Consider the following 72089-nt stretch of genomic DNA (forward strand, 5'->3'; position numbering starts at 1 on the left):
TACAACTCTTCTTTGCTCATGTCCCTCCAGCCACTGGCCTGTTTTCCGTTGTTCTAGAATACTGAGTAAGTTCTTGCCCCAGCCCCTTGTACTTGCTGTTCCTTTGTCTAGAACGCCTCTCCGAGGTCTCCACAGGATTCACTACCTCTCCTACCTTCAGGCTTACTCAACTGCCACCTCTCAGGGAAACCATTCTGGACACCCTTAACTGAAATGACAAATCTTCCTCTACCCTAAACAAACAAACACCCCTTACCATCCCATTTTTTTACTTTATTTTACCCTGTAGCATTTATCATAATCTAGGGTACCATATGTTTTACTTACTAATCTTGTTCATTGCCTGTTTTTTCCAGTGGGGTATAAGGTTCATGTCATAGGGATGGCCTAGGGTGATGTAAGCAAGGCCCCTAGGTCACACAATTGAAGGGGACACTTACTCCAGGGTCACACAAGTACAGGCTCACCCTGGACCTGGCCCTTGCCCTGCTTTTGTAGAAGCATAGATTTTTATTCATTTGTTGGCCGACATACCCAAAAATGCCCACCATAGTGCCTGGCACATAGTAGATGTTTAAATAGCAGTAGAAGTAGTAAATATTTGTCATCTGGTAGAAAATTAAAATTTACCCATATAGGAATGGACATATTTTTACACCCAATCCAGAGGTAGAGTTAGTGAGAAATGTCTCCTTGCCATGGGTAGATATTTTAAACCTCTCATCATCCCAGAGGTAGGACAATGCACACGTTTCCTGTGCACACGCACAACTATTTGCATGTTATACCTGCCTTACTGTATAAGATAAAACCCACTGACCCGAGAGTACTTTGTATTTTAAATAGCTGAAGCTATTCTTGTCTTTGTTAATTAAATATTGAAAGGAGAGAAAAATTGTCAATTAATTAAACTAACTATCCAGTACATTCGGAGCATTTGTGATGTGCCCAAGACAGTTTTAGTTGCCACAGAATCATCAGTTAAGACACCAAATGCAGATGTTTACATTCCTTTGAAATGAATAGTATTAGAAATTTAAAAAATAATTTTAGATCATGTAGTGAAAAGATCTAGGGGTATGTCTGACCAGAGAAGTGGATAATGTTATTTGAAAAACATCCATACTTCAGAAAGCATGGATTTGAAGGGGAAATTATGCTGACAAGCACTTTTTCAGTGCATCCTCCATAGCTATCTGGCCTAGGAAGAAGTTATTAGAATAAGCCCACTGGAAGGTACTGATTCACTCACAGAACCTCTGAGGACCTGTGGCCTCAGAGCTTTTTCTGTGACTCATATAAAACCCTGAACATTTATCCTTAGATAAAAAGAGTGTTTTTTAAAAAGCAAAACCCGAATGAAAACTGCCAACTGTGCAAGCTCACACCTTACAAGGGGCTCTTTCCATTGAAAAAAAGCAATGGTTATAAAGGAATATGTGACGCCTATGAAAATATCTTTGAGGTAACTTGGGCAAAAGATAAGTGAAGGCATTGGAAAAATAATCCTTCATAATCCTAAGTGAAATACTGACCAAATCAACCATCTAGAAAAATTTCAATAAAGGTGCAGTGAGGTTCAAAGACAAGATTAGAAGGTTGAAGATAGAGGATAGAAGAAGGAGGAGGAGGAGGAGGGAGAAAAAGAAGGAGGGCAAAACAGATCGCTTCACTGGGGAGGGCAGATGTAACGCACAAACACTCCAGAGGCCAAGCCATATTATAAGCCACAGGAAAGAATATATAAAGTGAAATTATAGTCACAGAGACAGTAGTCAGTATTGAAAAAATTTTACAATGCAAAGAACATGTACAAAATATAAATTATAAAGATTATGTATTTAAGAGATAAAAAAAAGTCCAGCATTAACCTAATTGATTTCTTAAGGTAAATAACGTTAGAATTATAAACCATTGATACAGTAGAGAAAACTGTTCTCAAAAACAAATATGCCACTCTGTAAATCAAATCCTTTCCATTTCTCAGTAAATATGTGTGCATGCACAAAATAATCAACACCAACAGAGAGAATTGTGTAGTTTACTAAAATGAAGTATAAAGAAAAAATCTTAAAATATCAAGGATCTAAAATATGCACAAAGAAGAAACACGTTTTTCCAGGAATTAGGAGAAGAGAGTGGAAAAATGTTTATAAAAGATCTCAGTAACAAGGTGTCCTTAGTAGGTGTACTTGACATAAGGACAAGAGAGGTACATTCTCAAACATTTAAGAACTCAGAGAATACACCTCCTCAAACACTAATAAAAGCCTGCTTGACCAAATCCAAGTATTCCAGAAATAAATCAAAACAAAGAACTCAGCTATGTTCATTTCCTACTGCTGCTATAAACAATTAACAAACAGCGCAGATGTATTATCTTACAGTTCTGTAGATAAAAGTCCAAAACTAGTCTTACTGGGCTACCATCAAGGTGTCAGTGGCACCTCCAGACACTCTAGGGGACAATCAGCTTCCCTGCCTTTTCCGGAGACTAAAGGTTGACTGCATCCCTCGGCTCACGGCTGTCTCCTCCATCTTCAAATCTAGCAGTATAGCACTGTCAAATCTCTCTGGCTCGCCCTCCAGCCTCCTTCTGTTACTCTAAGAATTCTTGTAATTAAATATTATATTGTGATTATATTGGACCCATCCAGATAATCCAGGGTAATCTCCCCAACTCAAAGTCCTAAACTGAAGCACATTCATAAAATCTCTGTTGTGATGGAGGCACAGGTTCTGCGGATTTTAAAGCAGACTTTGGGGACCACTCTTCTGCTGCCCGGTCAGTTAGGGAGAAACCACAGTAAAGGACAGATGTAAATATTGAATCTACCTGCACAGAGAAATGAGTCCATGGAACTGGGAATTTGGCTAAAAACAGAATATAATGTGCATATTAAATTTTTTGAAAGTATAAAAAAATGACAAAATTACAAAAAGTGAGTTATGGAAGGAATTCTAAGTGCTGTAATTACTTTAGTGTCTCATGGTGGGTGTACAACAGTTCATGTATAAAGCTGAAATATGTACTAAATGAAATATGATACAGATCCCAGGTCACTTTTTAAATAAATTTAAGAGATACTTTTGGAACTAAAGTATTTTGGGATAAAAATGATTTTATCTATTCATATTGACTTTCTTTTCTTCTGATAAATTCAAGTACATTTTCTGTCATACTTTTTATTAATATGATTTGACATTATATTAGCTTTAGGTGTATAACAATGATTTGATATTTGCATTCATGGTGAAATGATGGCCACAATAAGTCTAGCCCACATAATCACCTTACATAATTACAAAAAATGATTCTACTTGTGATATGAGAACTGTTAAGATCTACCCTCTCAGCGACTTTCAAACATGCAACACAGCATTGCCAACTATCATCACCATGCCGTACGTCTCTTCCCCTTATTTATTTTGACCCTTTTCACTCAATTCTCCCACCTACACATCCCTGCCTCTGGCAACCACCAATTTGTTCTTCACATCGATGAGCCTGATTATTTGTTTGTGCTTTGTTTTGTTATTTTTTTCAGATTCCACATATAGGTGAGGTCATACGGTATTTGTCTTTCTCTGTTTAACCTATTACACTTAGTATAATGCCCTTGAGGCCCATCAATGTTATCATACATGGCAAAATTGCATTCTTTTTTATGGCTGAAAAGTATTCCTTTTTATATATGTATATATGTGGATAAAGCACATTGTGTATACACACACACACACACACACACACACACATATGTTATTGCAGTTTAAGTATAGTAAAAGAAGAGTCAAACATTATCTGAGAGGTTTTTTTGTAAATTTTGAGTAGCTGGAAGGATGATGGATATGAATTTAAAACCAGGGTTGGAAGGAGAGGGTGGCATGATTTGGCAGCCTATGGGGTACAGGATAGTGAAATAGCTCAAAACATGGATTAGATAATCTAAGTGAGGCTTAAATGGACATAGCAATATTTTAAAGGAACAATTTGTCACCATATGTCTCCTCACATGATACCTTTTACACTGTATTTATACTCTACTTCTAAAATTTGAAGCAAAACGGCAAATACCAAAAAAAAAAAGCACAGCCCCTGTGAGAACAGGAAAAACAAGAATGAGGTTTTTAAAAGGGGTAGTTAATATATAGGTATATGATCAAGTTTTCTGCCACAAAATACTTATTTTGCTCAGGGATCACTGCTGTGAAAAACTTTGCTATATACCATAGCATGCTTTTATTTCCTTCTGAGGCTCAATTATTGGCTCTTCCTTTTTGTCTGCTTGCTAAGAAATGTTTATAGTGAGCCAAATTTTACCTCCTTAACACACGGTGGAGACTAGAGGCTTGGGAAGAGGATGTATACAATTTCCTTTTAATTCTTACCACCAGAGGCCCGCAGTATTACCCCGGACATAGTTAGCAGAACTGTGAAGGGTGTGCACAGCAAAGACATAGCCAACTGAAGCAACATATAAACAAGTATAATTGGCAGATCAGCATTGTCCTCTGAAACGCCAGTCACTGCACTTCCTGTCGGTCACCTGTCTGACTTCTCTGTCCCCCTCCTGTCATTGGTCACATGTTAGGTCCACAACTGCTGAGCAACCTCTTCACTTCTCTTGCTGATTTTCAAAAAAGTCAAATCATAGTCCCAAACTAGATGTGGCTCTTCATTCCTAGAAACATAGTTCATTTTATGAGGAGACAGGAAGACAGCAAAGATGTGGGTTTGGGGAAGCTGGGATTTTTAGAGTGGGGGAATAAAAACTCACTGCCCACTAGGGCAAAGACCAGCGCCTGGAACAGTGACATTTTTGAGTTCCCATTCCATGGAAGGGACTTGTCTAGATACCAGAGACCAAAGGTCTAAAGCATAGCTAAAGCCTTTACAGAAAGATAACAAAAATGTTAATAGGACCAAGAAAAGTAAGTTAAAGGTTTGGAAGATCGATCAGAGAAGGCTTTGAGGGAAGTATATCTCTTTGTCCATTGTACCCAGAGAGCATTCCATTTCCTCTGCAGAACGGAGATGATATTGAAAAATTCATTTGATTTGAGCTATTAAAAATAACAGCTTATTTAAATAAGAGTTTAAATGGATCTCTAAAAGACCCCTTCAACCTTCAGCTCTTCCTACTTCAGTTCTAGAGCACTCTGTTCTTTCTGTCCGCCCATGTACCATGAGTATTTCTTCACCCCAATGACATACTGAGTAGCAAATATAATTTTAAAACCAGTGGGTGAGAGGTCAGGGAAAAAAATGGACTGTCTGCTAACAGATTCTGTCTTCTTCCTAAGAAATCCCTTTTGCAAGGAAGAACGTAAAAAGAGGCCCTTTTTAAAATCACAATTTGTGGTGAGAAATGATTTATTTTAATGTTGGCTCGAATGAGCCCTGACTACTTTGTATTGCATTTTCTAAAGGTTTGAGGGTCAAAATCCATACATTTTTATTTTAATAACACATTCCTGTGACTATATTTCTTGGCTTTTTAATACAATTTCAGATTCTGGGCTTAAGGGTTTGGAGACAGCATCTTGAAGGGTTTGTGTTGCTAAGAGACCAACTCGTAAGTTGAAAATCAGAAAACCAAGCTTCTGTTTGCACATCTGTTACTAATTGTGTAGGACTTAGGGGAAACCAATAATATATTCTGCACATCCTTTGTTCAGAAAATTATCTTTTTATCAACTTTACTGATAAAGTATCAAATATGAAATCTTATTGTAGAGTAGGAAGTTAAAGAAAGTTACTAAAGAAAATTTGATTTAAAAAAATTCTAAGATCATTTTGTCTGTGGCATTGTGAGCCCTGCACCCTGAAGCTTTGCTTTGTGTCTTTAACAGCTTTGTTAAGATGTAATTTGCATACCACCCAATCATCCACCCTGTCCCTAGGCAACAACTAATTTACAGTTCTGTCTTTATAAATTTGTTCATTCTGGAGACTTCCTATTAATGGCATCATACAATGTATGCTCCCTGTGGCAGGCTTCCAAAACAGTGCTCCAAGACAGACTGTACTTCATTTCTTTTTATTGTCAAATAATATTCCATTGCATGAAAACGTTGCATTTTGTCTTCTTACCTATCACTGGATGGACATTTGCATTGTTTCCATCTCAGGCTGTTACGAGTAGTGCTGCAATAAACATTCGTTTGAGATTTTTATGTGGATACGTACATTCATTTCTCTTAGGTAAATACCTAGCACTGGGATTTCTGAGTGAAACGGTAAAGCTATGGTTAACTGTTTGAGGAACTGCCGGGCTGTTTTCCAAGGCAGCTGCACCGTTTCCACCTCCACCGGCAGTGCACGAGGGTTCCACTTTCTCCAAGTCCTCTTCAACACTTGCTAGTTTCCGTCTTTTTAAATTACATGCATCCCTTTTTAAAATCTTTTTTTAATTGTTATTCTATTACAGTTGTCCCATACTCCCCCCCTTGCCCATCTCTGCCCATCCCAGTGAGTGTGCAGCAGCATCTCCTGGGGCTTTTGGTTTGCATTTTCCTGATGGCTAATCACAGGTGAACGGCTTTTCACACCTTTATGGGCCACTTGAATATCTTCTTTGGAGAAATATCCATTCAGATCTTTTTGCCCATATTTGCCTTTATTTTTATTTTCTGTTTTAATGGAAGAGGTTTATTTATTTGAGATGCAAATCAAGAAGAAAAGACTTTTTTACCTCTGGCCCCAGAGTAGGCTATCGTGGTCATACACTCTTTGCTTTAGGATAGACATGGCTGCCATTGGGAGAGTGTTGAAAGTTGTTCTTCAATTGTGGTGACTGGTCATTATCTTTCGGGAAAAGTAGGATTGGGGTGAAGTCTACTATTCCCCTACCCTCTCGTAAAAGAGGTACTTCTTTGAAACTTGGGCAATCCAACTTAACCTTTTGCCTTATTATTTTTATCTACCAACCTCTTTTATTCTTTCTTTTTTCATGGATTTGTATCACTCCTGGTTACACACTTAGCTGTGTCAGTGTGTGAGACCCATCTGAAACTCTAGCCTCTCAGTTTCTTGATCTTCTCATTTCTAAAAACCTATGTCCTTGTTGTCTCTTTATTACTGAGTTGTAATAGTTACTCCGTGTTTTGTCCAGGTTGCTAAGCCCTGTAACTCCTGACACAGTTGACTTGAGTTGATGGAGGAAAGCATCCCCTTGCTCTCAGCAATGACCGTCTCCTGGCTGTGCATTTCCAGCACCAAGTCCCTGCACCTGCAAACAAGGGTCCCTACGGTAAATTTAAGCTGCTGTTGGAGTCTAAAAAAACCTTACTTCTACAGATGGATGAATTCACTTTATATTGTCATAAAGTGAAAGCCACGCTGCTTTATGTTTCCTTTATTTGTGGTGGATGCCAGAGATCTTGGAGACAATGACTTCTCTGCCCCAACACGCTTCAGATCCATCCATCTGAAGGGTGCTGTGTTTGCTTCAAATGGAATCTGGTTTGTTTTAGATGTAAGTGCCTTTCCCCCCACCCTATATTTTAATTTTAAAGCCATCTCAATTCCTTTCAGAAATAGGCATTGCAAGTCTTTGGGAAAAAATGCTGGAAAATACAAAAATCGTTCTTACAGATTTGTATCTGTTAAAGAAAAAAAAAAGTTTTGTTCCCGTTGTGACATAGAGAATGAGCATAGAGAGCGTGGTCAAGAGCTACCTGTGGTGTATCAGATCCTAAAGGTCAAGTTGTCTTCAACACCACCACCACCACCACCACCACCACTGACAACAACAGCAAAAGACATCAAGTATTTCTGCATGTGAGAAGGTAAAGAGTAGAAGCTTTCCAATTAGTGTAAATGAGATACAGTAAATTCTATTACTTAGAATGACCTGGGGCTGCATCTCTCCCCATTGCCTGCCAGAGCCTTTTGTTATGCAGAGGTCTCCCACAATTCCATTCTCTTTATCCCCCACAGGTGAGATTTAGGCAAGACTTCAGATTATATGCAGATTTTTTTTCAGATTGACATCATCTCCCCTTTCAATGAATGTGTATTTGACACTGTCTCGCTTCCCACTTTCCTCACTGAGTTATTTTTGATAAAGTATCAGTTTAGCAGGTCATTCTTTAACTCTTCCAGTCAGAAAAATTTTCACTTTTCAGACTATTCTTAAATATGAAAAAGTTTTCATAACCAAAGGAATGCCTTTCTCAGAATAGACTAGTATTCTTCTAGGATATAGTGATGCTCACAAAAACTCACCTGAATAAACTATGGTAACTCTGGAGAGCCACTTTAGAAATAATCAGATTTCAATTTCAAAAGATATTTACACTTACCTGGTTTCACTCGTGGACTTGGGGGCGGGGGGCAAGAGAGTGTTGCATCTTCCGTGAAGGAAGAGAGAAGTGAAAATGGAACGCTGATAAAATGAAGACAATCCCCCCACATCTTGTCACTTATTTTTCTTGATCCTGCTGATTCTTCAGGAGGGGCATGGGAAAGGAATTCTAGAATCTTGATGATGCTCAGTGAATTTTCTTTAGAGTACAAAAACACCCTGGGTAAAACTCCATTTTCTCTACAGTCAGTCAACACCGATGTCCAGAGAAAGACCATTTTGTTCCCTGGGTGAGCACTCCTCTCTCCAGTTGTTCCCTGGTCCCTGGGAGGGAACCTTCCGTCACACATGAGCACTAGGTTCACATTCCAATGCCCTGACTGGCATGACCAGCATCTGAGGCAGAGGAGACAAAACGACTCAGAAGTTCATTTCTCAGATTGAAACAGATTTCGATTCTGATGTTCACTCTTCTCTCCTTGGGCTCTTCCCACTCTCCATTGATTATTTTCCCTTCTGACAAAGAAAGAACAGGGCCAGAATAGGTGAGATCTTATAAGCCCTGATTGTACTATAAGAATCCTTTATGGGCTGGAAGAACTTACTAATGGAGTTAAAAAATAGGGAGACATGGAGTGTATTCTCATCAATATGTAATGGAGACATAGTAGAATTCAGAGAACAAGGATTTTCTAAGTTATTTTTCTACTATTTTGTTATTTACTGATGAGAACACATTTGGTAAGACAAATCCAATAATGGAAAAATTAGATGGGTGTATTTTTTCAATCTAATGTAGTCAAATATTAATTTCAAACACAGCACTTTTAAAATTAAGGCAAAAAATCAAATTAGCATTTATTACATATCAGACACTATGCTAGGTGGTTCCACCTTTCTCCATATCCTCATTTTACTAAACAGGAAATGGGAGCCAAGTGCTCCACCTTAACTCACCAGGTAAATACAGCAGTCAGTGTCAGTGAGGGAAGGACATGACACCCACAGTTGTTAAACACCCTGTCTCCTCCTGGCCAGGCACAAGGCAGATACATGCAATGTCTCGCTGTCCCCGTTTCACAAAGAAATGAAGTCTTTGAAAGGGTTATTAGTACACCCAAAGCTGCATGTCTGTTCATGGACGAGCAGAGAGCCAAATCCAAGTGTTTCTGATTTCCAAGGTCATTCTCACTTCACTGTACCATGCGACAACTTGGGCTACGGCACACCAGCTTCACACTCAGCTAATATAGTGGAGCCAAGCTATTGATATTGGTAACTGGGAATGCCATTAAAAATACAAGGCACATGGGCACACTTAAAGATAAGGCCAGGAGAAAAGGCATTTTTTAAAAAATGAACTAGGAAGCATGTGGTGTCCTTCTCCACTAATGAGTGTGCAGAGGCAGTGTGCATGCAGCCTGAGAGTTTCTGAGAAAGCAATTTAGAAAATGTTGCACTGCCTTCATTTCTCACAGAGCCGATATATCAAGTCCTAAGCTGTAAACAGACTCTGAAGCCTGAAGACAATTCTCCTCTCCTTTCTGCATTTCCCCCTCCAATTTGATATTATAATTGATTTAGCTACATCTGACATAAAGCTGTGAGTGAACATAACCAGCATCAATGTATCACAAATAGTCCTCTTGTGTGAAATGAACCCTATTTGTAAAGTCAGGCTATGAGTCAAATGTCACTGCTTTTCTCCTTCCATTTAATTAATCAGTACAGCATTCAGCCCCTCTCCTGGCGAGGGCAAAGGAGTTTCATGAAACTGATCAGTACACATAACTCCTACTAAAGTAACTCTTTACCTCTCAAGTGCTGTAAACAATTTATGCCTCAATATGCAGAAGCTTTATCAAATTTCTAGTTTCCTTGTCAGTGGCGGATGTAGTCAGTCAGCCTGACAGCATCTTTCTCTATAGCTATAAGTGGGGCAGGATAAACATAACGGCATGTCAACACATCTTGGGAACTTCCCACTGGTCTCATCTTGTTCAAACAAGTACTTGAACTTAGTCTTGAAAACCAACATCTGTTTTCAAAACAAAATTTCATACACACTTTTTTGCCCAAATTTTTGAAGGAAAAATAAGGATGCACATTGTACGTGGGTAGTACCTGAAATACCTCGTATTTCTTCTTGTGGTTTGTAATTATCTGTTACATAAAATTTCTTGTACCATAATTGTTAAAAGATAAATGCTAAAATTCCTATATAATGCAAAAAAAACCCCACAAGTATCTAAATATAAATACATAAAAATTGAATTAAAATGAAAAAAATTTTTCCTGAAAGTTTGGGCCAAAATCATGGGTATACATTTTATTTGGCAAAATATGGAATCTTTTCTTTGCCTTGGTCTATGAGCATTTTGTTTACAAAGAACAGTGTGCAATGTTTAGGTTTTCTGCTAGGCATGTTAACAAATAGTTCATGGATTCCCCAAATTCTCTAGGTTTTAGTTTTTCAGATTCCGTGAAAAGCTACTCTACATTTTCAAACGTGTCTGCAAAATATCAGGGTTTGCATCTTAAAGGGAAGTCTCTCCCTTTGAATTCCTCTGCAACCAAAATGCAGGTCTTTACTGCCTTCCCATATTCAGAATGAGATTTATTCCTTGGACCTAACTGTCGGTACCATTGACAGGACAGGAGACATCGGGGTCCCTCTAGTTTAATTATCCTCCCTCTCAGACCGTATGTACATTCTTTACATTTCAGGGACTATTGAATTAGACCGCGTCTTCCCTGATTCTTTTGCTCAGTAGTTGAAAAAGCAGTGAATAAAAAGAGGGGGGAAAAACCTCCTGTGTATTAATGAGACCTGGTGTCCTCCCACTAAACATTTGCAATCTGAGCTCTATGCACAGCACCTCCACAATCTTTTAAAAAAGGACTGTATGGCCTATATTCAGTCCTCATTCCTCTCAACATTTCATCGTCGGATGCTGAAGTTCAAGACACGCGACTGTGCTTTCTCGCTCCCTACTGCACTTACTATTTTTATCTCTTCAGCAGTTTCCTGACCTTTTTCTCATCATCACAACTCTCATAAAATGTGGTTGTTCTCCTAAGTACTGGCATGTGATCCTGCTCAGAAATGATTAAGGTACTGATTAGGCCAGAGCAGTTAAAGAGGTATTTCTTACACTCTGTATAAAATCTAGACCAATGCCAACAGTGCTTGAAAAGTTAAGGGAGAAATTAAAAGTCTTTTTCTCTTTCACAGGATTTTATTGTTCCTCTTCTTTAGTGTGATTGTTTTGCTTTTTTAAAAAAAATCACAATAAGTAAAAAGAAGAATAAGAGAATATAGGCAAGTAAATGAAGAGAATAGGAAAAATAGTCACATCTATAAGACAACCACTGTTGATATCATGAAGAATATTTTGATCAGATTTGTTTCTAGACACACATGTACATATATCATTTCAGATCAATTTCTATACAAACTTGTGTGCACACACATTATTTTGGTGTACTGAATCTGATTTTAAGAATCTATCTTTGCCCTGGCTGAGTAGCTTGGTTGGTTAGAGTATCATCCCGATGTGAGTTCAATCCCTGGTCAGGGCACATGCAAGAAGCAGCAAATGAATGCATAAATAAGTGAAACAACAAATCTCTCTCGCTCTAAAAAAAATCTTAAAATTAAATAAAAAATAATTTATCTTTGAATATAGGGTTTGATTCACCAAATATATTAAATCACTCCATGGGTTTTAATTTACAGAAATATAGTCATTATTTTAAAAATATTTTATTGTTGGTCTTCATATTACTTACAATGTTTCTTTTTGTAGACAGCAGCCAAGGTTTAATGAAGATGGATTTGAAATTTTTAAAAAATCTTGAAGAACAGACCAAATTGTTTAAAAACATAAAAGTTTGGAGTATAATCCTTGGTTTAACAATTTTTCATACTGTTGAGCAAAACGATAACTGGCATATTGATTTCCAGCTAACTTCTTTTAATTCCTTATTAAAAACAGTTTGGCTTCCATCAGCTTACTAGGAGTTTGACCCCTAGTGTGTGACCACTCTCCTTGGGTATATCGACAATTCTGTGGGTTCACCACGACTCCATGGAGAAGTCTCCCAAATCCACAGCACTGCATATATTCATCAAGGATCTTTCAAGACCACTCTGCTCAGAAAATCAACAACTCACCTTCATTTTGAAGAGGTGCTCCCATTTGATATTCACTAGGAAACAAAAGCTTGGTGTAGATATGTGGCCCAAGACCATTTTCTTCTCCTCTTCTGTATCTTACAAAAGCAAAACAGTGCATGAATATAAACGCAAACTCTATTTTCAGCAAAACTAAGAGAAAGACAACATATGAAAACATGTAGAGACCGTACAGAGCAGGAGGGTAGAGAATACAGTCCACGGAGGCAGGTCTTTGGAAACTCCAGCACAAATTTACAACCTGTGATTCATGGATTCAGCTGGAAGTGACAATTCTAGATCCTCGCACAAAGGAGAAGCTTCCGGACAAGGAGGAAGACAGGGTAGAGATTAAACAGAAGGCACATGGAGAAAAGACATCCACTACCCTCTTGCATGGGTGTACAGTGCATGCTGAGCAAGGCCGGCGAAGGAGTGACATTGAGACAGTAGCCCAGCTCCAGGCTGGTGAGTGGTCCCTTCCTTTCATCCCACTTATAGCTCTTGATAAATGGGCAAGTTTTACCATCAACTTGGAGAATGTGGTTATATTTTGTCCCCCACCGCCATACACCAGCAACTGCCCACTTACCCATTTCCTTTTCGGCCACCCAAGGTATTTAGATTTACTCCTCCTGCCTTAATTAGGTCAAGGTACTATCTCCAGAAAGGAATGTTTTTTAATGTGTAACTCTTTCATCTCAAATCTTCAGAAACCATTGCTTCACACGTGCATTTTCCTCTTATGGGTCTATGAATGCGGCATCACTGGAGCTGCTTTGTACTAGGCACACTCAGCTAGATGCTACAGAAGATACAATCATGTTTGACACTGTCCTCGCTTTAGAAGCTTGGAATCTGGTAGAAGAGGCAAACATGTCAGCTTCCAGAATGAAAATGCTGTAAGTGAAGGGCCATCAGAGGGCAGGGAGAGGGAGTTGGGGGAAATTAGCTGAGGAAAGAAGAGACTTGTGCCTGTACAATGGGGGGTCATTCACGTTTGTGGTTGTAACTTCAAGTCAGTGTAGTTAATGGAACAAGGTGACAGGGCTGGGACCCACTGCCTCAGTCAGCGATCAGTGAACACTGCCATCTAATTGAGTACCTCCTTGTAAGGGAATGGATGTTTGATGACTATGTAAAACCTAAACGTGTGCTCTGCCATCTCTTAATTTCTAGTTTTCAGGCTGAACAATAGCTGGCTACAAATTGCAGCTCATCTTTTTAGTCCGAGTGTCTGCTCAGTAGAAATATAATGAGAGACATAAATGTAACCCTAAATGTTCTAGTAGCCCCATTAAAACTGTTAAAAGAAGCAGGTAAAATTAACTGTAATAATAGATTTTATTTAACTTAATGTATATCAGAAATATTATTTCAATATTAAATTAACATGAAAATATTGAGGTCGTTCTCATTGCAGTTTCCACATTTGACATCTGGTGTGTACTCAGCACTTTGGGCGCATCTTCATCTGGACTCGCCCCACTCCAGTGTGCAATGGCAGCGTGTGGGGGTGACTACCGCGCCAGTCAGCGTGGATCTACCTGTCTTTGGAGTGTCTTCAAGTACCCGGAGCATGCGAGTTAGGGAAGTACAGTGTCAGGCATAAGTAATCTGACTACTGTTTCCTTTAATGTTTGGGGTTTGGGGAACAGTGTATTTCGTAGCATATTGATACTTTATGTATTTTTTCAAGTAGGTTCTTGAAAAAACCGTTGGCAATGGTCCTTTGGTAATCATGGCCATTCAGCTCATCAAGAACTTATTCCAACACGAGGTTGCTATTTTCATAATTAAGGCAAAACCCTCCGCTGGGAAGCAGTTCATTTCCTCTCATTGCATGTAAATATAGGAAACTGAGAGTTCTAGCATTTACTCTTAAAGAAAACCCCATAGTGTAATGGAATACTTACTCATATTTCATTGGATGAAATTCATCTTTCTGAAAAGAAATTTTGAACTCAGTTAAATTGGTTCCCATAAATTTCTTTTTTCTCTCAGCGCTATGATTGTTATTAAATGCTGATTCAACAACTGCATGTAATAAAGACTGACCTGAGTCTAGGGACACCATCATCCTAACCAGTTCAGATCCCACACTTTGCGGTGTATGGTGGCATTTTATTTTCCCGATCATGCCCATTCTGTCTCTGCTTCTGCCACTCGGCGCTCACTTCTGTCAGTGCGCACTGCCTGAGTGCTCTGTACCTCTGCTGAGCAGAAAAATGTTTGGAAGAGACCCTTGGGCTATTTATTAAAGTGGCACTGGGTTCTTATATCTGTGCTCTGGAAACATAAATATTAATAAATCTATTCAGCCAGTCACATATTTTTAGATGTGTCAGACACAGTTATCTGAACAAGTCTATCTCTAACTGTATCTCTGATGCAATTTCACTTAGCTGTTCCATGTAATGCAATCTCCAAAAGGAAATTTGACTAAGGAAAGAGGACTAAGAAGGTGACCAAATATTTCACCCACAAGCTTACAGAACAGTTTCCTAGAAACTACTGTATGTAAAGTTAACATCTGTGATATAAAAATAGTAACTCATTAAATCCATCACAACATCATGAGTATTATTATCCCAGCTTTTACAAATTAGGAAACTGAGGCACAGAAAGGCTAATTACTTGCCCCATCCGCTACAGCTAGGAGGTGGATTTGCACCCAGCATTCTGGCTACAGAGGTGGTGCTCTTAACTCCCCAGCTCCACCCCCCATACCACCCTTTCCACCGATACATGTAAGAAAGTGCACACTGTTCCCAGCTCGATTTTTGCTGAGCCCTTCCCAGGAGCCTGAGAGGAGAAGAGGACTACATGACTACGTGAAACACACAGGAAATATTTTACTAGCGTCCAGGTGGAGAAAAGGGTAGAGTAAAAAACATTTCAGTAGAAATCCAGGGCCCTCCTCAGTGAGCCCGCTCCGGCACTTATGGCGCCCCTGTCGTGGTAGCACCTGCAGTCCCCCGGCCTCAGAGGTACTGCTGGCCCTGGGGGTCAGGCATCTCGTAGAGGACCCAGGAGACCTCCAGCGCGTGGAGGGAGTGGATCTCACTAGAGTGGAAGCAGTCGTGAAGCGAGGAGCAGTCCTCAGTGAACTCCACCATCAGGCCTCTGTCACCTTCCCTCTCACAGAGTCAGATCCTATGGAACCTGGACTGTGGATGCAGCAGTCAGCAGACAAGAAAAAGTCAGAAAACCCAGCCTTTAGCAAATAAGCATACGCAGCCCAACCCTGGGGGAGATGGACATTTCTTGGTCTTTCAGTATCAAAGATGACAAATTAAAAAGAAGGTCAACACCAGGGCCACTGTGTACATTTGTGAAGGCTGTGCACAGGAAAACTGAAAAGACACCATTCACATAAATCAAGATACGAATGGTGTTCCCTGGAGTTTTCCAGGGCCAAAATCTAGGCAAATCATGCATGCTGGCTCTATTTAGTATCATTCTTAAATAACAATTTATCTCTATATATTTTGCTCCTCATTGGCTTATGGTGGACTGAAATGGTCCTTGAATGACAATATAATTAAATATTTAAAGAAGAAAGGAAAAGGGGTATTATTCTGAATCTCAACATTAGAAGAGGCTGGGGGAAAAGGAAGCTGAATTGCTTTGCCTCCAAGTGACATCACACATTGGTGGCACCTGAGACCACGCAATCCCTGACCCCTTCCTTTTTAAGCCCTGCTACTCTAAAGTCCTGAGAAGCAAGAGCCATCATAAAGATTAGGTTCCGTTCTCAATTTTAATACATGCTCCAGTGAATCTGCTTAAGGTAATAAACAAACATGGAAGTTCAAGGTCGTGAAGGAGGCCCGTAAAGAATCAAGAGAATATAAAACCTTTAGAAAAAAGGGAAGTTGGGCTGTCCTAACCTGTTTCTTCTTTTCTCTTCCTCCCCAACAGTCACCCGTCATCTCAATGCCCTCCTTCTTCCACCATTAACTCCTCTTTCGGGGAGAGTCTCATAAGGAATTCATTCTGTGGTATAAAAGACCAGATACATATAAAAGATAGCGCATCTCCACGGCTCCTAAAGGACTCAACTCACGTGCACATTTTCTAATTTGGTCTTCGCAGCACGCAGCCCGAAACACGTGGAGCGCCATTTTCAGCCCTTTCCCTTTTTTAGGAGAAGACAGAGCTTGCAGCCTGAGATTAGAAGTGTCAGGACTGGAAAAGGAAAAGCCCAGATTTTCAGGCTCCTAATGCCAGTCTGGGTCCTATCAAGACATTAAACTCTCTGAGAGGGTTTCAAACTTCACCAAAAGTGGTACGTGTTCCCCAGGACTCTGTCCTAGTCTAACTGCAGAATCCCTAACGGTGGCATTTGGGGCTGCTGGGGCGGTATTTAGGTAGGAGTGAGCTCCACAGGAACTATCAGAATCACATTGTTGGTTACCTGTTTTGCCAAATCAAAAGGCAGGACTTGAGAGACCCCTGATGTTTATAATAATAGCTTATATTTGGGGGAGGAGATGGCTTGTCCTGTGCCAGGCAAAGTTCCTTTTATCCTCATCACAACTCTAGAAAGTAGTTACTCTTGTTATGCTAATTCACTTTACAGATGAATAAAGGGGGAAACAGTCCCAGTAACCCAGATAGGAGTTGCTTAGCCATCACCCTGGCGTTGACACTCTGAACCCTACCATGCACTAATTTTTCCCAATAGAGGTCCATTTAATTTCTAACAAAGTAAAATAAAATGTTTAATTAAAAGCGTTCCAGCACATACTTTTTCAGTGGAAGAAAAGTTAAAGATACTAATAAAGGAAAAGAGAACAGTTAGAGCCAGAAAAAGGCCACTGTCCTACAGTATGAGCGAACACCAGTGTGACTGCAGGGCGCCGAGGGGCCAGGGGGACTGGACTCCCGCGGAGGATGGGGCGGTGGGGCGGATACAGCCGCTGAGGCCCATCCACCGCTGGTAGTCGGGGTAGTCTCCGCGCCGCAGGAAGTACTGGCGGCCCTGGTAGTTGGGACGCTCATACAGCATCCAGCAGCCGCTGTCCACGCGGATGGAGTTGCAGCGGCTGAAGTAGGGCTGCAGGTTGGGGTGGTCGGTCACTCCTGCACTCACAGCGACGACCCTGGAAGCCCCGGTCCTCGGGCAAGGAAGGGAACGAGAGGCTTGGAGGTCTGGGCCCTCATCTTCCCCATGGCTGGTGGGCAGCACGGTGCGGGGGCGGGGGGGGGGCGGTCAGTGACTTGCGGGTGGTGCAGCGGGTCAATATAGCAGGCCGGCTGCTGCGTTGGCAGGAACAACACGAAAGGGGTCGGGGTTGGGGTGGGGGGAGGGGTAGTTGCTTGATGTATGTTTTCTCTTAGTCTGTCCAGACCTTTCGAACTGATGACCTGGGTTAAAAGTAATTTGGTGTCCCTTGGGCTTTTAAATAGAATCTGTTCAGGAAATTGGAACTTAGCAAAGGCGCTTAACTCTGTTAATAATTGTAATCAAATATTTGTCTTTTTTAAATTTCAAATTGATCTCTTTTTGAGTAACAGCTCAGGAGAGTGACCACTGGGGCCAGAATGAGCTCTAGCGCGAGGCGTTTAGATCAGAGCGCGTGTCCTTGGTGAGAGAATGTGGAACATGGGAGTGACCTGCCTTCCCCACAGAAGGTTTAAAGTAGGATGCGGTTTCCTCCAAGAGAACGTCTCTGTGCTCCTACCCGCTGCTAAGTGGGTGTAGCAGCGATCGCTGACACCTGAGGAAGGATGGCAGAGGGTAGACCCCGGGGGCGCCTGGCCTCAGCCCTGCTCCTGGAGCCTGAGCGGGACCAGGGACATGCGCGGACACCTCTGCACGCACGTGCCCCCCGCCGCACAGGCCTGGAAAGCTCCCACTTCGGAATTCATGAGGTGACTCTCTGGTGGTTGTGAGTCACACTGTAACTATTTAACTTTTTTTTTTTTTTTTTGCTAAGTGCTAAGCTAATTTGTTTGTTTTTGGCTGCTGATATATGCAAGTAAACGTGCAAATATAACAAAATTTTAAAATCCCACAATTTTGCCAAGTTTCTGCTCTCTCTACCTTTCCCAGGCCTAGTTGCTCTCTGGTTAGGGTTCCGGTGGGAAGGGAGACTTCTTTTCTCTGCCTACCCCACCCCACCCAGAGCCCTAGGAACTCAAGAAACCCAGCTCTCTTTAAAGCAGGATTTTTCTCAACCGCAGCACTATTGTAACATTTGAGGCTGAAAACTCTATTGTAGGAGGCTGTCCTCTACATTGCAGTTTTTTTAGCAACATCGCTGTTCCCTGCTCTCTAGATGCCAAGAGTACTCACTTACCCCCTCCTCAGTTATGATAACCAAAAATGTGCCCTGGCTGGTGTGGCTCAGTGGCTTGAGCTCTGGCCTGTGAACTGAGAGGCCACTAGTTCAAGTCCCAGCTAAGGCACATGTCTGGGTTGTGGGCCAGGTCCCCAGTTGGGGTGTATGAGAGGCAACCAATAGGTGTTTCTCTCCCACTTCTCCCTCCCTTCCCTTGTATCTAAAAAATAAATAAATAACATTCTTAAAATAAACTCAGAAAATGTCTTTGAATATTGCCAAACATGTCCATGGGAAACAAAAGCATCTGTTGTTGAAAACCACTGGTCTGAACGTGGAAGACTGGTGCCTAACATTCTCACTATTAGCTAGCCTGCTGCTGGAAACGGAAAAGACACTGGGGTTTGGGCTGCCTGTCACTACCAAATCCAATAAGTAATGACAGCGATTGAATCTTTTGTTGGTGCTGTATTCAGATGGCTGGCGATCCGAGAAGACGGTGGGTTCATACCCTAACAAACCATCTTCCCTTCCCTTTCCTGGCCAGATCTTTTATATGGGGTTGGGGGAAGACAAACAAGGTGTGGTGAGGGCTTTGAGATTCAGAGAGGATTAGGTGAGCGAAGCTGCATCATTTCTGTTCTTGGCAGTTAGCCATTCCCAAGGTGGGAGGGGTGGTCACACAAAAGGCCTGGATGCCTCCAATTTGTCCCCAGGGGGTAATCTCTAGCCAGTGCCCCAGGAGGTCGGCTGCTTTTCTAGGGAGCCAGGATGGGCCTTATCTGTAGTTTCTGAAACAAAAGCTTAACATACACATTACTTGTTAGACTTGTAACTTTTTACCTTAAGCTACAATTTTCCAAGTCTTGAGTCCCCTATCACTGCTATCATCAGAGAGGTGGTTTGAAACCTCTCTGAGGTTTCAAAACCTCATTTCTGAAACCACAGAGATTCCTCAGGGGAACACTCAGAGAACAAGTGGCTGTTTTGTAAGCCCTGACAGTTGGGTTTTCTATTTTTTGTAACATAAGTGCCTGCCTTAAACTCTGAATGTGGATGCATCCCCTACAAAGAAACCATCATTTCAAGGATGGATTTCTTGAGTAAACACTTTGCCAGCCACTCAGCTACATAAAGAGCCAGCCCTCCCTCCTTGCCTTCAGAACCCCCAGCCCCAATCTTTGTTTCAGAGATCTCGGTTGTTTTCCCTACCTGATCATTTGGGCCCCATGTTCTTTCTTTCCCCTGCTTTATATTCCTGCTCTTTTGTTTTAAATTCACCGATAAAGCAGGAGCCCAGGAAGCCCTAGGCCCCCCACCCTAGACCCCAATAAAACCCTTCCCCGCTCCACTCCCCACCTTGCTGTGTGGCCCCAGGGGTGCCATGTAATTTCTAGTACTTTTAGGTAATATGCCCCTCGCCCCCCCAAGTTTCCTGATGGTTATTGCTGAGGGCATCTGCTGTCAGGATGGGAACTACAGCGCTGGTCCAGCCGCAGCACTGGCTGTCCACGGGCTGACCCCACCATGCTGCCATGGCTCCCACCCTCACTGCCCCGCTCCCCCAGAGCATTTTCACTCGCATCTGTTTTCTATCAAACCTCACTGAAAAACAGGTTTTACTACCGAATAATGCTAATTTTAAAAAACTAAATATTTAAAAACCATTGGCTTTAGATATTGTGACTCCTGTAATGTCCTTTAAAATACGAATGCATTCCTTACTAACCACCGGAATGAAATTGCCATCCTTTTACAGATCGGTGTAAATGAGTTTCTCAGGACAGCTGGCTAATTCCTCATGAAAAGTTCCCGAGAGAGTGAAACGAAGGCCTGATAAATTTTGATGTGATTCGATCTGGAAACATTGGATCAGGGCACCATGCCAGAGAGAACAAGACTGAACTGGGTACCACATGGAAAGTTCTGGACAACCAGAGTGTGCTGTGAGCAGTGGACTCTGGAGAGCTAACGAAAAAATAAACGTGCTAAAGCTGGGCTGTGACAAATTCACAATCTGGTCCAGAAGCTAATTTCAGTTTGGGGCTCTGTTTTTTTGTTTTTTTTTTTTTGAAGATTTCTAAATGGTTCTTTGAAGATGAAATGGTTTCATGTGAAGATTAATTCTGGCATTTATTTATTTATTTATAATCATGAAGAATTAGTTCAGCTACTTATGATATTTTATAATTTCAACTTTACCCTTCATCTTCTAATATGCAAAGCTTCAAGCTGAGTAAATTTCTTCTTAAATCAACCTTTCCAGGATACTATAAATGAATAGCGTTGATTTATATTAGTTAGGAAATCATGGGGAAAGACTCTATTACTGTATGAACAGAGAAAAAGACAAGCACTATGGAGATATTGCCCACAGAGTTTAGCAGGAACACAATCTGTTCATATCCCCCCTCCCTCAAACGCACTACTAAGGTACTTAAGCGTTTCCTCCAAGCTCTTGAGAAAAACAAAACAGTCATTTAGAAAATACCGCAGGATAAAACGGGGGATTGGAGCACTGTAAAATAAAGCATGTAAAATATGAATGTTGGCAAGAAAACATGAAAAATTCAAATCACTAGTGTCTTTCTTCTAAAGGTTTATAGCATGTTTTTCCAAAAGGATGTGGCCAGTTTTCTTCCAACTGACTGCTTTATCATTTGAACCTTTTGACCAAAGTTTGCTTTCCTCAAACAAGCATCAAATAATGAATTTCCTACTAACATATTCTTTCTTGATGTATTTTGTAAGGCATCCTGAGGATAAAATATTGAAAACCAACAAATTATATTTGGAGTCCAAATTATATTGCCATCCAATGAAACTGTGTTAGTTTCAGAGGCAGATGCGATTGCCTAACACTGATCACTGAAATGTACCAAATTTCTTGAAGGAACTCGGTATATAAATACAAAGTATCATTAGCCTGAAGATTTACCAGTTGAGGCAGGAATAACTTGTCCATCAAAACTGTCTGCTATAAGGCCTTATAACCATCTGCATATCTAATATGAGAACTAATATTTGCTTTTAATAAATATGCAGCATTCATGCAATAGCAGAAAATAATTTGAAGGCAATTTATACTTGGTCAGTTTGTGATCACAGATGTGAAATGCAGACTATACAAAACACATGTAAAAACCCCACCCTTTGACGATAATATTCTGGGTAATTTTCATAGCCTGAGCCTACCTTACCTGGTCTGTAAAATGAGACTAACAATACTGCTCTGAAGGTCGTTTGTGATCATGAAAGGAAATGCTCCATGAAAAGTGTGAGAACAGAGCCTCGTGGTGGGTGGACACATGTTAATCACCCCTCCTTCCCTGAAGGAACTTCACCACCTAATTCCAATCCACCAAAGGCCCATGACTCAGAATCTTGACAAATTCTCACATTTTGACGGCAGGTGCTTTTTTTGTTGTTGTGAATTTGCAACTTCGAAAGCAATGTTAGTGACAGAGGGATGAAGATCCAGTGTGGCTGGCAGGCCTTAACAAGCTGGTAGAGAGTAAGGAGAGCATTCTGAAGCACTGGCATTTCTGGAAATGGTTGATAGGGTGGAGGGAGAAGTTATATTTTCAGGCCTAACATGATTAATAAGGTGATAGTTTTGAGATCATATAGGGTTAGATCTCTATGCTTTTCTCTCTTCTCCTTGAGGCTCCTAGGTTCTTGGGTTATTATCCTTTTATTTTCATTATCTTTTTTATTAACAGTCTTACTCATCTTTTAAAAGTTAGGAAACAGATATAAATCTCAGGCAAGCAACCAGAAAAGAAACTTTTATCTGTTGGATCCCACTTCATTAATCTCCTCAGTAAAGACAACTTTCCTGTTTCACAGAAGAATTGAGAATAGTCCTTGTCCGGAGAGCTGCATTAGACACCCAGGATGGAGTTGGAATTTCTGCCCAGGAACTAAAGAGGCAGTGGAAAGTCTTCTGTTCTGAGCTGCACAGGGCTCTTCAGAAAAATCGACTGGACTCAGTTTCCTAAAGAGCCACCAGACTAGTGAAGCTGTGGTGGGAGGCATTAGAGACTTCTAGCATAGAGGAAAAACAGCAATGCGGGGACACCATAGCTGTGTTGAAAGTTTTAAAGCTATCACTGGTATGCATGTGCCCAAGTACAGAACTGGCAAGATGAGTAGAAAACAAGGAGAGTGATTTCAGCTCAAGAAAGAACTTGTAGCAAGTCAGGCTGCCCAGAGCAAGCAGAACATACTTGGTAAGAGAGAGTGAGTTCTTTTTCAGAAATGATAAATAAACACGCATTGTTTCAACAATCAGCATGAGAGGTTAGATAGGATTTAAGCACAGGTAAGTGGTTAGACTACGTGATCTTTAAGAACTTCTACTCTGAGATGCTAAGGATTCAGAACAATAACTGAAGAAAACATTTAAAATGCTCTGCGCTAGTTCCGTAGAATGGAGGATATTAATCTCTACCCTCAGGAGACACCTAAATCCACAGGTCTTATAGCAGACAATCAGAACCAAGTAAAGGAACTAAAGCAGCTCTGCTGTGCGTGGGGTTTGGAGTGATTTTTCACAGAACAAGGTTCTCTGGGAGCAGAACACTCCAAAAACTGAGAAGTGGGAGGGAAGGTTGGACGCTGCGGAGAGACGATGGGAGTCGTGACTATGCTTCCGCTCAGTGAGGGCACCATGTCTCGGTTCAGGGCCAGAAGGGGACTTCGGTGACCCTGAGCTATGGATAGGTTTTGGTCTCCCTCTATTAACAGTCCCTATCCGATGCTCCCCATCTTTATATGAGAAGTTCAAACACAATTTTGTCCCTCAAAATGATATTACATATGTGCTAAAAATTAAGAGTTTCTTCTTTAGATTTCTTGACCTGCAAAATGCTGTATAAAGTTGAGTTCTCGTGTGTGTGTTAGTGTGTCACTTCTTAGCAGTTTCTTTGAGTGCTACATGATTCCTTCAGGTTTCTGTGGGAGAAAGAATAAGAACTAATTATTTAAAAATAATTTTTAAAATATTTTCTTTGCATTAGTCTATTTTCCTGGCTTGTGAGGAAGCAAAATTTACTTCAGTGCAGGGGATGCAAACTCAGAAGTATAGCAGCCAAGCACGCAGCACCAGCACATGGAGGGGGCCAGCTACAGGCCGGCAGGTGCGGTGCTGCCTATGCTACCAAGCTCCTGCCTCGTGACCTTGCCTTTTAAACCCTCTACAGGTCTACAGGACCAGACCAAAGACCTCTGAAGGTCGGTTGGCTTAAGAATCACTGGTTTGCCACAAGAAGATTTCTAATATTTAGTTCTTCCAAGAAAAAAAATGAGAAACTGCCTAATAAGAAAAACTGGCTAAGGCTCACAAAGGTGTACATGTTGCAAACAGCCTCCCACAAAAATGACTGAGAATTAAGAGGCTGTTGTTGCTTTCCACATTTCTCTGTCTTGATAGTTCATGACCATGCGCTCTATTCTGTCTAGATTGGCTGGTGATGGTCTTGGAGTGTTGCAGCAGCAGGACAGTGGTGATGGCAGAAAGGAGAGCTCCACATGCGAGGCCCTCACTTTCACAGGTGCCACTGGTACCTAGAGAGCCCCGTGAGTCTAAGTGGCATGTGCCAGGCACCTGAGTGAGTTCACACTGGGACCAGGCTAGGACTCAGTTATCAGGTGTCTCAGAATAGCTTATTATTTGATATTAGAGACTGGAATATCAAATTACTCTTTCCTTTGTTTCTGCCAGAATGAAACTCACTTCAGACAAGTGAACATCTATAGAAATCACTTATCAGTTTGAGTCTCCTCCCTTTTGGTCACTCAGACGGCTTCCGCACTGGGGGCTCCTTGGATTTAGAACTTCATTCCGCTGTTGGCAACAGGACCAAGACCTTAAACCAGGTGGCCATTTTGGTGAATGCTGGAAAACAGGAAGATGCTTTTGTCTTTAACGTTTTCTTAACTGCCTTTGATTCATAGAAATAGAGCATCAATGACACTTCAGCCAGTTATAGGCAACGTCTGACAGAACCTTTAATTCTAACTTCCCAACATTTCTGTGGTTCATTGGTCAAGTACCAGTCAGTTTAATTTTTGCCAGATTTTTAGTGGCATTAAAATTTATCTTATATATGTTCCCCATTATTTTTGTTGTGTAAATGAATGATGAGTTTTACCACAGGAACTGATTTATGTGTTTTATTAACTTCCATTGTGAGTTGCAGAATTGCAAGATGCATAAAAAGGGGGGCTTTTTTGATTCACTTTATATGTCCCCATTTAATTGAGCTAGCTTCTCTTCCAATTCATAATGAAAGTGTGTTTTAGTGTCATTAATGAATATTAATTAGATTTTCCTACACTGTACACCAGTAAGTTATATCATGAGATCTGTGCCTAAAACTTCTAGATGCTATTTTCTAATAGAAAAGCCTTTTTCCATTACTTGTGTTATTTCTAGTTGCTGCTGTTCATGCATGAGCTCTCCTCCCAGAAGCATTTAATTTTCTGACCAAGTACATTTATTTCTAAAGAACATTTAGAATATTTAAAACTAGAACTGGTTTTGCTTTAATTAAGGCTTTCCATTTTAATCATATTTGATGAATTTAAAAGGCTACAGACCTTCACATACTGATTCAGGATGATTTTACGACACTTCTTTAAATAAGAAAACTTCTTGACACCTGATGTCCACTGTCACGAACTAGCCAATGGAAGAAGCCTAAATAGCTTCAGAACCAGTCACCCATGTTAGATTCAAAATGTGTCAGGCAACAATGCTCCAATGTAGGGCATCTTTTAAATGTGTTCCCTTAAAAACAATAAAAAATCCTCTCTATTGTTCATGTGGTCAGTAGTCAGATTTCCCATATTGAGAAATATAATTTTTTAAAAAACTCAACTAGCAACTCAAAGATTGAAAGACAGTGTAGCCCACACACACGGAGCAAGGGACTCAGCAGGGTTAGAGGACCTCTGGTTTGCTCAGGGCTGGGGCAGCCTTCACTCAGTGGAAACCCATTTCAACTTCTGTAGGAATCTTAATTTTCACCTTTTCCTCCAGAGCCTACACAGTCGTGTGGCCTTTGTAGATAAGTAAGGCGATGTGCTTTCTTTCCTCCACATATTTCTTTTTTTAAAAATTATTTTATTGTTGTTTAAGTTCAGCTGTCTGCATTCACCCGCTACCATAACCCCTCGCCACCCCAGCCATCCCCACCTCCCTCTCCTGATCCCACCCCCCTTGGTTTTGTCCATGTGTCCTTTATAGTTGTTCCTGAAAACCCTTCTCCTCTTTCCCCCCACTATCCCCTCCCACCTCCCCTCCTCCACATATTTCTAATAAAATGCTTGGTGCCAATCATAAGTATATTTAATACATAAACTAATTTGTTGAGCTGCTGTTTGAAAGTCAAACGAACATCATTCAAAACTAAAGATTTTTGAGCTGAAAGAGATCTCGAAGATAATCTAATACAGCCTCAGCATTTTGTTAAAGAGAAACCCAAAGGCCGGCAAGGTGACATAATCATTCAGTGTTTCCCCATTGGCGTGTGGCAGAGCCAGGACTTCGGATCAGCACCGAGCCTTTCCCTCTCCGTGTGGCTTGTGGCAGATGCATCTTTAAGGCTCAGTCATGGGCCCTGACCTTTTAAAGATCTCTATTTAAGAAAAGAAAACCCGGAGAAGCCACTCTGTAGGCACATAGTGCATGTAGGGGCGTGTCTTACACAACTTCCTGTTAATTTTTCAAGTGAAGTATAGCCAGGGGCCTATTCCTCTTTTCTCTTACTCCTGAAGGACACCAGAAACATGTTGCCCCAAAAAAGTATATAAGGCAATCAAAAATACATATTTTAAATATCAAATGTGTGAACCTCATATACGGATTCTGTGGTTGTCATGAGAGTGTGCCTCGCAGACCACCAGCTATTGAGAGAGTCACTGACCAAGGACCCTGCTGCTGCTCTGAAGTTTATCACCAATTTCTGTGGAAACCACGCTTGCCAGCTGATGACTGAATGCAGCGGGGAAGCTCAGGCGGGCCCATTCATGACAGACGCAGGACATCTCAGATGAATAAATTTGGCTCATGCACTTCCCGATGGTCTTGTTGAATCTTTTTTACACTTCACGGCAGTGTAGGGGGTCACATGCTGGTACGGGGCGCCTACCCTTGTCTTCTCTCTCTTCTTCAGGGTCACATCTGCTTCCCAGTCTGAGACTCTCCCAGTATGTCTTCAGATCCTTCTCCATCGTCTGTCCCAGAGAAATCTCCTCTAGTGAAATCTTTGCACATCTAACACTCTCAGAGAGTTTTAAGAATTCTTTCCAGGCCTTCCAGGGAAAAAAAAAAGGCCATTCAACTGTTGTGCAGCATCTTCATTCTTTCTCTTCTTTCTACTTTTCACCTCCATTGACCAGAGAGCACCTTCTATCCCATTGGCCTGCAGCCCAGTGGCCTCCACACCTAACTTGCGTCTGCGGTGCACACAACATTAGATCTTAGCTCTGCTGCCTAAGTCTGTTTCCCCGCGGAGCCTCGGTAGGCGGTCCACCTGCCTGCAGGGCAGGACTGGAAGGCTTTTATGGGAAGCAGAAGAAAACACTTTCAGGCTGCTACAAACTAGCCGCTATCTTGAGCCATAATTTAGAAAAAACAACTGCATTTGATAAACAGGAGTTTTTAAACCAATCCACCATTGCAGACATTTTGAATTTGAAATTGTAATAAAAATATTGGGAGTCAAGTGATACCAGCACTATATACTGTAAAAAGCATGGAAACATTAAAATGTTATGTGAATGTAAAGTTTTACTATTTACTAAATAACCGGAATTGGGACGAGTCTCTGAGGGTAGGAAAGAAACGGGTTACAATTAGTGCTTGGTGACTCCCTAGAGACCGCCCCTGGAGGAGACATCGGGAAACAGCGCCGCTGGGGTCCAGCAAAACACAGAAGTGAGCAGTAATGAGTAGGCTGTGCCACGTCGGAACGACCGCCCTGGGAAAGTAATGGCACTCGCCTCTAATACCCTAAGTTATTACTTGGAGAAGGAGAAAATAAAAGGCCTGTGCATAATGTTAATAATAAAAAAATGGGGAAAATTGCCTTCTACAACCCCAACTTTCTGCCTTGTATGGAGAACATAAATGGCATCAGGTCCCTTTGTGTGAGATGCTTTATATTTTTTGAAGATCATTATACCCATAGCATAATAATTGAATCTGAATTGAAGGAAGCATAGTAGTTATTGAGAGAAGGAAATGATTTCCTGCAGTAGTCAATTCCAAAATCTGTTCAGCTTTATAGTGAAGAGATTATTTTTACCTTTTCATGGGCCCTTGGTTTTTCTACCGGCCTGACTTTGCCCCTCCTTCACTCAAGGACCACGTTCAATTTATGGGAATTCCAGCTATCCCAATTTCTAGTTCAGAAAAGTCTTAGGAATAGCAGGGATGCTTTTGATGTGTGATTTTCTACAAACATAAAAGCTAGTGTGGGTCAAAGTGTAAGTAATAATAAAAACACAGCGACACTGCTAGATGCTGCTTTAAAGTCTTTATTTGTATTTACTCACATACTTTTTTACAATAACCCTTTAAGATACTGTCACTATGTCCATTTCATAGAAGTAAAAATTGACACCCGGGGTGGTTAAGAAATTTAATCACAGTGAAATTCTTTGATTGCACAAAATCACATCTTATGTGGCTTTAACAAAGTGTTGTCGAACGGAGCCCTCTGATTGTAGATATTGCCCTCTTTCCTGCAGGGCCTTGGGGTCCATGATTTCTCAGCCTCGCCACTTCTCAAAATATACCTTTGCTCAACGTTATTTTTCAAGCTCTCTTTCAAGTGTTGTTTGCTACCTGCTTTCAAATACTTTCAGTTCTCTTCAGTTCTCTTCCCCAAAATGTTCAGTTCAATTTGCTACCTTCTTCCCTTCAAATGTGAAACTGCTGAAGATGTCCTCTTCAATGCCTCCCCCACCCTCTCTCTTTCCCGACAGATTACGCCCACTTCCTCCTCTGTCTAAAACTACTGGAAACTTTCTGTTCACCAAATCCAGGGCATGTGTCCCGGAGCCAGCTCCCAGCGGTGTCTGACACCGGGCCCTCCTCATTACCCTGCACCCTTTATCCAGGGGTTATATCATAAGCTGATCTCCCCTGGATTTGTCTTCTCTGTTTAATTTTAGTTTTTCTATTTTTTTTAACTTCCTCACTGTAGGTATTCTCAAATGCTCTCTTCTTTGCTTTGGGCATTTCTCTCTATAGTTTCATGTTCTCTGCATGTTTCCCTGACTTGATCTTCCAAAACTCTGTATCTCCACCAGATATAACTAAATCAGTCAGGAAGCAACTAACTCAGAATGTTTGGATAAGATCCAAGTATCATATATTTTAAAAGCGACCTAAGTGACCATAGTATACAGGCAGGGTTGAGAAACACTGACAAAGATCTATATATTTATATATTTTTAAAAGATTTTATTTATTTATTTTTTAGAGAGGGAAGGGAGGGAGAAAGAGAGAGAGAAAGAAACATCAATGTGCGGTTGCTGGGGGCCATGGCCTGCAACCCAGGTATGTGGCCTGACTGGGAATCGAACCTGTGACGCTTTGGTTCACAGCCCACGCTCAATCCACTGAACTACACCAGCCAGGGCTATATATTGAGATTTCAAATAAATTTTATTATTAGGATAAAAAGTCATTAAACAATTTATGGTGTAATTTTCTATCATAACCAACAAAAGTCCCTAGGACAGAAGCTTGGATTGATGGTGTTGACTCATAATCAAGCTGTTTGTCCCAGGGACAACTCCGTGTGTTACACTCCAAAATCAGTAAAAGCAGGAGTGACTTTATATGTAAGGCTGGTTCCTGACTTTAGAAAATGTCATTAGTTAAGCCAGTGGATTGGCATATAAAACAACTATTCCCCTCAAAGGACTATAAAAACAGAAGTTAAATCTTAAAGTACTTTTTAACCAGTAGTGTCCAGCAAAATCACCTGTAGGTGTTTTGGAATAAAGGCCTTAACATCTAAGATTTTGGTTCAGCAGATTAGAGATGGCACCTAGACCAGAACTTTTAAAGAAACAATGAAAGATACTTAGACAAGATCTAATCACCAAGCTCCTTGAAATGAATAAGAGTGCTATTATTATGTTTTAACTGATTCTTAGCAGGGGCTATAATAGAGAAAATTGATTTTTTTTTCTCAGTGTAGTTTTATTGCCTCACCACTATGCTGTACACCTGAAACTAATATAAAATAATACTGAATGTCAACTCTAAACCAAGTGAAAACTAAAATGTAAAAATTATTCTGGTGTTTGTTACTTTAAAAGCAAGATATTTTCTTCAAAATGCATATTTCAGACAGATTTTTTTTAAAAAAACCAAGTATATTGAGAGATATTTTTAAAAGAAATATAATAGGAAAGAAAAAAGAGTATATAATGCTGTACAAATTTTAGTACAAAAATCTAAGGATTAAGGAATAGGTGGAACAATTTTCATTTAAATTGTGTTGCCTGCCCTAACATCTCTAAACTGCAGACAAACCTGAGCTGCTTGATAGATAAAATCCTAAGGCAGCTTCCTTTCTGGAGGATGGTAAGAAAAGCCAGTTTCAATTCCCACATGGATGCCAGCAGAAGCCTGGCAATCAGTCTTCAGGAACTGTCTATTAATATCTTAGCCAGAAGTTCTTTTGTTTGCTAGCTTATTTTTTTCCCCTCCAATTCCAAGGACCTTTCCCTAGAGAAAAGTAAAAACAGAGAGTTGAAGATGGGTTTTTCTCCTAGACAGTCAGATCCAGAAATGAGTCTTAAAAACCAAATAGCTAAAAGGACCCGTCATTTCCCCCCCGTACAGAGGATCCGCCAGTGTTCAGGTCAACACCTCCAGCTGCCTCTTGTGCCTGCTCGCTGGGCTGAAGCTCGAGACTTCCAGGGCTCGCAGCCCTCATCACACCTGCTGAAGAGGTTTTCTAAAGAGAAATCTCACGAGGGTGCTTTCACAGACTGGCAGAAGGCTCTGTGGAAAAATGGTGGTCTTTTAATCCCGCTAGCAAATTAGTTAGCTCTTAGAGGAAATGCTTCAATATAAAGAAACAAAAGGATACCTTTTGTGCAAATTAAATATAATTCGAACCCACTTTTCATACTTGCACTTTGTTCAACCTATTGAAACCATCTGCCCACTGCATATTTGGCACGAAGCATCATTGAATACAGAATGTGTTTTTGTAAATATTGAACATACTTCACTCTCACCCCACAGTGGAAAAGTGATCTGCTCTCAGAGTATTTTGATTGTCACATCTGGCTTGTTTTCATACGAGGGCATTTGCTGCCTCAGGGGCCATGGAGACCCACTGCTTCGTGGTTCTGTCCTTGGTGGGGCTGGTTTATCGCCAGTCACTCCTGACGTGTCTCCACGTACACAACAACATTTTTAAAATGTCATTTGAGATCTTGCTTCCCAGTAATGTTGTCAGTTTGGCTCAAATAAACTCTTACAAAAATTTTCAAAAAACAGTTCAATAAAAGTTTAAGATCAAAGGATAATTCAGAAAACATTTTTTTTTGCTTAACTCATGTTCAATAAACAGAAGAGAATCTTATAAAAAACAGAAAGGAGGAAATAGCTCATTATGTGCAAATGTAAAGCAATTGTCCGACACTGCCTACTGAATTCTCCCTCCCTCCATCCCTCCCTTCCTCTCTTCCCCCTCCCCCCTCTGTCTCTGCCACATGCGCGAGTGCGCACACACACACACACACACACACACTTTGTAGGTGCTCCGTCTCTCTTTTGTTCCCTCACGCTCTCCAGGTACAGTGACTTAAAGACACAGTCATAGTCAGACAAGTTTTCTAAAAGCCATTTCAACTAAAAATTTCTCTAATGAAAACCTAATTCATTAAAAACCAAGTTTCAGGACACTTTTGAGAGCTCCACAGCTACTGTACATGCTCTTCAACCAGAACATTTTATATGTGGGTATGACCACATCAGAAGATTGGGAGCAAACAGAAAAATTAAACTTTCTTTCCCTGGACCACAATTCCTTAGAAGTTCTTAAAATCTCACTGACAGAAAAGCCTTTACCAGAGGATGCTTTTCTTTTCTTATCAAATTAATGTCACCTCCTCACGGACGGGTAGCAAAGAAGATGAGCAAAGGGCAGGACAACGGCTGTGCCTCAGACGCAGGAGCAGAGCTGGTGTGAGGTCCGCATCGTCTTCTCGAATACCAGCGTGATTGTGAATTCCGGGTCTTGCCACCACGCCTAAAAGAAACTTTGAAACTGGATGGATATGACAAGCTTCCTGAGATTCATGGAGTGCCTGGAAAAATACTGTATTGACTCTACTTTGCTTCCAAATAAAGGATAACAGACAGATAGCAAAGTGGAGCAGAGAGAACACATTGGTCAGTGGTAACTTCCAGGGTTGTTCCATCACCTTTGATTTCTGATCCGGAAATTGTGTTGTCCTAAGGCGTTTCCCTGCCCCCAGCACTCTGCCCCTCCTGCCCTCTCTCTAGCTCACTGACCTCCGGGGCCAATGACAGCGGCCCCTGCCTCTGGTTCTGTGACTTTGAGGAAGTGAATTCTCTTCTGTCCTTCCCACCTCTTAGTTATTTTCTGATGGTGCACTACTCAGCCCTCATTTAAAAAAATCACTCTTTTTTATTTTTGCAATTGTAACTTCCATTTTCCTGATCAGTGGGAAAAGAAGCCTTTTTGGGAGTAAGGAAGACATGATACAGTACATGATTTAAAACACATTTTGTTTATTTCAAGAAAATACGGATTGACAACAGTGTTAAAGACCTTTGTCCCCATAGCAACCCAAAATGACCACACCATCTCTCTGCGTGTAGCAGTTGTCAATGTACCTTCTGTACTGCTTAGAAAGGAAAACAGAGGCCGACATTCGCCCAAATGGGAACGTGGGCGAGGAACTCTCCAAGGTCATGCCCATCCTCCATTCCCAGCAGCACAGCCCATGGCCTGCCTGTGAAATGTTAATACAAAATCAAGTATTTTGCCAAAACAGTGGTCTGTTTTCCTAATTTTGTGCCCACTAAGAAACAAACATGACATACATGACATGAATTTCCTTTTAAGCAATTCAAATTGTATCAGACCCCTAAAAATAAAGCACATCACAAATGCTTAATAGTTATGCAGCTGTTCCTTTGATTTATGTATTTGATAAGCCATTTAAAATGCATCTGAGGGTCACAATGATACAATTTATGCTCACAGAAGCCATTATGAATAAGAATTGTGGCTCCCCCCCCCATTATAGCAACAAACACCAATAACTTCATTATAATGTCATTGCCTCAGCTATGACAGCTCACGGTGTAGGATGATTTCCAGTGTGGAAAAGGCAGTTCTAAAGAACTTTGTAACTGTATTCCAGTTTTAGGGAGTCAAATATCTGCTATGGTAATAAAATGCATACTTATGAGTTCCCTTAAGAAAAAGTACTGATTTCATTTATTAAAATTACTGTCGTTGGGAACTCTCATGACTAGAAGCACTAGGTAGCGAGCTACTCATAGCCAAGCTCACATTCCTCTTACATTTCTTGGCATAGGAAAAAAAGTGAACACTCTTTGAGTCAGCTGGGCCTGAGAAAGTCCGTCAAACGGACAAGACAACAGACAACAGCAGTAGCCATGCCTCAAGGCCACATGCACAGTGTCAAGCCTGGTTACCACAGGGTCTCTTAACCATTGTTTTCCTCTTTGGCTGCCCTCACAGCTGCTCCCATCACAACTACTAGAAGGGGCCAGTCGAAATGCAGAGCTGCTCCCAGCTTTTCCTAGCTTAAAACTCTCTGGAAGCTTTTCATTTCCTTTAGGACAAAGAGGAAGTTCTTTCTCAGAACGGCTAGGTTTCCACAGGGCAGGCTCACTCTCTTCTTGGCTTATCAAAGCCTCCTCAAGTCTCTGCCCTCTAGGTCACATGTCTTCTTTTAGCATCTGGATCCCGTGGCCCTCCTGCCACAGGGCTATTGCACACAGGCCTTTGGTATCCTCTCTGTGAATGTCCCACAGCCAGCCCTGTTCCCCATCCTTCCTCTCTTTATTCTTTTGATCTCAGCCCACATGGTTTCTCAGGGAAGCCCTGTGTAACAACCCAAGCAAAACCAGAGTCTTTTGTAATAAGCTATCAAAGAATGATCAGTCTCTCTTTTAACAACACTGATCTCAGGTATGATAAACTTCCTCTCGTCGTTATTTGATAAATTGTCGTCTTCCATTCAATATGTAAATTCCATAAATTCCCATTATATAAGGGACTGATTGACACAAAAGTGCCACTAGATTAATACTTGTTGAAAGGAAATATAAATTAATAGTTGGTAAATATCATAGCAGGACATATTTCCTTAGACTTATATTAGTCAGAATTAACCAGTGCTGGCGTTTCCTCCTGGTACAAACTGCCTCAGCAGAAGTAAGACTTTCTTCAGGAAGTTTCCAGTGAGAAGAACAATGAGGTTAACAACTTAGCGTCACCCAGTTCATTTGCACAGGGACAGAGCCACACATTTCAGAGGAACTAGAAGAAAGATAAAGCCTCTCCTGTTTTGTTCTTTCATTTCCTGCATAGTATAAACTTGAAAATCTTACACTTTCTCTTTCCATAGAAGCTCAACATTGCTTCTTAGATGATCTAGTTTAGAGATGACCAAATTCCACTTTCAGAGACCACAGGAGCAAAGACATCGTCCATCAACAGAGGCATAGCATGCCACAGAGGCAATCACTGGTGGAATTTCATGGCACTACTGCAGCAACTGTTATAGGGTTCCACCCCCAGATCTGCACCATGAAGGGATGTTTTTGCATGATTCTTGCTCACTGGGGACCACTTGCACCCTCCTGTCATAGCTTCAGTTCTCAGAAGCCCCATCACCTTCCATCATCACACACCAGGCCTCCAGGTAAACTATTTCACCTGAATTCTTGCCGGTCTCTCGCTGCACCTGCTCAGTGTTACCAGGGGTTTGCCCCCTGCTTCTGCCTGCAGGCTCTTGTCCCTCCTTAGATTTTGGCCTTGTTGGTTGCCCTGCAACTCTCAGATGGGCTCAAGAAAAATCATCACTTCTCAGGTTCCCCAGAATTTGGGTTTTGTTCTAATAAGAATGGGAACAACATTTGTTTAGTGTTTATTCTATTACAGTTGTCCCATTCTTCCCCCCTTTTCCCCCCCCCCTCTACCCAGCCCAGCCCACCCACCCAGTCAGTCTCCTCTCCGTTGTCTGTGTCCATGTGTCATTCATACATGTTCTTTGACTGGCCCCTGCCCCTTCCTTCCACTGTTCCCCTCTTTCCTCCTCCCCTCCTATAGCTACCAGTCTGTTCCACGTTTCCATGTCTCTGGTTCTATTTTTCTCGTTAGTTAATTTTGTTCATTAGATCCCAGTTATAAGTGAGATCATATGGTATTTGTCTTTTGCCGACTGGCTTATTTCACTTAGCATAATAGTCTCCAGTTCCCTCCACACTGTCTCAAAAGGTAGGACTTCCTTCTTTCTTTCTGTTGTGTAGTATTCCATTGTGTAAATATACCGCAGTCTTTTCTAATTTTGCTTCCTGCATTCTCAGTGGAAACTGGAATTTGATTATCAATGTTTGAATGTAAAATAAAAGTTTAATTCCAAGAAAACCCCTACTTAGTCACATTACATTAGCAATTATTTATATATTACTGTGTTTGATTAATTTACATTTTGTTGAGGGTTTTTGTGTCAGCATTCATGGGGGATGTTGGTTTACATTTTGCTTTCCTAGAAACATCTTTTACAGCCTTGATCACAAATTTATGCTGTCCTCATAAAATGAGTAAATAATGCCCCTCCATTCTGAAGGAGTTATAATTTGGGTATTATTTATACTTCAAACATTTAATAGAATTAATCAGCAAAGTAATCTATGTCTGAAGTTTCCTTTGTAGGAAAATTTCTATTTACCTATTCAATTTCTCTCAAGGTACAAGACATGCTGTGTCAATTTCGGTGAATCGGGTCTCACACAGTGGGCTTCCCTGTGCTCCAGGATCTTTGTCGCTCAAGTCTCAGCTTGATTTCACACGTTTTTTTTTTCTTTTGCAGCTCCTTGAAATTTTAATTGCTCTTGGAAGGAAAACTGGTCTTAATAAGACAGCTCAGCAATGTTAGGATATCAAAAGCAGAAAATCTTAATATGTTGAAATACAGTTCAGTCACCACTGGGTGTGTGTTTGTGTCTGTGTACTAAAAGAGACATTCAGAGATGAGTTAAAAGATTCATTCAGTATTCAAGTTTTCGATATGCACACAAAAGATGAAGATGATTCTACTACATTTCTCTCCCATATAAAGTGAAATTTCAGGCTTTATAAATGCTACCCGGAGTGCTGCATGAATACCAAGGAAATTTCCCGTCAGCCTTGTTTATATCACCTGTCATCTATTCACGGGAATCGACAAGATTTCTAAATTTGGCTGGAATGTGCCAGTAAATACTTGTTAGATATCTGATATTCTGTAGTTGAAATTGCAACCTACTTAAACATTTTTCCAAGCAACTTGGAAATAGAATAGATTCACTGAGAACTATCAGAAAGTGAATATTCCATAGTACATTTTATTCAAACATGATGAGAACAGTTCCAGCCAGTTTGGAAATGGAACATATATTTTGATGGAGTTGGTCCTTGGAGTAAATATTGTGAGGAAGAGTAGGGGTAATTAGTTAAAGCATATGGCTGTATTAACCTTCAATTATGCCAGTAAGAATAGCCATCAACTTTTACTGCTTAGATGCAAAGGACCTTTTGTTTTCATATTTTGTTATTTCATGAATATTTACAAAAGTGAGAATAAAAGGATAGTAAAACCGACTTCACTGGAAATTGTGATAACATTTAATCGTAGTATCCAAAGTTTTACTCTACGTCATCTAGGTTCTAATAAGATGATGTCCATGAAATGAAAGCTTATGAATTGAAATATATCCACTTTATAAATATTTCAGATTCCAAATGCCTCTCTAATAAGTTCTTAGTCATGTTCATTTCACATTCTCCTCACATGCAAATCATAAAAATTCAACACTTTTGAAATTGTGAACATCTCATAATTTTATTGAAGAGAGATGATAGCCATTTCTGCTCCATAATTACAAAAGTTATTTTCATTTTCAGATTTAGAAACCCTAGGAGAATGATCAACCTAATAATTTTCAACATTTTCCTACATCTTCGATTTCTTTCCAATCACCTTTGTATATATGCCTGCCTTTTGTGTTTGTGCCCCTACGAACTATATAAAGTTTGGAGGACACACATTATAAAAATAAAAGAATATGACCACACATTCTTTTAACAAATTGAGAGGTCCAGGTTTTTGCCACAAAATAGTATGTGAAGAAGCTCTTACAATAAGATGACGCACTGGATGATAATACATTATTTTCCTTTTTTGCCTAGAAATATTTTATTCATCTATCAATTCTTGACTTTGAAAGACTCTGAAAGTGTGAATGGAAAGTTGTCCTGGGCATTAGACAGAAATGTCCCACCTATGAAACACCTGCCACACTCAGTCACTGCTGGGAACAGCCTGGGGAAAGTGCGGCCTTGATGTGACAACTCATTGGCTCCTTAGGGTGCCTGGTGGGTGCTGTCAGTCAGCGCTTCCCTGGAGACTGCTTTCCAAAGACTTGGGTGGCCCAACTCTAGCCACCAGGGAGAAAGGACCAGGGTATGATTACTTTTTTTTTTTGCGTGTTGATTATTTTTCATTGAACGCCACATAATACTTATGAAAAACTAGAGACAAATTGAAGCTGTGAGTGCTATTTTTCCTTCAAACAAATATTTCCTTTTGTTTCTGAAAACCTGGGGTAAGGACCAAGCTACCTAACCTAATCAGTGACTGGAAAGAGTTGAACATCACCTTCAGTCTTCGGGGTGGGTCTGTTTTTTCCCTTATTCGCAGTGTGCAACCCCTGCCGAAAGCCTGACATCTTTATCACGGCACCTCCTACTTAACTAGTTTGGACCCCGTTTCCCCCACCTGCCCCACAGAGTTGTGAAAGTCCTCCTCATCGTCCATCTCTCAGTTGCTAACACACAGCAGCAAATTCCTCAAAAAAAGAAAAGAGAGAGGAAGGGAAGGGAAGGGAAGGGAAGGGAAGGGAAGGGAAGGGAAGGGGAGGGGGAGGGGGAGGGGAGGGGAGGGAGGGGGAGGGGAGGGGAGGGGGAGGGGGAGGGGGGAGGGGGAGGGGGAGGGGAGGGAGGGGAGGGAGGGAAGGGGAAGGGGAGGGGAGGGAGGGGAGGGGAGGGGAAGGGGAGGGGAGGGAAGGGAAGGGAAGGGAAGGGAAGGGAAGGGAAGGGAAGGGAAGGGAAGGGAAGGGAAAGGAAGGGAAGGGAGTAGTGCCAAATTCTGCACTTAGGCCTTGGGGTTTCTTTCACGTCAAGACTCTGGGCCCTCAAGGATTTCCTTGATTTCTTTTCCGGTTTTCTCCTACATTTTCCAATTGTTCTTGGTTAGAAAAACTGGTCTTAAACAAGCTAATAAACTATTGCTAGAATGATATGTAGTTTATTATTGTATTAAATCTGCTAATATTTTACATTGGAATATATATGTATTTGCTTGGTATACACACTTCACTTATTTCATTTTGTGCTTTTTTTGTCAGATTTTGGTATTCAGTTAAAGTCACTTAGTATACAGGAGTGGGAAAAAGTGGGTTTATACTTGTTCACATGGAAAAGACATGCAGGTTATCATAATAATACAAGAATAAACTCTGTGTTTCATGTACAAACAACTATAAACCCCCTTTTGCCCAACCCTGCATCTATCCTGCCTTAAAAAATGAACTTAAGCCACTTCTTTAAATCAAGATTTTCTAAAGCTTATAATATTTATTGGGGGAGAGGGGAAACCTCCCAGTAATTTCTTCATAACTTATGACAAATTTCTCTGCTTTTTGTAAGGTTTTTCTCTGATCTTTCTCAAAGGCTAGTTATATCTATGTCATTAGCGTTCCATTACTTTGCTCTCCATAATCTAGGTTTTCCTGTTTCATTTCTTAGTCTTTTACCCAGACATATTTTTAAGTGTACATTCTACACCGCTTTTTAAATTTGCATATATCTTATGTGCTTTTTTCTTTTGTAACCTGGGTAGATTCGGTGATGCTGTAATTACTCAGTATCTTTACTCCTTTCATCCATCTCCCACTTCATTTGCTCTCACCCGCCTTCCTCCACATTTTATTGCCTCCTAATTCCATCACTTTCTCATCTGCGTCATCTCGTCCCCCACCCAGGGATTACCATCCTCTTTATTTTCCCACATCTGAAAAGTTGTGTACTCTTTACACAACAGAATATTATTCTGCCTTAGAAAAGAAGGAAATCCTAGCATATGTGACAACACGGATGAGCCTGGAGGACATTAAGCTAAATGAAATAGGCCAGTAATGGAAAGACAAATACTGATTCCACTTACCTGAGGCATCCAAAATAGTCCAACTCATGGAAGCAGAGGGTAGGATTGTGGACCCTGGGGGCTGGGGGAAGAAGAAAACGAGGAGATGGTGTCCAGTAGGTACAAAGTTTCAGATATGCAAATTGAATACAGTTTAGAGAATTGCTATACAACATATTACCTATAGTTAACAAATGCATCACCTCCAAGAACCAACCTTCTATGGTGAAAACCACTTATTTCATTCTCTCATAGTCATTTTTGCATATTACATAAGAGGCACTTGTTCTTAATGGCAATACTTTTCCTTCTTTCTATAGTATTTGTCTATGTTACTTAATTTTTCACATCACATTTTTCTGGTAGTTGCAGATCTCATTCACAAAAAAAAATAAAGTACTATTATGTGAAATAAGAAAATACAAGTAAATTGAAACAAAAATTCAGTTTCTGAGCTTAGTTTGGGGATGAGGTAGTAAACATGCTTTGCTCTATTCCTCTTATTAAGCACAAGGAACCCCCTGGATATTGCACATAAAACAAACATAAGTATACCCTGAAGGCGAAGACAAGAAGACAGACCATCTAGGGACCTCAAAACCCGAGGGATGGCATGAATTTCTTGGACTTTCATTTGGTCTCATGGATCCCAGACTAAGAATTGGAGAAGCTGGCAGCAATGAGCTAAGATTAAAAACAAAAAGCCTCAAGAGAAACTTGCTCTTGCTAGTAAAGAACCAGGAAAAGGGAAACCCAGAAAGACAAAACTTTTAAATAACGATCACCCTAGTTTGCTAAACATGAAGTGAGAAGTTGCAGTCTCACTCCCACTTCCACCAGCACAGGCTGAGGGGAGACATTCGACTCCCATCCCTGCCAGGCTGTGATGACCTGCCTCGATCCCCTGCCAAAGTGAAGTCAGAGAAGGTCAAGTGGAAGCCAGGACATCCATCCCTACCAGGTGGTAAGCGAATGCCCCCACTCCTACGGCATGAGTAGATTTCCGCTCCTCCCTCTTTTCTCTGGGGTGGTGTCAAAGGTCCTGTAGTGAAGAGTCAGGAAATTCTCTAACACTCAGTGACAACAAGGCCACCCCACTACGAGGTTAATAGAGGCAGTAATGAAGAGCATTAATGAGGTGTCCACCCCCCACCTTCCCAAGCCAGGGTAATATCAATGAAAGCCTAGTGGAAAGTCTTGATCTGCCAACCCCACGCAGCAGTACCAAGAAGCCCTTTCTACCTCCTGGTCTCAGCGAAGTCCTAGAGGAGACCAAAGATCGACTATAGCTACCCTTGCCTACTAGCCTCTCAATCTGATGAAAGAGCTGCTGAGTATCCAGGTATAACCTCAGAATTGCAGAGCCCTAAACTGATTCTCATGGGCATTTCTGCTCTTAACACATTACTTCCTTTAGGAGAGATACATCCAGGCTCCTCCAGTGTAATATCCTAGCCCCACACAATATGAGACCAACATCTCTTTCAACTATACCCTGAGGGCAACTATGAAAGAAGATATTGCTAAAAAGCAAAAATGAGGCACTGTTTTTTCATAGCATCATAGCAAATGGATGAAATCAGGTAAACCTCATTTATCCCTGCTGACTCCCTTACTGGCATTCTGCTTTGGTTGCTCACACCACTGCTGTTTATGCGCCCTGTTGAGCAACTGTCATGCTCAGGCACAAGTATTATGAGTAGGAATTGCATCCAGCCTGGTTCTAACATTCACTGGACTGGCTATGCAGCAGATTTTCATAGTTTGTCCTTCCATCTCTCTAAAATTGAGTGCAAGTTTAGGGGACACTATAGCATCTGTGTGAAACATCACAGAAACAGGAGCTCCATGGTCATGATGAAAGGTGGACCCTCTCACTGCCTTTTATGGACTGAACTCTATCACCCCCAAATTCACCTTTTGAAGCCCCCTGCCTCCATGATGGTTACACTGGGTAACAGGGCTATAACCAAAACACAGGTCTGGCTGCCTGTCACTACAAAAACCAGTAGTCTAGAGGCAGGTGCTGATGTAAAGGAAAGTAGTTTATTTGCAGGTGCCAGCCATCTGGAAGATGAGGGACTCATGTTTCAAAGCCTATCTCCACCTTCTACTGGAGGTAGAGGTTTTTTTTATAAGGAAGGAGAGGGGACCAGAACAGAGAGATCAAGAGAGGGGGCTTCAAAGTTCTCTACATGCAGATAAGCACAGTCCATTCTAGTAAGGCAAGTGATGGTCCGGTGTGCATTCACACTTGTCCAAGTTGGCACTTACAGAGACAATGTCAAAAGAATGGTGGGGTGGGTTGCAACTTCCCACCATTACCATTTTCCACTGTTACAGAGCCTTCCAGGAGGTAAACATTGACTAAGCATTTATAAGTGTTTAGTATATGTCAAAATATGTTCTAGACTATAAAGCATAGCTATGCAATTTGGTTCTCATGAAACATATTTTAGTTGGTAGAAAATTTATCAATTAATTTCTGGTAACGAAAGCGTGTGGGAGAAAGTGAGCCTGAATAATAATAGATGATACAGAGAATGCTAAGAGGCCCATGTGTGTTTCCATACCATATGGTGTTCAGAACAGGCCTGCCAAAGTTTCATTTGTTGTTTCATAGGTTCATTAGGTGTCCTCTTTTGGTTTGTTTGTTTTTAAATAATATATTTTATTGATTATGCTATTATGGTTGTCCCATTTCCCCCCCTTATTCCCCTCTTCCCTGCACAGCCCCTCCCAGCCACAGCCCCCCGCCGCCCCCACTTTAGTTCATGTCCATGGGTCACACATATAAGTTCTTTGGCTTCTACATTTCCTATACTATCCTTAACCTCCCCCTGTCTATTTCCTACCTACAATCTATGCTACTTATTCTCTGTACCTTTTCCCCCTCTCTCCCCCTCCCACTCCCCTGCTGATAACTCTCCATGTGATCTCCATTTCTGTGGTTCTGTCTCTGTTCTAGTTGTTTGCTGAGTTTGTTTTTGTTTTAGGTGTGGTTGTTAGTAACTGTGAGTTTGTTGTCATTTTACCGTTGTAAAAAATAAAGATGTTTTTAATCTTTTTTTCTTAGATAAATCCCTTTAACATTTCATATAATAATCTATAATAATAGATTAGAAAATAGCTTTGGGACTTATGGGGTTTTGATTTATTATTTTTTCATTCTGAGGTAAATAATCTATTGGGCACATAGTATGTTAAATCACTAACAGATGTTAATATCCCTGCTGCAGTAGTTGAATGTTTGAAAAGATATTTATATAAATCAGATCATGCCACTCTTCTAAATATTGCAATTTCTTTGAGCTCAATTCAGAATAAAACTTCCTGTGTCCTGTATCATTGGGGGAGGGGTATAATGAGGACCTGGGCTTATTTTCTTTAGGATTTTGCTTTTAAAGTATATGTATATTACTTATATGGCACACTTTCAAATTTTACTAATTTGATCTTATACAATTAAACCTTGTATTGTCTAAAAACTATTGATAGCTTTTTTGAATATAGTCTGACTTATACCTTTGTCTTTAAAAATCTGACAGGAAACTATCATTTAGCATGTCTAAACATAGTATACATGTCTTATATGGGGAACACAGCAGCTTCTGACCTAAATTTCCAGTTAAAATTAGATTTTCTTTGAATCTCAACACTTTAAAAAAAAAGTAGACCAGATCCAATTGGGGGAGATAATTTAAACTCCATTGAAAATACAAATGAAGTCGCTTTGGTCTCTAAAATTCTTCCCAAAATGTTATCTCATCAAGATAGGATAACATAAATGAGTTTAGGCTAGATAAGTAAACCACAAACAGGAGTAATTTTATTCATCTTTCTTTTCTTGTTCCAAAAGTAAAAACACAAAAGAGCTTATTATTGTCTCCCTACCTCCTTCTAAACAGGAGACTCTGATAACAGTGTGTGTGGGGGCGGGCGCACTTTGTAACTTTTGCAATGCTTTTTTTTTGCCCATTTAGCAGAAATGGTGGGCCTATAACCTTCAAAGTAAATCATTTAAAAAAGGCATCCTCTCAATTTCCTGGAGCACGTCTGCATGGACACCAGGACCACGCCTGCCTCACCTCCCATAGACATCCACCCACAGACGTCCACTTGCAAAGTGCCCCCAGAGAAGTTCCGCAATCCCACGGTGGAAGGGGATATCCTCCTTGCTCCATCTTGTAGTCGGAACCTGCCTCCACTATGAGGCTGCCGTCCCACATGTTCACCATCCAGGTCTGAATTTTTACGGACATTCACATTTGCACATGTTGTAGGGGTCAGCATGCCTCTTGTGACAATATAAATCAGAGCAGTTTCTGAATTGTGTTGCTAAATGCCGTGTCGATCAAAATAGCTTCAGCTAAGGCAGCCAAATAATTTTTTTAAAGCGAAGATCAATAGTGTTTTCTTAAAAAGTCTAAAATCTTCGTTCCTCTCTTCCATCAGAGGAAAAATTTGAAACTTTGACATGTGACTCCAAATCAATCCATATTCACATGTTTTAACGTAGAGCTTGACCCTCTTCTGAAAAACAATCATTTTACAGTGTTAGGATTGTATAATGGAATTTTATAATTTTAAAGACACTATCAGTATGCCAAAATGTCAGAGCAATTTACAGATGAACTGCATTTCCCTCAAAGAAGAATGTAGGTAAGATATTACAAAAATGTCAAAAGCAGAAGATATGGTAGCTAGTGAATTAATGTTCATTTTATAATCAAACAGTATAAGCCACCTTCCTTAGAAGAGAAACCTCTTCCAAAGAAGTGTAATACATGTTCTGCATAGCTGTCATTACACTGACATTTATCTTCCTTTGTCTTGAAATAATGCAAAAACTGGATACCTATATATAACTCTAGACAAGGTGACAATAATGAGCAAGTTTCCAGTCTCCATGATTTTGGCTTTATGTTCATCGACTTGACAGTCAAAATCAGTTACTTAAAACATGAGTTGTATTTTGGCTCGACAAGACTCACGCTTCAGCATAGGGAACTATTTCATGTAACTTTGGTACAGTCTCCATGGTGTATTACGCAGCTAGTTCTTTAAAGTACTAATAAGCAGAAACTCAGAACATACTGTTAAATGAGAAAGACACTGCATGCGTAGGAAAGGGATTATTGAGAATCTCTGGCTTTATTTGTTTAATAATGGCATGCAGAAATACCAGAGAATCTATAAGGAGCTATTAAATAGATTTATTTGGTGGTGAAATGCATATAAGTGACAAGAACACAGAGATTGAGACTTCTCAAAGTATGCCCTTGTACAAAATTTCAATTTTTAAAACATGTAAAAGTATTACTGATTTAAAGTTTAAAGTACATTTTAAAATTCTACTGTGGGTGTGTTTTTCTCCCTACAAATCACCAAGCAGTTCCCGAGACAAGCAGGGTATCCTATAACCTAGCCGAATTCTGCCCCAGCTTCAGATTCCACAGGTTAATGTTAAAGGCTTAGTCCTATAAGACTCCCCCATTACCACTTCTGAACAAAGAAATTATATGATCTGATGTATGCTTAAAAGAATAAATTATTGGGGGCAAAGGTAAAAAGATAAAGAACATTTATTTACAAGTTATTGCTATAATCCAAGCAAGAAAGAAATGTAACGGCCTGGCCACAGTGATCGGCGGAGATGGTGACATGATAGGAAGTATTCAGGCTCTGAACATATTATCAAGGTACAGATTTGCCGACAGATTTTCTATGAGAGAAGATGTCAAATCTGACCTCAGTGATATGTTTGGCCTCAGTAACACACAAAAAAGAAATGTCCTTCAACAAATATAGACTTGGAAGTGCTCTAGAGAGTTGCAGGCACACATCAGTAGAACCACAAGGGGGGAAAAAAACACGAAACACCCCGGGCTGACTAGGAGAACAGTTCCATGAGTAAAGTGGTTCCCCAGCCATCTGGTACAGTCCTGTGATCAGTCCTGTGTGGTGGTCGCATTATTCCCATCCCGCTCACCTAATCTTTTGGAAGACAAAGACTTCTGTGCTGGAAACAGGATCTAAGCACAGCTTTGTCCCAGCCAAGAGTTGGCACTATAACGCTGGTCCACCAAACTAAAGATGATGACAAGGTGAGCTTGCAACTCAGTTAACCCTCCAATGTCTGTAATAAAAATGATGATAAAAGGTAATGAATATCCCAGATACCTTTTATATTGAATTTATAGCACCATGTATAAGCTTGTGATGCAGATTTACTTCCCTAGCTATTTTTCAAAATTAATATTGAAGGAACTTGATGTCATGTAACAAAATTAACTATTATTTGGGATTGTGACCTGAATTAAGTCTGAGTACATCTGAAATCTGTCATTAGGTCTATAATTATAAAAGTTGAAAATGATGGAGAGGGGTAGGAGGAAAAGGCAGGAAACTGTACTTGAACAACAATAAAAAATGTAAAAAAATAAAGAAAAAGAAAATGAAATCCGGTAAGTGCTCAAGTATACATAACAAAAATAATCTTGTTATGGGAGAAATGCCTAATTCTTGAAATGGACTTTTTATTATGCTGTTCCTACTTCAGATAAAATGTTATGTGTTCTTTGTGAATCTTTAATCTTTATATGAAACAGTGATACAATTTTATTTAAGTATAGCTATATGATAAATATTGAGAAGTCATTGGATGTTTGTCCCACTGAAGACTGCTGATTTTTTATAATCTTTTTAAATATTATTTTAATCATTGTTCAAGTACAGTTTTCTGCTTTTTACTCCCATTCCAGCCCACCCACCCATCCCTCACCACTTCCCTCCCATTACCACCCCCCCCCCCGGTTTTTGTCCATGTGTCCTTTAAATTTGTTCCTGTAAACTCTTCCCATTCTCCCCTGAAATTCCCTCTTCTCTACCCTCTGGTCACTGTCAGCCTGTCCTCAATTTCAGTGTCTTTGACTATATTTTGCTTGTTTCTTTGTTTTGTTGTTTAGGTTCCTGTTAAAGGTGAGATCATATGGTATCTGTCTTACACTGCCTGGCTTATTTCACTTAGCATAATGCTTTCCAGCTCCATCCAAGCTGTTGCAAAGGGTAGGAGCTCCTTTCTTTCTGCTGCATAGAATTCCATTGTGTAAATGTACCATAGTTTTTTGATCCATTCATTTACTGATGGGCATCTAGGTTGCTTCTAGCACTTAGCTATTGTAAATTGTGCTATGAACATAGAGGTGCAAAGGTTCTTTTGGATTGGTGTTTCAGGGTTCTTAGGATATAGTCCCAGCAGTGGAATTGCTGGGTCAAAAGGCAGATCCATTTTTAGTTTTCTGAGGAAGTTCCATACTGCTTTCCATAGTGGTTGTACCAGTCTGCAGTCCCACCAACAGTGTACTAGGGTCCCCTTTTCTCCACAACCTCTCCAACACTTGTTTGTTGCTTTGTTTATGATGGCCATTCTGTCTGATGTGAAGTGGTATCTCATTGTGGTTTTAATCTGTATCTCTCTGATAGCTAGAGATATTGAACATCATTTCATGTGTCTTTGGATCCTCTGTATGCCCTCCTTGGAGAAGTGTCTGTTCAAGTCCTTTGCTCATTTTTTAATTGGGTTGCTTGTCTTCTTAGAGTGGAGTCGTGTAAGTTCTTTATATATTTTGGAGATTAAACCGTTGTCTGAGATATCATTGGCAAATATGTTTTGCCACACAGTTGGTTCTCTTTTTATTTTGATACTGTTTTCTATAGCCGTGCAGAAGCCTTTCATTTTGATTAGGTCCCATTTGTTTATTCTTTCCTTTATGTTCCTTGCTCTAGGGGACATGTCAGTAAAAATGTTTCTGCATGAAATATCTGAGATTTTCCTACCTATGTTCTCCTCTAGGACTTTAATGGTGTCACAGTTTATATTTAAGTCTTTTATCTGCCTTGAATTTATTTTTGTGTAAGGCGTCAGTTGGTGCTTGAGTTTCATTTTTTTGCACATAGCTGTCCAGTTCTCCCAACACCATTTGTTGAAGAGGCTTTTTTACTCCATTTTATGTTGCTGCCTCCTTTGTCAAATATTAATTGATCATAGAGACTTGGGTTTATTTCTGGGCTCTCTGTTCTGTTCCATTGGTCTATGTGCCTGTTTTTATGCCAGTATCAGGCTGTTTTGATTACAGTGGCCTTGTAGTATAATTTAGTGTCAGGTATTGTGGTCCCTCCTACTTTACTCTTCTTTCTCAAAATTGCAGCAGTTATTCAGGGTTGTTTATGGTTCCATATAAATTTTTGAAGTTTTTGTTCTACGTCTGTGAAATAAGCCATTGGTACTTTAATAGGTATTGCAGTGAACGTGTAAATTGCTTTGGGTAGTATGGACATTTTGATGATATTAATTCTTCCAATCCATGAACATGGTTTATGCTTCCATTTGTTTGTGTCTTCCTTGATTTCTTTCCTGAGTGTTATGTAGTTTTCTGAATACAGGTCTTTTTACCTCTTTGGTTAGGTTTATTCCTAGGTATTTTTTTTTGCTTGATTTTAAAAAAATATGTGAAGGCGAGTGCTATCTAGGTGTCCCCTGCAGTGATGAGAGTTTGGGACTAATCATCTAACATCAACATGGGTTCAAGAATAAACTTTATCAGGAGAAAAGAAAAAAACTAATAAGACATGGATCAGCCAGAGAAGGAGTCTCCACAGCTTTCTCTCTTCTCCAGCCATCCCACAGAGGAGCACATCCCAGCCGGGACACTGCTGTACCCACATTTCAGCTGAAGGGGCCCTTTCCACCCTGTGGGGCCTCCATCTATACAGGTCATGTCTAGCCATGTCAGCGAGGGAATACACAAGCTATTTGATACCAGCCAGTCGAGATTTGGGGTGCCAACTTTTAACAAAAGTGGCCTCAGAATCTAGATGCTGGCTCCTGGAAACGTTAAGGCCACCCTACCGAAGACCCTGCTCTCTGATATCGGGTCCAGCTCCTGCCCAGTTCATCGTTCAGGCAGCCCACAGTGAACCCTGAGTGTCGCAGACAACTCTGCTTGTTGCTGCACGTAAACTTCCCAGGCCTGTCTCTATGTGGGTTAAGAAAAATATATATATATTTTTTACAAAATGCAGGACATTTCCATACATTTCTGTCATGGCATGTTGAACTAGTTTCAGGCTGACAGTGCAACTTTAATTTTATTCATGACTAAGTCTATGACATTTCATGTAAACTTATGAGAAAAATTTAAACTTCTTGAGTGTAGGAGGACTTTTGCTTACCAAAATTTTTTTATCATATTGCTCATTCCAATGATGATGCATAGTTTTATACTGCATTGGTTTAGAAGACAGTAATTTCCCCAGTGGCTCTAAAAATTTTTTCTTCGAACTCTCATTGATATAAAAATCATTTCATCAATAATTAAAACAGTACACTTGTTCCCTGAAGTGGATAAAAGAATGAAAACCAAGCCCCATTACAATTTTTTATTAGGTAGAATGCTTTAAGCCAAGTTTTTTTCTATTTGGTCCTTAATCAACAACCTGGGAATAGCTACATAGATATTTTAGGAAGTCTTAAAATGTTATTTAATATTTACTGCTTACTTCAACTATTCACAAAATCCCTTTATCATGTTATAAATGCTGGTAATTTAGTGCTGAAGACAAATCCCATTAGTGTTAGCTTCTATATTGGGTTGGCCAAAAAGTTCATTTGGTTTTTTCCGTATGATGGCTCTCATAGTGCTTAGTTGTCTTTGATTTCATTCAAAACTATCTTGTTAGATTGTATTGTGACAGATGTCATATCAGAGTGAATTTTAAAAAAAAACAAAATTTGTGAATTTTTCTGTAGCCATTTTAATATTGAAGATGGAAAAATATTTGACATTTTCAGCATATTATGCTTATTATTTCAAGAAAGGTCAAAACAGAACTGAAATGCAAAAAAAAATTTGTCCAGTGTATGGAGAAGGTGCTGTAATTGGTCTAACATGTCAAAAGTGATTTGTGAAGTTTTGTGCTGCAAATTTTTCTCTGAATGATACTTCAAGGTCTAGTAGACCAGTTGAAGTTGATAGCAATTAAATTGAGACATTAATTGTCAACAATCAACATTATACCACACAGGAGAGAGCTGACATACTCAAAATACCCAAATCAATACAGTTATTGGTGAAAATGAAAAATGTGTCTTTTACTTTACGGAACAACTAAGTGGACTTTTGGACCAACCCAATAATAAGTACTAAAACTGAGAAAAATAATCATTATATTTCCTAAAATATCTAAAGCTCTTACATGCACAAAAAAAAATTAAATTCAGAAATTTACAACAGTGTTAATGAAAGGAGCCAACTATAAGAAACCTCATACAGAAATGAACTACCCTCCCTTAATCTGCTAGCCCTTGGGGCCAATTCCAAGGCTTTGAAAAACCTATGAACATGTATAGAACAGACAGCAAGGAGTGGCCTGCAGAATGAAAGACTTACAGACAACTTCCAAACATCAACAATGGGAGACTGGCAACAAAGGGACATTCTCTGAGTTAACAGAGAAGATCATGTCAACCTAGAATTGGTACTCAGAAAAATTAACCTTTAATCATTGGAGTGAAATTCTTCATTATACTTTAGATAAATTAACATGGAGAAAAATTACCTTCAGCAGACTCAGGCGTTTCCTTTGAATGGACCGCCACTCCAAGAACCTCTGACTTGTGTATATCAGAACCAAGGGCAGAGACCCGGGAAGGCAGATAGGAGATGCAGGCAAAAGTAGTAAACATTGAATTTGTTCAATAAATGGGTAAATCCTTAAAACAAAACCTTTACAAAATAAGAAAAAGAATAAGGGCTAAGTATGAGAGATTTTGAAAAGTAGAGGTAAAAACATTGGGCAGAAATAGTTCGAAGATCCCGCCCATCTGTAAGACCGGCTGGACTGAGCGAGGAGGCCGCCCCAGCGTTTTCTGGCTGTCCCGACGCTGCAGGCTCGAACCTCCTTGGGCCGACAGGACAGGGTGCAACAAACGTCTGTTCTGCTTGGGGAATGTACGGCCCGAACACCCTCACTGCGTGGCTCTTTATCTGTAAAGCTAAGTAAGTCATTTTTTGGGGGGAGAGGGTTTCTCCCAACATGATATTGTGGTTATTTGTTATCACTAAGGTTAGGTGTTATCTTACTATTTCCATCAGTAATATTTTTCAGTACTGTCTATAGTTTTAAAAATTTAAAGCATTTTACTTTACAATTAGATTTTCTTTTTATTTTTTAAAACAGGTATTGTCTCAGGACTTATACTTTTTCTACAGTGACGGTGCAAATTAAACTTTCAGACTTGAGGTTTGTTTTGTTTTGTTTTGTTTTTTCACTTTTAAAAAGGTTTTATTTATTTAGAGAGAGGAGAAGGGAGAGACAAAGAGAAGGAGATAAACACTGATGCATGAGAGCTACATCAATCAGTTGCCTCTTACATGCCCCAACAAGGGGCCTGGCCCACAACCAAGGCATGTTTCCTGACTGGGAATCGAACTGCAACCTTTTGGCTTGCAGGTCGGCACTCAGTCCACTGAGTCGCACCAGCCATGTTGTCTTTTTCATTTTTAAGATGGGAGTCATAATATGTATTGAAGATAAAGTAAGTGAGTTAATATTTTTGCATCACTTACAATGGCTCTGTCCTGCCTGGAGCAAACCTTGTAAGTATTAGTTATTACTGTTTTATCATTCTTTTGTTAAAACTATTTTATTTCATTTATTCTTTAAAACTACAGCCCACTCTAACTAGCTTTCATTTTTTAAAAAATCTTATGTCTCTTGCAAACAATTTATTTTTATTTTAATTGTTGTTCAAGTACAGTTTTCTATCTTTTACTCCCATCCCAACCACCCCCTCTTGCAAACAATTTTAAAAAGCAATTCTAAAAGTGATTGCATTTATTACTTTTCAGCAATAAGACAATGCAATTATCTTAGTTAAATCAGATGTAGTTTACCATTTAATTTGATTCAGTCCAAACATGCTCATGGAAACAAAGGCTTTTTTTTATTAGTTCTATGAAGTTTCATCTTTAAGCCAATAAACTACTACTTTCTCTAGAGAAGATGCTATAATTAATGGCCGTAGGGAAGTTGCTCACAAATAGTCAGTAAACAAACTTGTCTCAGTAATTTGCGGAAGACCAGATCTCTTCTGGGATGTAGCTGGCTCAGAATCTAAAAAGTAAAACCTTCCTTTTATAGGTAATAATGGTACTCAATACCAATATTCTTGTAGGAGAAAATAAAAGGCACTGTGCATTCTTACAGATAAAATAATTTTTCTTTTTCCTGTTCTTTCTAATAAATAACCAGAACCATAAAGTGCAGTGTAATAGTTCATATTTTTCCTTTTCACTCAGGCCACTAGACTTCCATCTGACTCAATGTGAAAATGTCATGCAGTAATTTCCAGGAAAAAATCACTTGTGTTTTCTTCTGGATAGTCAAAGCTGTAAGGGCCTTTGGGTCATCTATGCCAAAGCCTCATTCTGTTGTAACCCGAGAGGCTGTGGCTCTACAAGGCCAGAAGTGGGCCCAGACCCCCATCTCCGCACCCCAAGCTTCGCTCTCCTTCCTCTGAGTGGGCACCATGAAGCCAGGAAGCGGTGATCATACTGACGTAGAAAAACACTTGCACCCTGCTTACTGTATACTGGGCATAGTTCCAAACCCTTAAATCATTTAATCCTTACAGAAACTCTATGAGGTTAGTAGTTAGTACTATTATTTTCCTCTGTGAAACTGAGGGAAAGGTGAAATAATTTTCCCAAGGCCCTACAGCTAAGAAATGGTGGTGCAGGGATTCCAACCCAGACAGGGAGAGTTCATGCTCAATAGCATTCAGAAGAGAATCTAGAATTCCTAATAATCCTCCAAAGGTCCCATCCACTCACATCACTCACTCTCAGTCACTGTGGCCACGATGCAGTGGCCCGTCAGATTTCTCTGGGCTGGATAAGTGGCTCAGGGCCATTGCTTCCCATGGATGGCTGGAATACTCTCCTTTGTACTCATCAGCTTAAATATACACCTGGAACAAAGAAGAGAGGAAATAAAATCTTAACCAAGTACAATTATTTCAAATTTTTTCTGGTACAGAACTGCTGAGACTTTCTCCCCACCTGTTCATCATGTGGAGAGGGAACTGAACCCCACGCGCCGAGCGTGAAAACATCAGAGACAACACAATCTCTTTAGATCTCCAACCTGGTGCTCTCTGCATTTGCCTTCCAAACACGTCCAATTGCTCCTTAAACGCCATGGAGAACTTATTTGGTAAATCTGTAGCTCTCCGTATACTTTAGCCTTTTGATAGAAAGAACTCTGTTTCTTCTCCTCCTCCTCCTTCATTTTATTTAAAATTAAGCAAACTTTATAAACATAGATAAATCTGATTGCACTTATTTGACAAATGCCACATCTAGTCAGAATACTAGTTTCTAAATTTCTATACGTATTTAAAATATTCAACTTATCAAAAGAAGTCTCATGTAATATAATGCAAACATTATGTTAGAAAATAATGTCATCATCATGTAAATGTGCAATATATTGAAATCATAACTTGTTTAGTAATGCCACTAAAGTAAGAAAGAATAGCATTGGTTTATACCAAGACATAAACACACATGTACACTTTAAAAAATCCATAGAAAATTGGGCTATTATTTCTGAATAAGAGATCGAGTTTAACAAAAGCATTGCAAAATAATGAGAATCAAATAAACAAGTCAGTTGCTTTTTATGTTGTCTATTGAAGGAAATGAAGAGAATTTGGTGAAATGAAAGGTTAAGAATTGAATGGGAAAAATGTATTCTCAAGTACAGAGGATGAAAACATTAGTCTAATTTGAAAGTCTCTGAGTCAGACAGCATGTTTATATTGAGAAGGAAACAAGAATAATAATATTTAAAATCGGAAATGATGACTTCTGGTTTCTAGTCCTGCATAAAAACAGGTTGCAAGTCACTGTGTCCTAACTACAATTAAAAAGTTGAGTGAGTCAAAAAAAATCAGTAACACTTTCTGGATGCCTAAGAGAAATGAAGTCACAGGCAAACCACAGTCTCTAAACTGGGAGAGAGATGGGCAGCCACAGAGAGTACAATACAGTTACTTACCGGAGCAGGAACCCAGGGGCAAAGACACCCCCCCCCCACCGTAGGAAGCAGGGCCAGGGTAGGAAAACCTGAACCGTGACTGACGAATTGCTGGAAATGCTGTGGATACATCTGAGACACAACCTCCAGGGGAGCCATCCTAGGGCCACCCCCTTCTCTGTTGTGAGTTTTACCTTCACAATTTGTAACAGATTCTAATAGTGAATATTGGAGCAAAATCTCCTTGTGCTTCCTGCAGCGGGGTGGGAAGAAAAGTGGTCATTTTGAAATACAATGGAGCACTCTGCTTTTCATAACAGTCACCCCTGAGGAGAAATAATTTTATCAGAGCCTAACCTGCTGGCCATTAGCATAGCCTAACTGACCTGAGACCAGGGAAATCTTCAACTCCCGCCCACTCTGGCCATGCTGTTCCATCTAAGGGCTGGAGGAGGTGGCTGAGAAACAGCTGTCAAGTCCACAGCCTAGCGGCACAGGCTCCTTAAGAGACCCAGACCTAACCATGGGACTGGAAAATGTTTCCCTTCTCCCCACGGCTCATCCCAGTAGTCATGCTGGGCTATGAAGAGAAAAATCACAAGGCACACTAAATAGTAAAAATGGGACTCATATTTACTGTCATAAATTAATCAGTTCTGTTGAATTATCACAGCTTGAAAGACTTGTTCCATGTAAGTCTATTTGAGTTGTAAGTAGATTGCTGCAGGGATTAAACAAATTATTGCATGTTTTCAGACCAACTTTGGTATAAATACTATTGAATGTCATCCACCTCTATCTCAAAACGGTAGCCATATTCTACTAAATAGACACTAACAGTGAACGAGCAGATAAGGAGCTATTGCACTAAAGGGGCACACAGCGCTGCATTCCTGGGAGCCTCTCGGTCACATTTTTGGCAAATGGTGAATAGATGACCTTGTTTAATGAGCGTTTCTGTGTCATGACAACTTATGTGGTCTATGTCATTGACTTATTAACGTTAAACTCGCACTCAACAGCACTCTAACTGATACTTGAGTGAAGCTTATCTAACACCTGTGTTTCCTTCATAAGGCACCTCCTGGCCTTCCTGCGCTGAAGAGCACTAGACAGCACTTTAGGACCACACTCAAGGGCCATTTGAACAGCAAAATTACCAAGAAGAATCAGAGAAATGCGGAAAATGTGGCGCTACACAGACCACAGAAAGAACGCTTGTTTGTATTAGGAGAGCTGTTACAAGAAGGCAGAGCATCTCACGTTGGGCCTCACACAGAGCATGAGCGTCAGGTGATGCTAACATTTTATTGCTCTGTGCGTGGCCAGGAACACCCGGGAAAGGTCTGGGAGCCCTGGATTTGCAGTTACAAATACATTTTAGTGAACAGGTGTATTTGTGAACACAGGAATGATGAGGATAGAGGGTGCTTTGATGAAAGAGGAGGCTGAAGCAGACACAAAAGTCTCTTTGAGACAGAGATGCCAATGGAGCTGTGAGCTGGTCTAAAACTAGTGAGAAGGAGGCTACTTCTCAGTCAGGGGACCTTGAGGTGTGGCTATGCCGTGAATACTGCAGCTGACTCGCGCACAGTTTGCAGCAAGGTATTTGGGCCTCTCTTCATTTTCTGTTTCTAGATGGAATGAGTAATGAGGATTCTTTTTATAATAGGAAGACAATTGTTTCATGAAGAGGGAAAAGACTACCTTCTAAGGATTTGTCCCAATTAATAGATTTCATCTTTTTCTGTGGATTATATCCTGGAATTGCTAACATAGTATGTACAAGGAATTAATCTACAATGATTATAACTTGTAGGACAAGACTTATAAACCTAATTTCAGTAGAGTGGTGGTAAATTTCACATATGCTTATCAAGATTAATTATATATCAATGTTTTTATAATCATTGATTTAGCTACCCTCTCCACTGCATGCACAAAATAGCAGTTCTCTGAAAAGCTAAGATACAAATTTTAGTTCCTGAGATTCAAGCAATCCCCTGCCTCTGACATCGGCATCATGAAAATGGTTTTCCTAGTTGAAATGGATTGTTCCCGATGTCAGGCGAAGGAGGGATGAGTTTGCTGATCACCGATAGTCGTGCTTCTGTGCTGGTGAGGGGTTAGTCATACGCTTCAAGGTTGGTTGGTTGGTTGGTTTTTCAACAAAAGCACCAGTTGCTTTCACAAAAGCTTGAGTTTTTCTTTTTTTTTTTTTTGGCTATGTTTCCATACTTCATGTCATTTCTCCGTAGTGCCCTTCAGAGAACTTACATTTTATCTCAAGTCTTTGGTGTTTTCGCACAAGGAAGGAGGTTGTGTGGGGAGGGTCCTGGGTGTGAGCACCTCCCGAGTCACATGAGGAAGGCAGCCACTGAAGTGTCCCATCTCCAGGTCTAATTTCGCCTTCATTGATCCTTTTCCCCCTTTTACCTGGGGAAGCAGAGTTCAATGAAGCGAATGACTATACAACAGCATTTTTGTTTTCCCCTAAATAAGAGAATCTGTAGGCCACCTTTCAAATATCAAAAAAAGAGTAAATCACAGCAAAATGATATTATCGGTTTTTTTATGTGCATGCCATTCTACACCGAACTTTGGGACAGTGCAGCGAGGGAAAGCCTCGGAGGGGACGCCTGTGCACAGGCGGCTCTTCCCTGAGTCCATTCCTACTCTCATGGAGAGCCCCTGCCACCTGTGTCTGCCCCCCTATACTGTAGTAAATCATCTGCACAAATGGTAGTGTGGGTTGTATCACAGCATTTCCCCTTCCAAGTCTGTGGAAAGTTCTCTACAATATATCTTTAAATGTTAAAAAAAAAACCCTCTCTATTTGGAGTATCGAAAGTAGCTCTGAGCTTTCCCACTTTACACAGGGAGGACAAGTGAGGACTGTGGGCAGCAACACTGGTAACCAACCAGCCTTTCCCTTCAGAGCCCCTGGCAGCCTCCACCACTGGAGCCCAATCCCTGACCCCCTTCCCTTCCATCGCTCAGAATCTCTGGAAGTGGCCCTTTGGGCGGCTGAATTATGTCTCCCTGTTGCCTCTCCCAGTGATTACTGAATGGCCAGAGTAAGTAAGCTCCATGACTCTCCCCCTTTTGGTCGAAGACATTAATGACGCTGTCCCAGAAACCTTCCTCTCAGGGCTATTGTTACTGATCTTCAACATCAAGAACTGCAAAAAAAAAAGTGGGTGAGACATACTCTTGTCCGACCACCTCTGTCACACTCATTGAATTACACCCCCGAGGTGGCTGTGGCTCTCAGTGTCTCTGCGTTTTTCATGATGTGATATTTTGAATGTAACTGACTCATCCAATTCACCATCACTTTCATTTAATGCCACCCTCTCCTCTCTTCCAGAAGGTAGCCACAGCTTTCCTGGTGGATCTGATACTAGCGTGAGGATCTGACAGCAGATTTGAAAATGTATGGCTGATACTGCAATGAAAATCTTTATTCAATTTCAAAATACAAAATGCAAATTCAAATTCCGACATCAAGTTAAATATACACACTACAATCTTAGTTCACTCACTGTGACCATTGAGTCACTTGCCATCTCCTTACATAGCCTGGGAAGGTAAGAGTAAGCCAGAATTTTCTGACTGCCTGCGCAATCTCTAGACTACTCTCAGCAGAAGGCATTGTCTTCACTTATGGATTGTTATGTTCAGTTTAGCCCGCCTTCATTGTCTTTTGCTGGGCCACCTCACACTACACATGCAAACACAACCTCATTTGACTTGTCCTGAGCCAACCTGAAATGTGGGAATTTTGCGCTGCCACCACTAGCCATGTTGGTCTCTTTCTCTGCGGATCTTCTGTTCCTTTACACAGAATAACATGTTTTTGCAGCTCAAGCTTCTGGTTGTAGCACATCTCCCACTGGCTTGACAGTTTTTTGGACTAAGAAATCAGTAACTATTCATCTATCGTAAATGAATTCCTCCTGTTGAAATGTCTCTACAGAGACATTCTTACAAATGAGGTCAGTATCTTGGATGCTGAACACTGAGCCACTCACTAGCTCTGGGTCCAGAAGGTCCTAAGGCTCCACATCCCCAAACTAAAAGGTATACTCAGGCATGGCCAGACACGCAGTATAGTCCCCTGCCCTGGCATGTTGGCTTTGCAGGGTAATAAAAAACACATATAGCCTCTAGATGTTATTTAGATAAAGATGAATCAAAAGCCGTAAGGGCTTTTATAGTGTATATTAAGCTGTTGTAACAATCTCCAAAATACAGTGGTTCAACAAAGATGGAACTTTATTTCTCGCACACATAATAGTCCAGAATTCTAATTCCGAGTGGTTCTGCTCCAGTTACACGGGTTCATTCTGTTTCATGGTGCTTCAGTCCCCTGCAGTGATGCCCTTGCCTGCCTGATCAGAAATAACTTACTAAGATATTTTCATTCTAGCCCCCAAAAGAGGGAGGGAAAAGAGGAATGCAGCGCAGGAAATGTTCTTTTAAGGGATATGAGCTGAAAGATAAAAACCATTCCTTCCATTATATCTCATAACCTGGAGCTTAGTCATAGGGCTAAATCAAGCTCAAAGGAGGCTGAAAATTTCATTTCTGGCTAGAGAACCATATCTCCAGATAAAAGCTGGAAGGAAGATTCTATTACCAAAACAACAAAAAAAATGGATACAGAAGAAAATTAACTATGTCTGTCCTAGGAATATATCTGTGCTCTCGAAAAAAGAAAAAAAAAAGAAAAAGAAATTCACCTAATCTAACCTGCTCACAACCTTGCATTATGGTGATTTGAGGTGTGCACAGTGTGCGATAGAACCCTGACAACTTGAACTTCTTAATGGCATCATAAATAAAACAGATGGCTCTTAACTAAAAATGAGGAAATTAAGGTGTTGCCATTTTTTCCTGGCTATTAATTACCATGCAATAAAAGAGTCAACTTTCAGATAATTGATACAAGTATATCATAAAGACTAGCTTTATCTCTAATGCCTGTACATACTGCTTCTTAATTAAATACCTTGACAATTATTTAAGCTACATAAATAGTCCAATTTGGCAACAACACTCCGATATGTAGATAAGGAGAGAACTTATGTTGAAGTCTGCATGGGAAGGGATTGAGGAGTGTGTTTCTGAGACAGAGCAGTGAAAACTGTCCCACCTGCCCACCTTTATGCCTCCCCACCCCCCACCACAAATGCACACAGTAAGAAAGGCTGCAAACTTGACCCTGAGCTTCATGGAAGCTAACTTTTAAATTATCGGGTCCAAAGAATAAAATTTAAAAAAAAATAGATTACTTTGAAGTGAATCAATAATCTAGTTATACTGAATATCAAAGGAAGCAAGAAAAATCAATATTTTTCTTTCTCTCTATGTTGTCATGTTCTTTCCTGATTGGTAGATGCCTTGCCCTCCTAAAACATGTGAGATAAAAAATTTACAATTTTTCCCAGGCTGGCATAGCTCAGTGGATTGAGCACGGGCTGCGAACCAAAGTGTTGTAGGTTCAATTCCAGTCAGGGCACATGCCTAGGTTGTAGGCCACAGCCCCCAGCAACTGCACATTGATGTTTCTCTCTCTCTGTCTATCTCCTTCCCTTCCCTCTCTAAAAATAAATAAAATTTTTAAAAAAACTTTTAAAAAATTACAATTTTTGAATCAGAGGAGGAACTCTTAATTCATAGAGGCTAGCCAGCCTGCCACTCTAGGGTAACTTATTTCACCAGTCACAAATCCTCATATAAACTGATCCAAAGAGAGTCTTCAAAAATAACTGGACTTATAATCCTGGAGTAGCCTATTTTTTTTCTATTACAGGGATATTGTGAAAACTAATTGCTTATGCTTTATATCCAAAAAAATCTATAGACCTTGAGCCCTTTTGAATGAATTCTATTTTAACCTGACTTTCTATTCTTGGTGCTTTATTGTGCAGATTAGTTTACGATGATTTTGAAATGTGATTATTAGTAATTTAATATTTTGTTACCTTCTATAATTATTATTTTTACTAAAAATACTTAAATCAAGGAAAACAAATGACAATATTTTTAATTGCACCCACGTAAAGGTCAGAAAACATATAGAACCTTCTCCACTAACTAATCAAAAAATTAAAGTAATTTTTGTGATAAAAATTATTTTATCTTCTTAAACTATGACTTAAAAAAACCCCTCTATCTGTAGGCTGCAGCACTTACATTTTAAAATTTCAAATGAGAAATGAAGCTAAGCACTAACACAATTGTAAAATATTTCTGAAAACAATTTTTTCACCTGGTGCTTTGCTGAAAGATTTAAAAAGACATTAAGCATGTGATCATCAAACACTGCCTGCTCTACAGTCACAAAGACACACACATGCACAGGCACACACGCATGGGCGTGCACGCACGGGCATACACACACACTGGCTCCTTCTTCTGTTCCCACAATTTCATCGTAAACCACATTTTTCTTTCATCTCAACCTGAAGGCAAGATTTTGAAGAGATTTTGACATAAAGTAATTGAAATATTTTATCAGTTTATTGCATGGAAATATTAAACCAAGTCGATAACTAATTAGCTGCAATATCCAATTCCCCTTCATCCAAAGTGTGCCTAGAATTTAATCGTTTTCTTTCTTTATTCTGTTTGTCTGACTTGCCAAAAAATAAAAGGCAGTAGAGAGGAGTTTTTTAGAAGAAATATTGAACACAAGATAGAATAATCATCTGCCTTATTCTAGTAATTTATTTAATTTTTTAAAATTTTAATAATTGTTCAAGTACAGTTTTCTCCCTTTTACTCCCATTCCAGCCCACCCACCCATCCCTCCCCTCTTCCCTCCCATTACCACCACCCTCCCCCTAGTTTTTGTCCATGTGTCCTTTAAATTTGTTCCTGTAAACCCTTCCCATTCTCCCCTGAAATTCCCTCTTCTCTCTCCTCTGGTCACTGTCAGCCTATCCTCTATTTCAATGTCTTTGACTATATTTTGCTTGTTTCTTTGTTTTGTTGTTTAGGTTTTTGTTAAAGGTGAGATCATATAGTATTTGTCTTTCACTGCCTGGCTTGTTTCGCTTAGCATAATGCTTTCCAGCTCCATCCAAGCTGTTGCAAAGGGTAGGAGCTCCTTTCTTTCTGCTGCATAGAATTCCATTGTGTAAATGTACCATGGTATTTTGATCCATCATTTACTGATGTGCATCTAGGTTGCTTCCAGCACCTAGCTATTGTAAACTGTGCTACTATGAACATCGGGGTGGAAAGGTTGTTTTGTATTGTATTGTATTTTTTTTTACATTTTATTTTTTGTTTGTAATCTCAACATGGTTTTATACTAGTGGCTTCTAAAAATCTTATTACTATAAAACAAATATACTCTTCTTGCATAATCTAAACAATATCACTACTTCACAATACTTTAGTATATTCAAACACATAAACATATATAAAATACATTTACATATATAGAAATCACTAAATGTAAACAGTAGAGTATTAAAATATACTATAAGTGAATATTTATTATTACTTTTATCATCTCATTATTCAATACATATTAAATAGTAAGTATACATTAAGTACTATTTAAAGAAAATATGAAGATATTAAACCTGCCTTCAAATTATTCTAAATGTTAAAAAGCAGATAGGATATGAAAACACATCCACATAGAAAGCATTTTGCTACATAATAAATGTTTGTTGAAAACAAGCATAATCAGGAAACTTAAAACACTCCAAGAAACTACAACATGTTCACTTGTCTCACTGTGTTGTGACTCAATGGCTAGAAATTCAGGAGCAAGTAGAAAATCACAAGATGAGAATATAATCAGAGGTTTGTTTAGAACTCATAGAATGGATCTGTTACTGAGCCCATTCATGGAATATCTCTGAAGGAATAGTTGGTAAGACCTTACAATGCAATTTTTTAAATATCCCCAAATTGTGTAAGAATCAAAAACTTCTATTTGTGGACAGTACAATTTTTATCTATATCATGAAGGAAGAATGGAGTACATTTTTCTCCAGATTTTTCACCCACTTATCATCAATATTTATGTATTGAACTGTGTTTAGTTAGGGAAGGGGAGGTTAAGTTTGACAGATGAATGGTAATTAACCAGAAGTACACATAGCTTTTCTTACATTGCGTAAAATGCTTTCACATACAAAATCTCATTTGTTACAACAGCTGCACAAGGCAGATATTATAATCACATCTGTTTCACAAGAAACTGAGGCTTAAAGGAATTAACTGGCTTAACCAAAGTCAATCAATCAGAGCAGTGAAACGAAGGGCAAACAGTCACACCTTGGTGCAGCTTCACACTGCTAAGTATTTTGTTTGCTGTTATAGCCCAGATGCAGGTCTGAGAATGTTTATAGGACACCTCCGCTTTCTGTTTTCCCCCCTTCTTCCCCACCCTTGCAAAAACGTCCTTGGTCTACATTATTCTAACTTCTCACAGTCTTTAGTTGAATTAATACTCCCAATTCTTCAATGTTCACAATATCCATCATCATTCTTTAATCGTAATATAACAGCATCCTTGGCTAATTTTCTGCTTAGGAGCTTAGCGGTGTGGGTGTGCCTTGCTTTGCTCAATATGATGTCATTGGAGGCAACATCAGCAGTCTTAAAAAGTGCTTGTGCCTTTGGGCTGGCTTGCTTTGATGTGTATTGTTGCCAAAAAAAAAAAAAGACATAGGTAGGTTGCATTGCTCATTTCAGGAGGAGGATGAGAAATGCACGGGGCAGAACTGTCCCAGCCAAGGGACCCAGCCAACCCCAGGATAGAGCAGAGCCTCTCACTGACTACAAACACAGGGTCAAACACAGCTGAGGTCAGCAAGATCATGACATTGAACATGGTCCAAAAATTTCATGTTTAATGCAGTCTCTTAGCTCAGAACAAATCAATAGAACTAAAAAATATTTGAGAAAATTTTATTGCTATTTCCAGCTGACAGTATGTGGTTGTCTGTTATGTATGATAAATTAGCTGATCAATAATCCAAAATTATGGCAATATGATTCAACTATGAATTCCTTCTTCTTACTCCTATTTTATTTTAACCAAGTTATCTTTTCCAATTTTAAAGATATCAGAAGCTCCTCAAGGACAAAAACTTAACCCTTTGATTATAAAAATTTATTCTTAAACACAAAGATGTTAATAGCCCATTTCATGATCTCAAAAATACTTTGCCAAACTGAGTCAATAGGAACAAAGATATTTACTAATTTTTCAAATACCAAGGGTAAACAGGTGGAAAGGGGGATAGCCTGCATTCTCATAAGTTAAAAAAGAAGGCGCAATTACAGGGTGCTCTCATTGGTTCCAATTCTGATAAAGAAAGTCGTCTCTCCGGTACAGATGTGTTGTGTTTACCTGTGGGAGATAATTGCATACAAACTGCAGGAACAACATAGGTTTTCTAAAAATTTCAAGTGTTTAAGCTCCTACATCTGTTTGACAGACCAAACGTGAGTGCTTTCTTTCTATTATTATTAGGAAATGTCTTCAACAATAAGTGAGCAAATTTTAGCAAAGAAAGCATTTACCCATCTCTCAAAGGGTATTTGAGTATTTGGTGTTGCTACATCAGTGGTTGATAGCCAGCACATTAAATGGACAGGTTTAGACAAAATAAGATGGGTTGTATTCTGCAGAAGGAAAAGAGTTGTTGCAGGTGGGCACAGGTAACCAGGTTCTTGGTGATTGTGGACAAAGGATTGAACTGAACACACAGAGAGTTTATAGCAGAAAGAGGGAGAGCAGATTTATTAAGTGATAGTACACTCCACAGAACACAGGAGCGGGCCAACTCTGAGCAGAGATTGACCTCAGAGGCTGGAGGGATTCTATTGTACAGGACTGATATATCCTGGCTAGTTTTGGCGGGCTTTTGTTGTGCATGTACGAGCAATTATTATATTACTTTAAAGCTACTGCTCATGTGGTCTCCCACAATTTTCCTTGATTGGCCACTGGGGAAGGGGGTCCCACAATGCTAACTTACTTTAATGCTATTGTAACGAAGCAGGGGTCATGTAGCATCTTCTGCGCAGGTGCAGCCATGATTCACCATGACTCAGCACTTTTCCAGAAAGCGGGAACAACCGGTCTTAGAATAGGGTCTCTGTCCTGTATCAATATTCTTTATCTTAGTCCTGGGGCATCCCTGGAGTTTCCTCTTTCCTGACTATCTCCTGCCTCAGAGTTGCCAAGTCAAGTGTCCATGTCTGCTGGGGGTGCATGAACTTTTCATGGCCTTTCTTTTTGTATGTAAGTATGTATATTGCCAAATTTCCTAGGATGTGACACCAATCAGTCCACTCCTAGGTAACCCTGGGTACTAGGCTGGCATTGAAGAAGATATTTTTTCATTGACTTATGGAATAAATGACCATGATGGTTCAATTTGATCATTGGTAAAATTACAGCGTGAAAAAAATTAATTACAGAAATTCACCCCATTCTTTGTTCTACCCCTAAACTAACTTAAAAACTAGTCACTCTGCCCCTTAAGAGAAAAAAGGAAGTTGAGCAATATTTTAAATTTGCTTTTATAGAAATTATTGTTTTTATAGAAGAACTAGTTACTCATAATCAACATCTATTTAATATTCTGGCAAGAGAATTGGTAAATGTTTTGAATTTATCCTAATGATTGTTTTTTATCTAAAAATATAACTTTCCACTCAGATGTTCTTCTAATTTACTGACAAACAAAAAAACACACCAATTTTTATGCTATTGAATTTATTTAAACATTTTAATATTTCCAAAAGTTGTTTGTTTATATCTTCAGCATGTCAGAAACTCAATACATGGATGTTGAATGACAAAAACATGCAGTCTTTTATTTGAATGTCTTTTTAGTAGCAATACCATGCCATACAGAAAAAAAGTAGAGGATTTAAAAATGATAGATTTCAAAGCAATAGCAGAAAACATTTTTAGAAGGTACAAAATTTCTTCTTAACAAAGTAAATCATACAAAGTGGGAGTATTATCTTTGCCCTCTAAAGAGCTGCCCTGAATAAGCTTGGTTCAATAAAACATCTTTTTTTTGTTTGTTTTTAGCTTTTCATCCCTAAAAAGCAGTAATATCTCATATAAATTGTGCTGCCCGGGATCTGAGTGTGCTGCAGTATATGACTGTCCCACAGAGGCAAGAATCGTACCTGCTTCTTACAACTTGCAAATGCTCTACTGGATACAATTCACATCAAATATAAAGTGACTATACTTTGGTAACAGCAAAACTAAAAGGTTATTTTCATAAAAAAACACAGTTATAGATAAAAACTAAGCTAGGAAATGTAGCCGAGGCCACTATGTACTCAGGCCTTGTATTCTCTCCACCCAAGATGTAACTGTGGCAAGGTAATTGTTATTAAACTAACCAGTCAGGTTTTGTGGCTGACTCAATAATTTCCACTTGCAGTCCTATTCTATCCGTGTCATTGGCAGTGTGCAACGGTTAGCCTGCACGTGGTAGTGCTGACGTTGAAAACGGCCCACGAAGTGGGTCCCCCAAGTCTGGCAGTGCCGGAAAGTCTGTTACACATGCCCCACTTCTTCACTGTCTCAGGTTGGGAAACCTGCCATTTATTTCAGCAAGTTATACTTTGTACAATTAAAACAACTTCCTTTTCTTTTTATATACATTACTAATTTTTCTAATGTTCTATGACTAATGTATGTTCTATTACTAATTTTTCTAACACTTATTTTTATTCTAATGTTCACCCATAGTTCTTTTCTGTCATTGTCCTTACTTCTTGTAAGAAATGGAGTCTCAAGTTCATAAGTTCCACGAATTAATTGCTTGTGTATTAATATAATGATTATGAAATCAACTATTTAATTATACTTGATATAAACATGCCCAATTATTTAGATAAAAAAACGCATGTAATTTTATTTTGAATTATTTTTCTTTATCATCCTGCTTCAGTGAGGACATTTTAAAGTTTAAACATTTTTTAAAGTGTGGAGATAGATTAGACGATTACGTATAAATGTCACTTGAGAACTGTAGAGACAGGTAACAAAAGATCAGTTCTAGAAGGGAGCGCTGGCTTTCTGGGGGCTGTTGAAGCACTGATTCAAGATCGTGTGACACAATATAGAATAAACTCTAGGTTACACATTCAGTCGATATCAATAAAACCTCAGACACAGTCTCTACAAGGGAAACTTGAAAACAATCGGTGTGCCCACTCTTAGAGAAATGATGTTATGCTTCCTGGTACCTTAACGTAAGGACCATCACACAGTCACTAAAGGTCACACTTGTAGGAACTGGGAATATGTGCATGGTATAATACCAAGTAGTGAAGCTAAGTAAATACGATAAAATTCGAAATGGTGTGCACTGTATGGTTTTAACTTTGTAAACCTAAGTGTCCACGTGGGGGGAAATGTGCAAAATCACAAGATATTTTGAGCTTGGATGGTATGTGATATTGATAATGCATGATTTTAATATATTAATATTTTCGATGTTAAAATACTTGATAAAAAATATTTTAAACAACTTTAAATTCTAGTTAAGAAAGAGGAGAGATGAGGGATCACAACTCAGAAATATAGCTAAAGTTTCACGGTGGCAGTGGCCTGACAAGAACTGACTATGGAGAGATGGTCCAATAAGCAAAAACGTTGCGAGGGGAGAGCAGTAGAACTGTAGCATTCAGGGCAAGGAACTGGCTGCCGGCGGAGCTCTGCACTGGTTCTCAGTATCTGAAGCAGAGGGCTGTCCAGAGCTTTCAGAAGGCTATGATTCGGATTCATAAGATCGTGATGCAATTGATAATGAGACTGACAGCGGAGACCCCGGGAATGACAAGATGAATGCAGTGTCTCTGGGTAAGGTCACACGCCACCACTGGGCTAAAAATAAAATCTGTTGCTTTGGAATATATATACTTCCAGATCAACTAGCTCCCATAATTTGTCAAGTTTTTATAATTTGAACACTTCATATAACACAATATTTATCACTTTTGTTTCTTTGGTAATTCTTTTAAGTAATCACTGCTAAGTAAGGAAAGTTCAACAAGATAATAGTCTAGTTTTAAGAAATTGTTCCCTGTGAAAAAAAATTATCCTTTGCCAGTTTTATTAAGTAAAAGAAAAAATAAAATAAAATATTCAAGCCCTTGGGGGCATTTGGGGAATACATGTTAAAATATTTTTACTCATGATGTTTACTCATAATGCTTCTTTTTTTTAAGGAGCATTTCAATAATTCTCTTGGATGCACACAAAATGAAAGCACCAACAGAAAAGTAATTTCCTCCTAGATTTTTTTTTTTGGTATATGGTATTTTAATCGCAAAACTAGAACATCTTTACGGGAAATGTGTGGTCAAAAGGATAAAAAAAGAAAAATGCTTAGTTGGAGAATCTGGAAATTTTCCTTCTTTCTTCTCACCATCTCTTTCTTCACCCTTACAGGACCATTCTATGAGGAAATGGGTAACAGGTGACTCCCAAGGTTTTCCCCTGTGCAGGGAATTCCAAACGGTAGAAGGAAGACCGCGGAGCGGGAGGAGGAGCATCCCAGCCCACGTGCTCACCACAGCTCAAACGTGCCCTGGGCTCTGCTTTTCTTCTTCCTCTCGTTTTGCTTCTCTTCCCCTTCTCTCCTCTTCCTTCGCGTTTCTCAGAGAGGTAATCACAATATTTTGACCCCCTTTCCTTTCCCTTAACGAAATGTCCTTTCCACCCAGTTCTTACATTATTTCAGAGCACTGACAATTCTTTTGCATGCATTTAACCATGAAGTTGAAAGCTGTGTGATATTCAAGTAAAGGACCTATGTTTAACATTCTCTGTGTGGGAAGAACTGACTGTCTTAAATGTAGAATGATGACTTACTTTAGGAAACTTAAAAATTGTCTAAAGTTACTGAACAGCTGTGAATCAAATTAAGCTTTAAACATCATTTATTACTGCACACATGGACATTAGTTTAGGGAAGGACTGTTACACGTTAACATACTCATGTGTCATGTAATCTGGGCCAAGATGTAGAATACTCCCCACACCCCAGAAAGTTTCACATCCTTTGCAAAAGAAATTGTTTCAATGGTTTCCAACAATAAATTAATTATGCTATCTAGAACATCCTATAAGTAGCATTATGCAATTTGTATTTCATAAAGTTTCTGGTAATAATCTTAGATTAATTTATATCTTTCTGTGAATCACAAGTTACTCGTCGATGGTATTCCATTGCATGACTATGCTACAGTTTATCCATTGCTGGGTACTCAAGCCAGTTCTGGTTTTTGGTTATTAAGAATAAAACCATTACGAACACTTACATAAAAGTTTTCTTGTGAACACATTTTTATTTCATTTGGGCAATGATCAGAAGTGTAATTGCTGGCTCACAAGTAAGTGTATGTTTGATTTTATAAGAATTTAGCAGGATATTTCCAAAATGGCTATACAATGTGTCACTCCCTCTAACAGTAGAGGACAGTTTCAGATGCTTCACACAATTTCTACCAGTTGTTGCCATTCCTTTTCTCTTGTTTAGCCACCAAGGTGAATGTGAAGTGCTGCCTCATCGGATTTCTACTGTGCATTCCCCAGATGGATGGTGGTGTTGAACACGCTTCCACGTCCGTGTTTGCCGTTTATGTATTTCTTCCTGTTCAGTGCATGCTCAAGTTTTTTCCCCCAATTTTTCATGATTACTGTTTTTTTGCTATTGAACTATAAATAAATGTTCTTTATACAATGTATACTGGATACTATTTTCAGATATATATATATATATGTATATATTTATGTGTATGTAAATGTACTGTATACAATTTAAACCTCTGAAAGAATGTGGTAGAAAATCACAACGAAATTGGTTGTCCTTGTTTTACTTAGAGGAATGCCTCAAGCAAGTTTTTCTCTGAATATCTTTCTCATAGAGAAAGGAGACTTAGTGAAAAATACTACCTGAGAAGGACACAAAGCTCAGGAGGCAATAACATTTCAGATAAAGGACTTGAAAATACCAGCAGGTTGTTTTTTCTCAGAAACTGAGAAAAGTCGAAGAAAATCTGGCTTCTGTTCTCATTTCCATTACTAATCAACCAGGGCAATGTGTAAATACTTACTACACGCATCTCTGTATTCACAAAAGCCTTATTATCAAATTTCCTGAAATAATCAAACTCAGAGATCAATTGAAGAGCATAAAATTAAAAATATGGATCAGTTCCATTTGTGGAACCAAACTGAAATGGAGTCCCGACGTCAGGGACAAAGTGGGGTGATGGTCAACGACACTTAACCTCACCTAACAGGAGGTCACAGCTCTGCTCAGAGACCAGCAGAGGACGCCAGCCAGTCCGCAAATGCCAAGTCTGTTCACGTCATCCCTGGGTTTCTCATTCCCCTGATTCAGCTACCCTCATCTGAATACAAAAGAAGACCACTAGGCAACCAATGAAAAAAGCCAAATCACTTTCATATTTATTTCATAAAAATCCCTTGGACTGAGCAACTCATAGCTCATTAACCTGTAGACTGGAGTTTCCCAGCTTACAAGTCAAAACCCTTGCAATAAACTCATCTTTCTGCTTTGTTTTACTGGGTATTCAATTTGTTTGTTTGTTTTTTTCCACATGTTAAATTAAAAAGGTGGGGGTGGGGGAGAGCACACCTGGCTGTGTTCTTTTTTTTTTTTTTAATTTCTTTTTTTTTAATATTTTATTCATTTATTTTTAGAGAGGGAAGGGAGGGAGATAGAGAGAGAGAGAGAAACATCAATGTGCGGTTGCTGGGGGTTATGGCCTGCAACCCAGGAATGTACCCTGGCTGGGAATCGAACCTGGGACACTTTGGTTCCCAGCCCGCACTCAATCCACTGAGCTACGCCAGCCAGGCTGGCTGTGTTCTTAAGGACGTGGTTGGAGTACTCAGCAGCATTCCTATTCCCATCATGACCCACCTCGTTTGTTTATTACGTCGCAGTGCCAAGTTTTCTTTCCTTGAGTAACGATTGTATCTCCTGCTCCCATATTCCTAGTTCTCTAGCTATTCATGCAGCAGAGTATTCATAATTTTGTAAACAAGGACCCTAATGGCAAATTTTTGCCAAATACCACCCTAAGGAAAAAAAAATCCTATCACTAAAATGAATATGAATGTGTTTTTAGTCAACTAGTGAAAATATGTATGTAGTCCACAATTCATCCTTATTTACCTTAGGTGTCAAAAATCTCAGACCCAAACTCGCTGCCTAAATACTTTAAGGTGCATTTTGTTTACTTCAAATAGGCTGTCATCTATTTGAGCCTTGAATGTCTTCTTTCACACAGTATTTTTTAACTTAATCTTTATTGTATTTTTTCCATTACCATTTCACATGATATTTTAATTTCCAAGCCATTTATGATCTTTTTTAGAAAGCAGCATGACTAAATCTCTAGGTGAGAAAAAAATATGAAAGACTTTTCTTTGTTAAGAATAAAGTCACTTGATTTTTTTTTCCTTTTGTGTTCTGTAAAAAGCATGCAGCAGTCCCTTGAAATGAAGTCCAAAGATAGTCACGGAGCTTTATTTCTTGAAAGTACTCATGATATCACCAACAAAAAAGGTTTTGTAATGGGAAGCAATGAATCTCTCTGAGTGAACAAAGCAAAGTCTGGAAGGAGCTTTTGAGTTAATGAAAGTGAGATACAATCAATCCTGTTATTTACGAAGACTTGGGGCACTGCCTCTCTGCTGGGCAGAGCCTGCAGCCATTGTTACAGGAAGGCCCGTGCAGTCTCGCAGCCAGAAAAGAATGGTGAAAGGCAAAGCTTCAAATTAGATTTGGGATTTGTCAACGAGACAACAACCCACCTGTTTCAATAACCCTCTCTTTTCCTGTTCCTCCCCACCCACATTCGCCTAACTATATCCCTAATAATGTGTTCATTTAGCACATTTTTCTCCGCAACCACCCACACAGAGATATAGACTGACATTTTTTCTAGGATAGGTTTAAAGAACAAAAACTTAGAATACCCAAGGAATGCTTTCATAATTGTACAGCATATTGTTACAGGTAGTGAGAATAGCTGGTGTTGTGGGGTTTTTTTTTTTTTTTGGTCTTTTGTGTGGCTATGGTGGGCGATGTGCATTCTCTCACTCAGATCAGCAGTGAAAACAATACGCTTACATGAACTGTGTTCCCTCACAGTGTTATTTCAGCCTTTGGTGTGAAATCATAAAAGCTGCCATTACCGAACATAATTACCTACCATGTCACTGTATTCATTGGACCGGCATTGTAAAATTTGGCCTGTTTTCATGAACTGAATCCATTCTCAATTTCTAAAAAATGCCATAGGCAATAAATAAAATAATATGTATGTCTATGAAGGCATTTCCCAAAGAAAGTTATCACAAAAACATTTCTGAATCATGGAAGAATCACTCACTGGAAACATGTTTCAACTTCCCAATCGGAAGTTGCCTCTCTGAATGAGCCAAAATTCACGGAAATTTTTAACCACTTTGGTTAGAAACTGGATCGTGGTATTAGAGGCTTGCTGTTGTGGTCCTCAGGGGCGGGGCGGGGTGGGGGGGAGACCTGAGTCAGGAGGCCTTTCTTCCGGTCTTCGTTCTTGCCTCACCAGCGAGACAGTGATTCAAGGGAAAGACAAACATGTATTGTAGAAATGAAGTGGCAAGCTTATTTATGAAACATGTATAAGCACAGAGTTGCAAGCAGGCACCCAGCTAGTCTAAATGCCCCACGTAATAGAGGAAAGAAAGTTTGTAGCAAGTTTGTTCATAAGTTAGTTTGTTCTATACTGCTGAGCTCAGGTCACAAGTGGGCACTTAGCTAATCTCAGTGTGCTGACTATTGGGGTTCAGGGGTCGTATACCTCAGCTGGCTTCTAGTTTCCCCTCCCTCTTCCCCTTGGGAGTAATGTACAGCTGCAAGGCTTTCTTTCTCGGTAAAGATTCTTTGTCTTAGTGAAATTGTTCCAGAGGCTCCCTTTCCAGCGCAAGCCCCTATTTCTCCTGTGTAATTCCTGCTTGTGATGTTCAGACCACACTAAAATGTTCAGTCACAGTAAGATGGTTACAGAAGCCTCTTTACTCAGCACAGGCTCAAAGCCCCTCCCCTTCTTCTATGCTATTTTGCTTGCAGTGCTCAGGACACCTGACACTTTTTATCAAACTGAGCTGAGTCAATTGGTGAGACTTGTTTTCCTTTTGCTTCTAGCCTCCTGTATTAAGTTCTTCGTTAGATTGTCATGGTGAGGGCCCTGCCTTTGTTTCCCCTCTGGCCACTCATTCCCAGCTGCTACCCAACAACACTTCAGTACTGGCAGGCTTCAGAACTCATCAAACCCAGTACTCATCACTTTTTGAAGAGAAAAAAAAATGTTTCGGTGCTCGACGCTTGCTTGGGACTCATGGCACTTGCTAGCACTTGTGTGAGCCATGATCCCACCCTGCAAGAGAAAATGCCTCGTCGTTAGGCACTCATGGGTTTCACCACTTGGCACGAGTTTCAGAACGAATCAACCAGTACTGAGGTACCACTATATTTAAATAGAACTTTTATTAATATTCACAAATGTTACATGTCCTAACGTTTAACATGGGCATTCATGTTTGGCCATAAAAATAGTGAAAAATCCACTAAAACAGAAATCAAGATGAACTTTTGCCTTCTAAAG

The 72089-nt window shown here is 39.8% G+C and overlaps 1 pseudogene; it reads right to left on the bottom strand.

Moving 5' to 3' along the window:
- Positions 1-15384: 15384 nt before the first annotated feature.
- On the bottom strand, positions 15385-43580 carry LOC123827901 (annotated as a pseudogene).
- Positions 43581-72089: the final 28509 nt, after the last annotated feature.

The sequence above is a fragment of the Phyllostomus hastatus genome, unplaced genomic scaffold, assembly GCF_019186645.2.
Source record: "Phyllostomus hastatus isolate PE091 unplaced genomic scaffold, TTU_PhHast_1.1 phas_contig_137, whole genome shotgun sequence".
NCBI classification, from domain to species: domain Eukaryota; kingdom Metazoa; phylum Chordata; class Mammalia; order Chiroptera; family Phyllostomidae; genus Phyllostomus; species Phyllostomus hastatus.